At 45.3% G+C, this 69,545-nt stretch overlaps 4 protein-coding genes across 4 annotated transcripts; all 4 read left to right on the top strand.

Annotated features, from left to right (window-relative positions):
* Positions 1-31,360: 31,360 nt before the first annotated feature.
* On the top strand, positions 31,361-40,610 carry LOC122095885 (glutathione S-transferase theta-4-like). The gene is made up of 6 exons (XM_042666189.1): positions 31,361-31,398; positions 31,710-31,831; positions 33,461-33,548; positions 36,744-36,894; positions 37,993-38,169; positions 40,413-40,610. Exons 1-6 carry the CDS (start codon positions 31,361-31,363, stop codon positions 40,608-40,610), a joined length of 774 nt encoding a protein of 257 aa, XP_042522123.1.
* Positions 40,611-42,536: 1,926 nt separating this feature from the next.
* LOC122095972 (glutathione S-transferase theta-1-like) lies at positions 42,537-51,911 on the top strand. The gene is made up of 5 exons (XM_042666326.1): positions 42,537-42,691; positions 44,156-44,243; positions 45,010-45,160; positions 50,873-51,049; positions 51,499-51,911. Exons 1-5 carry the CDS (start codon positions 42,580-42,582, stop codon positions 51,691-51,693), a joined length of 723 nt encoding a protein of 240 aa, XP_042522260.1. The 5' UTR covers positions 42,537-42,579; the 3' UTR covers positions 51,694-51,911.
* A 2,579-nt stretch (positions 51,912-54,490) lies between these two features.
* LOC122095930 (glutathione S-transferase theta-3) lies at positions 54,491-60,651 on the top strand. The gene is made up of 5 exons (XM_042666260.1): positions 54,491-54,686; positions 56,159-56,246; positions 58,206-58,356; positions 59,015-59,191; positions 60,383-60,651. The coding sequence occupies exons 1-5, from the start codon at positions 54,575-54,577 to the stop codon at positions 60,575-60,577; spliced, it is 723 nt and encodes a 240-aa protein (XP_042522194.1). The 5' UTR covers positions 54,491-54,574; the 3' UTR covers positions 60,578-60,651.
* Positions 60,652-64,127: 3,476 nt separating this feature from the next.
* On the top strand, positions 64,128-67,274 carry LOC122095931 (D-dopachrome decarboxylase-like). The gene is made up of 3 exons (XM_042666261.1): positions 64,128-64,308; positions 64,591-64,766; positions 67,050-67,274. The coding sequence occupies exons 1-3, from the start codon at positions 64,201-64,203 to the stop codon at positions 67,120-67,122; spliced, it is 357 nt and encodes a 118-aa protein (XP_042522195.1). The 5' UTR covers positions 64,128-64,200; the 3' UTR covers positions 67,123-67,274.
* The last annotated feature ends 2,271 nt before the right edge of the window (positions 67,275-69,545 follow it).

Genomic DNA, 69,545 nt, shown 5'->3' with positions numbered 1-69,545 from the left:
AAGTCCCAGCCCTGCAAACTGCTATGTGTGAGTTCTAGAACCAAGATGGGGTATAACACAGACCCACCTACCATTTGCTTAGCTTGCTCTTCCTTGTAGAGCCAAGCACACTTTGCGCCTCTGTGTTTGAGGCCTGTCCCTTCAGTCTTGGAGTCTGAGTCTCCATCATTTAATGACCATGGAGCCTGCACTCACCATCTAGCCCCCTACAACAGCCAGATTCCAAATGGGAAAGCTACCAAGGAAGTCTTATCCCTGTAACTCCCAGTGACCTACTGTTGCATACTTAATCCTTCTATATTAATAGGTGATGTATTTATGTGGCTTAAATTCAAAACTGGCCAAGGGGCCTCAGAGAGAAGTCTCTCTGGTACCACCTCCCTCCACAGGGTGACTCCCCTCCAATCCCTCTAAAGATATTTCATGCAAACACAAGCAATATTTATAACATGCTTCCCTAGTCATAGATCATACCTCCTGCCAACAAATAGCAGCATATTCTATGTATGTCTCACACTTTGTTCTTTTTACTTACTTGGTATCTGAAGATTTTCTAATATTCTCACATAGGATAGGCCATGATTTCATTTAACCAACCCCAGGCCTTTTCATTTAACCAACTCCAGGGTATTTCAGCTGTTTTCTGCCTTCTGTTCTTTACTCTGTTGAGTTCCACTGAAGAAAATTTCCAGAGGTAGAACTATTTGCTCAAAATAGGACTAGATTCCCCTCTCAGAGGTAGCGGTCTATGGCACCACCCCATTAGACAAGACATAGAAGATGCTCCAAATCCCATTTTTGTCATTTAACTGTCTGATGGGAAATGCTTTTCTCTCAAGCCAAAAGGTCTTTCATTTGCCTTCCTCCTATGAAATGAAGGACTTTTTCATATGATCCTGACATGACACTCAAAGCAGTCATCATGATTTGTGTCATGTAGGCCTTTCCCACCCTACAATGACCAAAGTCTCCTCTATCATTTGCTCTAGGATTTAGCTGATTTTGCTTATACATTTACATTTGTGCTCTTGGTATTCCCCTTGAAAATATGATTCTGTTATTTAGTATAGACAGATGCTACCTACATCCCTTAGCATCTGTTAAATCATGCACAGAGAAAGTACCACTTTTATCTCAAATCAATCTTCCTTTTGAGCGCTTGACTTTATTCCTTAATCACAGTCTTGTAATAGGTGGAGGAGGTTGTTTGCAGGACTGTTCCTTCCTCTTGGTGCCACAGAAGACTTGAGAAGCTGGGTGAGTATTCCCGGTACCCCTTTTGGGAGCCTTCTTTTTCAGGCCTCATCCTCATCCCAACTAGGGCTCTCCCTCCCACTGCTTTCTGCTCCCCTCAGTTTCACATTTGGCCTACTTCCATGCCTGCCAAATGTCCACTGTCTGGTCCCATTTTCCTAGAAGAACTTAGTCAACTGTGTTCACCAGTGAACCTGTGAGGGCACAGGGACATCACATATTTCTCCTTTCATGTGGATGAATCTGTTCCTCGACACATTAAATGCCATTGGCAAGAAAAAAAAGAGCTGAGACACATTCCAACAATTTCAGCCACCAGAGGAGCTACCATCTACAGCTGCTCTTTCATAGCCCCAGATGATCTTCAAACCTGCTATAAACATCAAGAGGTCTTCAGCCTTCTGGATGGTAAGCCAGGCCATCCAAAAATAAAATATTAAAAATTAAAAAACAATGCAAAGTCAGACTCCAGCCTGAATAGACTTGCATTGAATTCTGTTGGAGCCGTCTAGTATTTCTCCAGGAGAATCCTTCATTCTATCGATAATGACTCCTTTTTTAAAAAAAATTTCTTTTAGTTGAGAAGATATGTTTGATTTTACAATCAGCTCATTTCCTTCTTGTTCAGAGAAGTGAAATGAGCCTTGGGGTTTTATTCCTTTCAACTACTCTCCTTCTACTGAAAATGCAGATTAACTCCAACATTGGATCTGGAGGGAACAGGGCAGAAAGTGTTAGCAGATGAACAGCCTGAAAGGCAAGATACAGATAGACTCTCCCATTCAGTACCTTGAGTCCCATAGTAAGGCTAATGTTCTAACAAACCTCCTAACAGTTGTTTTCCAGAATGATGTTCCACAAGTTACAGGAAGGAGCATGCATCAGAGTCTGAAGGGTGAACTGTGCTTTCAAATCTCCCCCCAGAAAAGAGCTAAAACCTCATTTCCACAACATGGGAAGTATGAAGAAACATGTCATTTTGGGCATGCACAAGATCATCTCTCCCTGATTATGATTTTTCCCCCTGCTAAATATGCATTTTCTGCCCTACCTTCAGGAGTTGTCGATTTGGATATGACTCTTGGACTATTTCACTGTGAAATATTATTGGCATTCTATTATTGGCATTCTATGATGATTGATTCCCACCAAGAGGCAGACCCATTGAATACAGTGACTCAAACAGACTTCTAGTGGACACACAGCTTTGGAGAAGAATGTGAATGAATTTGCTATAGTGTGGGATTGATGGGACTCAGGTTATGCCCAGGAGATATTGTTCTCAAGCATAGGGTTATGAGTTCCAGACTGAAGAGAAAAAGCAAATGGAAGCAGCCAGACAAGAGGTAGAAGCAGTTCCCTCTAGCCTCTCCTTTTAGACTGTTTACAGATAGAGATCCTCCACTGACCCTGACCTGCTCTCCTGCCTTTGTTTTCTCAAGAAGAAACAAAGCACTGATGTTTTGATGAGTGACTAAGCCTTTGGGCCTCACCCAGCCACAGGACTCTCCTTCTAATGGCAAAACATGAATGAGAACTGTGTGCTAAGATTGGCTTAGGGCTAGGCTGCAGCAGTGGCTCAAGAGATAGAGCAGCTGCCTAGCAAATGTGAAGTTTCCAGGAAAGGGTGAATCCATCGTGATATGGTGGAGGTGATTCTTTAGTGAATTTCTGACAATCAGAACACAAACCACAACCAAGGAAATGAGAAGAACAGGTACCTTTTAGAATCCATCCATTGCCAACATCAAAATTTTGAGTACAATCATCTCTGTATTGATGTTAAGAATGCTAGTGAACATAAGTAGATAAGGAAGGCCAAGAGAGGACATAATGGGTGTGAGCTTCCAACAGTGTTACACGTTTAAACATATGTAGAAGAACCAGAAGCAAGACAAAGTACATGTAAATACTTGCATAGAGTATTGATGCAGAAGTAGACATTTCTCAGAGTAAAATATGAACTTACAGAAACCATATAGACTATAACTTCATGCATATATCGAGACTATATGGATAAGGAAATCAATCATGGAAACTGGACTTCCCTGTACCTAGAAATAAATCCAAGATGTATAAAACTCTACAGAGGACACTGACACTCTGAAGGTCATTGAAGAACTGAATAATGAGGAGAGCAATCATACCCATGAGTAAGAGGCAACATTGTGATGATATTTCTCTTCAGTCTAGTTTAGGATTCAACACAGTCCCAATCAAAATCCCAAAACATTTTTTCATGGAAATGGGACCATCTAGTTCTTACAATTATATGAGGTTCCAATGACCAAGCCCTGAGAACTTTTCAATGTCAAGATGTATTATAAAGCCACACAACTGAGGCAAAGTAGAATTGGCACATGAGTGGAAAAAGACTAATAGAAAGAAAGGCCCAGAAAGAGATCTTGAGATTATATATATATATATATATATATATATATATATATATATATATATATTTATATATACATAATATAAATGATTTGGACAATGTTGCAATTTATGTGAAAAGAAACATCACTCAAGGGGACTGACAGTGGCTACCATAGGGAAGAGAAATTGAACTGGATTCCTATGTCATACCCACACAAAATTATTTCTACATGGATTAAAGCCATAAAGAAAAAAAGCTGTTAGAAAGATCATATAGGAGAATACCATCATGATGATTTCTTAAGATATCAACAATAGTTGACACATTTGCCCTTTTCTAAGACTCCATAAGAATAAAAAGACCTGTTACAGTTTTTGTAACTCATTGACAAACAGTCCACATCCAGAACACATAAGTTCCAACAAGTCGCTAATAAGTAACTGTTATGGTTTGGATCTTAAATGTCCCCCAAAAGCTGGGTGCCGAAGTCTTGTTTTCCAGCCTGTGGCAGTTGAGAAGGGGTAGACCAAAAATTTAGGCAGTGGAGCTTAATGGAAGGAGCATGCTCTTGACAGATATAATGGAAACGCTTTTCCTTCCTCCTTTTTTCCCCTTCTCTTTCACAATACGTCCTACCTTGGCACAGGCTCAAAACAATGGAACCGAGTAACCATGGGCTGAAACCTCTGAAACTGTGAGTCAAAATGAACCTTTCCTCATTATAAGTTGATTATCTTAGGTATTTTGTCACAGCAACAGAAAGCTGACTAGCAAAGAAACTCCAATAAAAAATGAGCAAAAGGCTTTAGAAGTCACTTTACAAAACAATATTCACACGGAAAAGTGTTCAACCTCAGTAGAAATCAGGAACCTTTAATGAAAACTACCACAAAATATACCATAACCACCCATTATATCAGCTATGATGAATGCCCACTACCCTAATCCTAGAACTTGTTTCAGGAAACAATCCAAATATTTGACAAGAACAGGATGGACAGATAAATTATGGTATATTCATGGTCCACAACCTAATAGTGAAAGGAATAAAATACTAGAACAGATATCACAATGGTAAATGTTACAAGCATAATACCTAAGCCCCAAGACATAGATAGGTAATATGAGCCCACTCATTTAAATTTCTAAAACAGGCAACTCCAAACTATAATATTGACATCTATGCATAGGTGATAAAGCTGCCAAAAGCCAGGAAATGGTCCCCTTCATGATCAGGACAGCATTGCCACTGGAAAAGGCTTTGATGGAGACTGGCATCTGGGAGCTCACAGTAAACTACTGTCTTCTCCTTTCTTCTTCTTCTCCTTCTCCTCTTCCTCCTTCTCCCCTTCCTCCCTCCTCTTCCTCCTCTTTCTTCTCTTCTTTCTTCCTTTTCCTCCTCCTCCCCCTCCCCTCCTCCTCCTTCTCTTCTTCCTTCTCTACTCCTTCAAGTGTTTGTTTTATATTTGTTAAATTGTATGCACTTTTTTTTTTTTTTTTTGAGTCCGGTCGTGGGGCCTGAACTCTGGGCCTGGGCACTGCCCCTCAGCTCTTCAGCTCAAGGCTAGCGCTCTACCACTTGAGCCACAGCACCACTTCCGGCTTTTTGCTTATGTGGTGCTGAGGAATCGAACCCAGGGCCTCAGGCATGCAAGGCAAGCACTCTACCACTGAGCCACCTTCCCAGCCCAATTGTATGCACTTTTGTGTGTCTTGTATTTCACAGTAAAAAAGGCATGCACCAACAAAGCAAAGGGGGAATGTCATCATAAGCAGCCCATTTCAAGTTATTGTCTACCTCCCTCATTCCTCTAAGACTTTTCCTGGCTTGCAAATGCTGTCCTTACTTCCCTGCCCTTTCTCAGGCTACCCCCAGATCCGTGCAGTTCTTGCCACAGTGTTGCCTCTGGGACTAAGAAGCCCCTCAAAGATCTCTCTGCAGCTAAACCTGGTTTGGCCTTGCTGGACTTCTTTGTGGCGTGCTTTCTGTCTGCTGACATGTGCCATGACCCTACAACTTTGTAAAGAGACCCAAAATTGAAATTGAAAAAGGGGTGCTTCCCCTTCAATATATTATTCACTGGTATTGAGCATTGAACCCAGATGAGTAGTGCAGGGGAAGTCTGAGGTTTGGGGGTTGTCATGTAAGTACATGGGTACCTCATGGAGACCATGCTGGTCCTGCTGTGGCAGCTCTTCAGTGTTTTTTTGGTGCTGTGGTTGACTTTTAACTAGTGGCTCCAGAAGAAGGTTTCATTGTGCTAGTGTAAGCAGAATCCATATGGGAGGCTGACCTCAAGGTACAAGTTCAGAGCCAGCTTCTTTAATAGTTAAGGCTTTTAAGTAATTCCAGAATGCTAAGATTAAATGAGCAACGGAAACATGAGCCTTGACCCCAAAGGGACAGCACAGAGGACAAAAGAGAAGGTTACAGGCCAGGAGAAGATGGGCAAGCCAGGCTTGCTGCCTTTCCATGTTCTCAACCAAGCCTGACATCAGCACTTTCAAGAGCAAAGACAAGAGGCTACAGTAAATGATGGGGCCGCTGAATCTTGTCCTACTAAAGGGAGATGAATGGATGAACTGTCCCCAAAGCTTCTTCCCAGAACAGGGGCTGTGGAGATCTCTCCAGATCCCTCAAAGAACATTCTCAGTTTGACCCTCCAAGTTGATTTCCTGCCTATGGAGCAGTTCTGCTGTTGGTATGTGAGTTCCTAAATTCTGACTGTGGAGCCAAGAGATTAAAAGCCATGGTTGTGCCAGCAGAAGGGCAATAGTTTTTCACTGGACAGCATCGCTAAAAGGAATCGGGGCTCTTCAGAGAATATGCTATTTTCTTGAGTTGGATAGAGAACAACTCAATGATATCAATACACAACATCATGTTAGCAGGGACCATCTAGGGCTTGTCCCAGGAACCACATGAACCAGGAGATCCAAAAGGAACTGGAATGGTTTGGAAAACTATTCTGAGAATCTTACTCTCAAGAGAGAAGTAGTGGGAAATGAGGAAAAGAATCTAGCCATTGAAGAGGTGTCCTTAAGAAAAAAATGAGGTGGCAAGTGGTAGGCCAGGCCTTGGAATGGATCATCAGGTAGTCCAGATAGGCCAACTCAAGAGATTGGAAAGCTCCTTAATGTGAGAAGAGGCAAAGGTTTTGGGGAAGAAGTAAGGTCATCCCATAGCAAGCCAGGTGACCCAGAACACTCTTGAACTGGTGGCCACTCGACAGTGAAAAATCAGAAACCATCCCATAAGCCTGAGTGGCTCTTGAGACTATGGAGAAATCCGAGCAAATCCAAAGATGGAAGAGCAACACCAAATGCTAGGAACACTTGGAGTGTGTTTTTAGAACAGCAGTTACAGGGACCCTACCTGGCCTATTTTAAAAATGTATTCATTGTGTCTCAGTAAAAGGGGCCAAAGGAACCTTTCTTTAGGACAACTGAGTATGCAGGAAACAGGAGCTAGCAGCTGGGAGTGGCCAATGGCTGCTTCTTTGCATGGAGGGGGGTACAGGGTGTGTCTTATGAGTATAAACAGAATTGGATGAGTTTACTTTTGATCACCTTCAGACAACCCTGAGACAAAATCTAGAGAAATCTGTCAGAAAAAGCCAACATTTGGGCCAACAAACAAGAAGGTGAAGAAGACACTGGAAGCAAAAACATGGCTATAGCTAGCTCTCCTCGAGAAAAAGAAAAGGTACTGGACCAATGCCCAGAGCCAGCACAAACACTAGGGTCAGACCAGTCATTCTGGAAACACTGCTGGAGCCAAAGCAGTATGAGGAAGCCCCAGTGGAGACATTTCCTCAACTACTAAGAATTATGTTACAGAAACAATGCTACCAGGAGCCGGGAACATCCCAAGATGAGACCAACCAATCAGACAAACCACCCAAGCTAGAGTTCCTGCTTCCTGGCCAACACTTGGGGATCTAGTAGACTGGAGGCTCTAGCAAGCCAATGTACATTGTGGGCTGAAGAATTTCTTAAGATTGAAGAAATCTGGTGCACTGGGTGTGCAGAGGGAAATGGAAAGTATGAGATTCCAAACTTATTAGGAGGTTACACAAATAGGTCCTATCTGTGAGATGGCAGGAGTGGTACAGGGCACTCAGACAGGAGAAGGAATACAGTGGGAGTTGTCCTGGCCTCTTCTTACCTTACATGGCTGAAGGACTAATATTAACCTTCCAGTGGGCCAACATGATGTGGGGGGAAGTATGAGTTATGATTCTTTTCACTGTCCACTCTCCATCATTAGCTGAGCTGTCAGGCATTCTTGTGGGGGTAATTTGAGGTAGCAGAATAAGGTGTCAACATGGGGCTGAGAGCTGGGTAGGGGAATATCCAGCAGCTTCAGGTTATTCAAGGGATTTCCATGTGGCCCGTAGCTGGGATAAGAGCATTTCATCTAGCTCATCGAAGTGATTCTAGATCTTCTAAAAGTGAAGCATGGGACTTGGCTCATTAAAATGATGACATGTTAGACAGGGTTGACCTATCCATCCCTTTGCATATGCAAACACAAAGCCTTGGAGAAGAAGTTAACACTTGCCTTTGCCAGATCTCCTGGATCTTTTTGAATACCTTGGGGTTCTAATTCTTTCAATATTAAAACTTTCATTTTTCACATGTAGAATCTAGATTTCTTCTTAAGATATGAAATTTAGAAGGGAAACATCTGGGAAGAAGGGGACCAGCAGGAGAAGGGAGGGGATGAACATGAGCAAAGTACATGTATGAAAATGCCACAGTGAAACCCACTATTTTGTACAATTAATATACGCTAATAAAAATGGAGAAATAACTTAGTGAGTTTTCTTTTCATACTTTAACCTAAAGGGGCAATGGATTTTTTTTTTAACTTGAATTTTGTTCTAGGAACTTATGAGGGAAGATATTTTTCTATGTTTTTTTGGGTATTTTTGGTCAATTTATATATTTGTGGAACTCTAAACCAAATTTGGACCTTGAAGTTAGAACTAATTTAGGATGGAATACCAAGTGGGAAGAGAATTCTTAGTTGGGAGTTTGTGATCTTGAGATTTAAATGATGAAGAGACAGATAAACTGCCCACAGGGTTCCCAAATGAGGGATAGTGTAGAGAGGAATAGTAGGAATCGTATGGATAGCTTAGTGCCTGAGGAATAGTTAATCCTTCCCCCAGGAACCTTTTCACTTGCCATCTTCTCCAATACCCTTTAACTTTGTTCAACAAATCAGCATAAAATGGCTGACTCAAGTTTGGAAGAAGTGTGTAGGTTCAACTCAACTCCTTTGTCTCGTCTTAGGGACCTGGCCTTGTGATTTGCCTAGTGGTACCCTTTCTCCACTTACAGATGAAAACAGAAAAGGAAGCCAGTTTGCAAAGGTCTCTTTCCATCAACCTAGTCCCTGGTGAATTCCTACAAAGCTGCTATTCAACAGTTGTCTGGGGAGCCATGAGGCCATGTGACTTGCCTGGTCCGCTGCTGGGCCCACGTGGCGCCACTCTCCTTATCCTTCGTGCTGCAATCAGCTAGAGTTTTACTCTCTCCTGACTTCTGTAGGCCCATCCCTAGAATCCCTGACACCTATTTTCTCTTCTGGATACAAATCCTGAACTATCATCAGGAAACCACTCTGACAGGCTCACTCTACAACGAGATACAATGTGTTCTGATAGTGACGGCAATGGAGGGCGGTGGAGAACAGAAGAGTTAGTACCATCCACAGAGTTTCCTCCTCACAGGCTGTCTGTGGGCCTAGAGATTAAACTTTGGCTTTGTAGCCCGCTGCCCAATCAGACACTTTGCTCCTCCCAGCGTGGTCCAGTCTCTAAGACCCCCTGCCACTTTCTCTGCTGACTGTTTGCCCTGGGGCCAAAAGGGTCAACTAAGGTCCAGACTAAGTGGCCTTTCCCAGTTTCCCAAGCCATGTCTCCAGACATTTACCTGGTGTTATCTTCACAAAACCTCTGTGAAGGAATTAGCAGCCTTGCTTTAAAGCAGAAGCTGAGGCCTAGAGAGATAAAGTATAAGGCCTCTCAAAAGGCCATGTGTATAAAAACTGAAGGACAGGCCCAGTCTCCAGCACAGCAGCAGGCCCAGGATGAAAATGGAAGAGTAAGGGCCTATCCCGACCTAGGAGCTAAGCCCTCTCCTCCTGCTTCTCTTTTCTTCCAATTCTTTTACATTTTTTTTATCTTCCATTTTTCTTTTTCTGCTGACAGATTTTTAACACTCTTAGATATCTTAAGTACAAGTTTTCAACAGCTCCCTTAAACAGTCCTATATAGCAGAGACAGCTCAGGGATGAGCAGACAAAGGGCCCCTCAGAGTTCACATGGGGTTCCCAAGGTATGCTTAGAATCCAAATTTCTTTTTCTAGTTCCCATCCTTTGCCCCTTAAAAACCATGCATGTGGTTTAAAGTTCAGCTTAACACTGCATGTACATAAAGGCTGGTCATGCCTAGCAGGAAAGAACACTGCTCAGGGCCAAGGTGTTCTTGTTCATAGGAGGTTTCTTTGGACACAAATCCTAGAACCTTTCTGCTTACTTAGTATGTGTGTTGGGAATTAAGGTAGAGTAGGTCAGGAGAGAGTTTATGAGTCAATAGTAAGTAAACCAAAATTTAAGAGTAAATTAGCTCACTGGGATTGTTCAGAAGCTTTTGCTACCTTCCCTTGAACTCTGCTGTGGCTTCTCCAATGCCCTGTACAGCCACAATAATCCAAAGCATTAGTGGATTTACAGCAAAGATAAATGGAGTCTAGGGTCCATTTTTACTTCAGGTCCATGTGTACCTTGGGAAGGGCTTCTAGCAAGGCTTTTCCCATGGGCTTCTGGGAAAGTTGCAGATGTTAAGAAAGTTTTATAAGTTGAGGCCTACTGTCCCTTTCCATTGCAAATTCCTGTGTCACTTAACTCCTGTTGGTCTGGCTGTGGGTACTCTGGCTAAAACTAGGGGATGATTTTGGATAGATTTAGTGAATCATTTATGTGCTTTGAAGTTACTTGCTTAAAGTTATTGTAGTTTTCTTGTTGCATAAAAAGGCTTCAGGGACTTGCCTACTGCCAAGGAAAAGACCAAATTAGTTTTCTATTCTCTATAGGAAATACAAAACAATTGGCACAGCAAAAAGTAATCGGAGAGTCTACAGCTCAAAAATACCACTATTTTAAAAGTGAATGTATGTTTGGCAGTTTATTTAAATGTCACAAGTTTTTTTTCTAGAGTTTTTGGTCTCAGCTTTTTAATATTTAGGATTTCTAGATCTAAATAAAAAATTTCTTATTGATGACAATGCTCTGGTTTTCTACTCAGCCTTGTTTTTTAACCAACTCTTCATTCAAGATTCAGTGCCCCTCCAGGGGTAAGCCTCATTATTAGCTACTGGTGGAGTTTCCAATGATCTCTATGGCTCTGTTCTTGCACCATGCCATCGGTTGCTTTCCACATGAACACTCCACTTAATGCACTTAAACTATTAACATGACCTAACTAATAGCTTGTTTCCTGTACTCAACGATGCCTATGGAAATCATTCATCCTCAAGTCACACATGAGGAAACTGAGGCCAAGGCCAATGCTAAAGCTGAAAGGATGACGGTGTTGAAGATGACAGCATGGACATGAGGGATGAGATCCAAACAACTGCCATGCTTTGTTCCAAGGCCATTCCAGCTGGTGACAAAATAACTGCCTCAGATTCCCCAGTTCCTTCCCCATCCCCCCACAGTGGGTCCTTCCCCCTGGAAAAATGTCTTCGTTCAGACATTTTCAACTCTCCTTATGCAGAGAAGAGCTAAAATGACTTGCCCAAGATCACTCAGCTAGTAAGTGACAGACCCAACTTCCAAATCCAGATCCTGGATATAAGGCAAGGGCAGGGAGAAAAAGGGTAAACAGACTGGTAAGTCCATCAAGCCAACAACATTCTTCCATTGGAGAGTGAGGAAAATGTGGCAGCAGGAGGCTGTAGCCACAAGCTGTCCCTAGCCCATTCACTTCCCCCTACTTGGTTCCCAAAGCCACATGGACTGGCCTTTTCTTTGAATTTAGGGACCAAGACACTTTCAATATCTCAATAGGTCTTCTCCTAACAACAGGGGAAGGGAAAGAATTCAAATTTTACAGATAATAAAGTAGACTTAGGAAATGTTGGGAGCTTCCCATCGGGGTGTTCCTGACAGGAGTCATTCACCTAATGTCATGGCAGGTTCTGTAGAGAGAAAACCACAGAAACATGGGCTTAAACCCTGAAGTGCTCTGGTGAAGGATGACTAAAGCGTGAACATAAAGATGTCAGGGGTGCGTGTCTCAAATCCAAGAAGTAGATCCAATAGATTTCCTGTTAGCAAGGATTAAAGGGTGAGATCCTATAAAGCCCTCAAGTCTTACTTTCTGTGTACCACCCCTAGAAGCCCTAAAATGCGACTGAGGTATATCTTAGTGAAGGACCCAGACTTCTCTTAAAATCACTGTCTAGCTCTAGTCTGGGTCCCCATCTTCCACTGGCCATCTGCCTCCTTCCCTTCCTCAACCCAAAAGCAGGGGTAATTTTCAGCGTGGTTAAGAGGGAGCTTCAGGTACCAGAAAAGCTCTGCTCAAACTTCCAACCACAAGAGTAAGCAAACCTTTCCAGATCCTCCCTGCTCCGGGGCCAGGACTGATTTGGATCTGAGCAGCTTTTGTTTCTTTTCCTACTCTCGTCCTGTCCTTATTTTTCGGCCCTTTCCTTCCCCACCCCATCTTGATCATGAGAAAAAGAAAAGAAAAGAACCTTTCCAACATTAGAGTTCATTATGGTCTATACTGGGCTGGAGAATGGGACTGCGGACACAGGTTTGCTGGGAGGCCTCCCACTCTTCGTTTCTATTTCTTCCTTTCCACCCGCCCTCCTCCACTTTTTTGAGTCCATCCTTCTTGACCATGTTCTGGGATCCTGCTGCTCCTAACACTTGGCACTGGCCACTGGTCACCCCCTGACTCCAGCTCCCCGCTGAACACCCGGGGAGGTAAGGAGTGAGCCCTCTGGAGTTTCCTTCTCTAGCTTTCTGCCTTTGCCTTGGGAGCGATGCTCCTAAACAATCGGCTGTCCCATCCTCTCCCCTTCCCCGTCGTTTTCTCAAGCCCCAAGAAGCAGCCTGGCAATGATGGAGCAATGTGCGCAATGGCAGCCGGCCACCACCCCCCTAACCGACCAGCACGCGCGGATTCCTCACACTACTAGTTGCCAAAGCAACGGGTGCGCTAGATTGCCCCCAGCATGCTTTGCGCGCAGCCCGGTGGGCAGCCACAAGACCCGGGCAGGGTTGGCGAAGTCCCAGAGTCAGCGGATCCACAGCAAACCCCGCCCCCCCCGCAAACCGGACCAACCTCCAGCCACAGGAAATGAGGGCGGGGCCTGCAGGGGCGGGGCCTGAGCGGGTTGGGGCCCAGGCTCTGCAGGATTTCACCTGTAGAGGTTTCCATCCTGGGGGTGAAGTGAAGACTGCTAAAATGCTATTAAGCCAAGGGCCCAGGCAAGAGGCCTAAGTTGGGGGATGAATTTCACCAAAGTAATTTATATGTATGTATGGAATATTACAATGGAACCCCTTTGCACATTTAATATAGACAATATGACCTTTTGCTAGCGTTATGTATTCAGTGTATACTGTAAAAGTACAATACACTGTACAGACTGGTACACACTGAAGAGGAATGTGTAACACTGATGCATCTCCCATTTGGGCCAAATAGAAATGAGGCCCTCGGGCATCTGCACTTCAGGATCTGCTGAGGAAAAAACTTGGGAATATGAATACATAGGACTAGGGTACTGGCTCAAGTAGCAGAATGCCTGCCCAGCAAGTGTGAGGTACTGAATTCAAACCCAAAAATTAAATGAATAAATAAATAAATAAATGGTAAAAGAAAGACAATGTGGGTTTACAATTCTTGACGGTTTGTGCTTCCATGGCTCTCTGAGGTGCTTCTATGCAGATGCTTAATTCAAACTCACTCTGCATTGGGTAATAGCATATTGAACAGGCTATTGATGTACAAGATATTGATGTGTTTGGAATTGTTACCATGGCCAGCCCAAACCCCTAAGAGCCAATACCAGGACCAACACTTGATTAAGGGCCCACTCTGTGTTACAGATTTAGAAAATGACAAGGTGCAGATAGCTCATACCTGTAATCCTATTTAGGAGGCTGAGATCTGAGAATCACAGTTCAAAGCCAGCCCACACAGGAAAGTCCATAAGACTCTTCAATTAACCACCAAAAAAGCTGGAAGTGGAGCTTGTGACTCAATTAGTAGAGTGCTAGCCTTGTGCAAAAGAGCTCCTGAGCCCTTAGGCATTGAATTCAAGCACCAGGACTGGTAAAAGAGAAAGGAAGAAAAGAAAGAAGGAAGGAAAGAAAAAAAAAAAAAGAAAATGGCCCCAGGAATGGAACTGAATAAAAGAAAAGAAAATGACTCTATTTTTATAGAGCCAAATCATCAAATCAAAGTTAAAACCAGGAATTTCAAAGAGAGTTAAATGCATGTGACTTTCCACATCCAGGTCGCCTCTTTGCAGTTGTTAAGCCATTTTGGAAGGCCCACAAGAAAAAAGCCTCAGTTTTTTAAAATTTCTTTTTTTCCAATCCTGGGAAATGAATTCTGGGCCTGTGCACTGTCCTTGTGCTTTTTTTTTTGCTCAAGGCTAACACTCTCCCACTTGAGCCACCATACCACTTCTGGCCTTTTCTGTTTATACGGTACTGAGGAACTGAACCCAGGGCTTCATGCATTAGCATGCATGCTACCACTCTAACACTACACATTCCTAGCTCATTATTTGCTTGGTGTGTGTGTGTGTGTGTGTGTGTATGCACACCTGGTAGTAGGCTTAAATGCAGGGCCTGGAGTTTTCCCTTGGCTTTTCATTTAAGACTGGCATTCTAGCCAAAGGTTTACTTCTGTTTTTGTTTTGTTATTTTTTTTTTTGTTTTTGATGGTTAATGGGAGCTAGAAGTCTACCACTTTCCTGTCCAGGATGGCTTTGAACCTTGATCCTCAGATCTCAGCCTCCTGAGTAGATTTTGGGGGGGAGTTGCCAACATTGATACAATGAATAGGTTTGCAAAGGTCTCATGGGGAAGCATTCAAGAGATTTATCTCTATAATCCTGAAGTTTTGCTCTAGGGATCCTTTTGTTGTTGTTGTTATGGGGCTTGAACTGTGGGCAAGTGCTCTACCTCTTTGGCCACAACACCACTTCCAGTTTTCTGGTAGTTAATTGGAAATAAGAGTCTCATGGACTTTCCTGCCCAAGCTGACTTTGAACGATGATTCTTAGATCTCAGCCTCCTGAGTAGCTGATGTGAGCCACCAGTGCCCAGTTTAGGGATCATTCTTTTTTTAAATTACTTTATTGGTGTTTTAGAGGTGATTACAGCGGGGTTACCTTTACATACATCAGGTAATAAGTACATTTCCGTCCTTCTGCATAGTATCATCTGTTACCTCATTTCTCTCCCATTCCCTCCCTCTCATCTCTACCCACCAGTTGCATGGCTCATTTTCATCAATGTCCAGTGTAGCCAGTGGGCACCACCGCTGCACTTTTTCACCCATTTTCCATTGATTCTGTGCCCTCCCTCAACCTTCCCTCAGATGTACTCTGTATACATTGCATAGGAGGTAAAATATACAGTCATCAAAAAATGAAAAGACTGGGCTGGGAAGGTGGCTCAGTGGTAGAGTACTTGCCTTGCATGCATGAGGCCCTGGGTTTGATTCCTCAGTACCACATAAGCAAAAAGAAAAAAGTCGGAAGTGGCGCTGTGGCTCAAGTGGTAGAGCGCTAGCCTTGAGCTGAAGAGCTGAGGGACAGCGCCCAGGCCCAGAGTTCAGGCCCCACGACTGGACCCCTCCCCCCAAAAAATGAAAAGACAAATTAAGGAACGGTCCTTTGTTCTTTATCTTTGAAGTTCATTTCAGGTGAATTTCTCCTAAGACTATCCTCTTTTGGTTTCACTGCATGTGAGTGTCTAGAATCTTGTATAATATAATCGTGTTGTGTTTTAAATCTAACTTCTGCATATCAGGGAGAACATGCATTATTTGTCTCTCTGATCTTGGCTTACCTTGCTCAACATGACTTGTTCTAGTTCCACCCATTTTCCCCTGAATGACATTATTTTATCCTTTCTAATGTAAAATTCTATTGCATATAAGTACCACATTTTTTTGATCCATTCATTTATTGTGGGGCACCTGGGTTGTTTCCATATCTTGGCTACTGTGTATAGTGCAGCAGTGAACATGTATGTGCAGATGTCTTTGTCATATCCTGGTTCATGATGCTCAGGGTAGATGCCTAGGAGTGATACGCCTGGGTTATAGGGAAGGTCTATGTTTAGTTTTTTTGAAGAACCTCCAGACTGCTTTCCAGAGTGGTGGTTATTAGTTTACATTACCACCAGCAGTGCTGTAGGGTTCCTTGCCCATTTGGTGTTTGGTTTATTAGTTTTGGGAGGGGTTAGTTTCTTGAGTTCCCTGTATATAAAGTTTCTTCAGTTCCCTGTATATAAAAGATATTAGGCCTTTGTCTGATGTATTGCTGGTAAAGATCTTTTCCCAATTGGCTGATTCTTTCTAGTTTAGTAGCTAGGTCTTTAGCTGTGAAGAAACTTTTTATTTTAAATCAGGATGTAGGCGAAGGCGCAGCTGGCATCGTGTCCTGCCACAAAGGTGACAAGAAGAGGCCTTTGAAGCAGCCTAAGAAGCAGGCCAAGGAGATGTGTGAAGAAGGCCTGCAAGTAGACACAGAAAGAACCTTGAGGAACTGAACATGAAGGCCATGGGGAAGGGACCCCTGGCCACAGGTGGAATTAAGAAATTAAGAAATCTGGTAAAGGGCTGGGAAGGTGGCTCAGTGGTAGAGCGCTTGCCTTGCATGTATGAGGCCCTGGGTTCGATTCCTCAGCACCACATAAGCAAAAAGAAAAAAGCCGGAAGTGGTGCTGTGGCTCAAGTGGTAGAGCGCTAGTCTTGAGCTGAAGAGTTGAGGGACAGCGCCCAGGCCCAGAGTTCAGGCCTCACGACTGGATCAAAAAAAAAAAAAAAAAGGAAATCTGGTAAAGCCGGGTGCCAGTGGCTCATGCCTGTAATCCTAGCTACTCAGGAGGCTGAGATCTGAGGATCACGGTTCAAAGCCAGCCCAGGCAGGAAAGTACGTGAGACTCTTATCTCCAATAAACCACTAGAAAACCGGAAGTGGTGCTGTGGCTCAAGCAGTAGAGTGCTCGCCTTGACCTGAAGAGCACAGGGATACCACCCAAGCCCAGAGTTCAAGGCCCATGACCAAAAAAAAAGAAAAAAGAAATCTGGCAAAAAGTAAGCTGTTCCTTATCCCTGAGGTGATGGTGATCCTTGATTCCATTCCTATTAAATATCTGGATTTCCTCTCATGTCTGCCACCTATAGGTAGAATGCAGTTTTGTCTAGATCTCTGCAAACATATTATTAGTAGTAGTATTATTTTGCCAGTTCTGAAGCTTGATCTCAGGGACTGGTCACTGTCCTTGAGCTTCTTTTGCTCAACGCTAGCACTCTACCACTTCAGCCACAGTGTAACTTCTGGCCTTTTCTGTTTATGTAGTACTGAGTTATGAAACCCAGGGCTTCATGCATGCTAAACACTCTACCACTAAGCCACATTCCCAGCCCTCTACAAACATTAAGAATAACCTTTCAAATAAATTCTATAGTGGCTCTGCCTTTAGTTTGTCAGCCATTGTGTCTGCCATTCCTACCTCAGCCTAAATTCCTGCCAGTCTGCTCTTTGTTCTACTCTTGCATTCTGTATCATCCTGAAATTAAACCAACTCATTTAGAAGGTAAAAAAGAGAAACTTTTTATTTTATTTTTTTCAGGTAAGGGATAGGTTTATTCATCGTTCCAGCTGGCACTAGGCCATCTTGGTCCTCCATGCAGTGGGGAAAGGCCTGGGAAAGAGAGAGAGCTGGGAAAGAGAGAGAGCTGGGAAAGGGAGAGAGAAAAGAGCTAGAAAAGAGAGGAAAGAGCTGGGAAAGAGAGGTGGGAAAGAGAGAGCTGGGAAAGAGCTAGAAAAGAGGGCATCTGGGCCTGGGTTAGGCCTTACCTAGGGTTATGGGCGGAGAAAGGTGTGGCCACATCAAATTCAGATGTGACCTTAAAGAGTTAAAAGTGGCTTCGAATCGAAGCAGTAACCCTTCTGCTGCTCATATTAATCTTGGGCCCACCTGAATTTCAGAAACCGTCTTGTTTGTGCTGAAACTGCTAAACCATAGATTACTTGAACAAAGCTACTCTGAAGGCAGGCCCCACTTTGTACTATAGCTGACCTTGGGTCCCCACAAACTTCAGGAGATGACCAAGCTGGCCCAAGATAAACAGAATCTGCGAACAAACCCAGACACCAATTATCCCAGTTACAGCTTATCAGAATTTAACCAGCCAGGAAACTCCCTGCTAAGCTTTAACTGCTCTGGAATGTTCAGTTGGCCCTTTAAGACCCAGCCAGCTTGAAAATTCCCTACAACCCTGTATCGCCTTGGAATGCCCTGCTGACGCCTCTGGTTGCTGTAAATTTGTCAGTCTGTGATTTCTGTCTTTTCTTTTCTTTTTTCCTTCTCCTTTTGGCACTTTGTAGTTTTTGCCTTTATAAACCCTGTGAAATTTCAGCTCGGGGTTTCCTCCTAAGCTCCGCAGTGTCTGTGTGATGGACGAAGCCCGAGCTGTGCCCGAATAAAGCCTTGCTTTTGCATTTCATAATGTCTGACTCTCAGTGGTCTTTTTGGTGGGGGTCCTGCGACAGGGGTACAACAACCTCAGCGGATGCAGATGTGACCTCTTCCAGGTGTGCCAGTTGCCTAGGTAACGCAGGTACTGGGTGGAGACTTTGCTGCGAGGAGGGTGGAGTCTGCTTGCCATCCAGGAGAGGACCTCACATTCCAGCCTTTTAATAATCATGAAATAGGGCGAAGATTCTCTCTGGCTACTTCCTGCTGACAAGGGGCGTCGGCAAAAGGGGTAAAGGCTGGAATTTGGTCCCCTCCCAGAGAAGGCAGTGAGCAGCAGCTGTCCCTTGGTGGCGTGAGTCCTTAGATGAAGTCTGAAGAAGTCTCATGAGCATTGAGGGGCTGGAAAAAAAATACTAGAGAGCAAGTAAATGGCAAGAGGAAGGACTTGGGGCTTAAAATGTTCGTAGAAATGTCTATGCTAAAATTCTCATCACATCTAATGAGTTTTGTCATTGCAGAATATTTGTTGGTCGGTTCTTGATAAGGAGCAGGTAAGCTCTACTTATTCTATTTGATCTCCTTGTTGCTTTAATTGGAAATTATAAAGGGCTTTTGTGGTAAAGATTGCAGTTCAAAGCCAGCCCAGGCTGAAAAATCCCTAAGACTCCATCTCCCAACTAACCTGCAAAGAGCCAGGCTGGAAGCATGGCTCAAGACTCTTATCTCTAACCAGCCAAACACTGGAAGTGCTATTGTAACTCAAAGTGGTAGGGCACTAGCCTTGAGCAGAAGTGCTCAGGGACCATGCCCAGGCCTTGAGTTCAAACCTCCTTGAATACCAACTGGGACAAGCCATCCCAGCAATGAGCACCTAGACTCAGTCAGTCTGGGGAACAAGGGAACATGGAGAGGAGTAAGAAGACGATGTCACATCAGCAACTTTGTGCCTGCCCTTTCAAAATTAACCAGAGCCGGGAGGTCAGTGGAAGTAAGAAGCCTGCCCATACAATGTCTATACCTGTCTACCTATTAACTGAACAGGAATTTATATTCCTGCTTTTGTCACCTGACTTCTCTACCTAGTAGATGTCAGAAGTAGCTAGGGACATTTCTACCAACATTTTCAGGCCCAAGTCCTTCCTCTTGCCATTTATTTGCTCTCTAGTATTTTTTTTTTCCAGCCCCTCAATGCTCATGAGACTTCTTCAGACTTCATCTAAGGACTCACGCCACCAAGGGACAGCTGCTGCTCACTGCCTTCTCTGGGAGGGGACCAAATTCCAGCCTTTTACCCCTATTGTCGACGCCCCTTGTCAGCAGGAAGTAGCCAGAGAGAATCCTCGCTCTATTTCATGGTTATTAAAAGGCTGGAATGTAAGGTCCGCCCCTGGATGGCTAGCAGACTCCACCCTCCTCGCAGCAAAGTCTCCACCCACTACCTGCGTTACCTAGGCAACTGGCACACCTGGAAGAGGTCACATCTGCATCTGCTGAGGTCACATCTGAATTTGATGTGGCCACACTTTTCTCCACCCATACCCTAGATAAGGCCTAGCCCAGGCCCAGATCGCTCTCTGTTCTTTTCTAACTCTCCCTGCTCTCTTTCTGCTCTCTCTCTCTGCTCTCTCGCTGCTCTTTTCTAGCTCTCTCTGCTCTCTCTGCTCTTTTCTAGCTCTTTCCTCTCTCTTTCCCAGCTCTCTCTCATTCCCAGGCCTTTCCCAGCCATGTGGAGTGCCAACCTTGCCTCGTCCCAGCAGGTCTACTGAATAAACCTACCCCTTACCTGAATACTACGTGCGTGCTGCTGTTATTACTCAGCGACCTCTTTTTAAAAACCTAACAACTTGGTGGTGTGAGTCCTTAGATGAAGTCTGGAGAAGTCTCATGAGCATTGAGGGGCTGGAAAAAAAATACTAGAGAGCAAATAAATGGCAAGAGGAAGGACTTGGGGCTGAAAATGTTGGTAGAAATGTCCCTAGCTACTTCTGACATCTGGCGACTAGGTAGAGAAGTCAGGTGACAAAGGCAAGAATATAAATTCCTGTTCAGTTAATAGGTAGACAGGTATAGACATTGGCTGGGCAGGCTTCTTACTTCCACTGACCTCCCGGCTCTGGTTAATTTTGAAAGGGCAGGCACAAAGTAGCTGATGTGACATCATCTCCTTATGCCTCTCCATGTTCCCTTGTTCCCCAGACTGGCTGAGTCTAGGTGCCCATTGCTGGGATGGCTTGTCCCAGTTGGTATTCAAGGAGGTTTGAACTCAAGGCCTGGGCACGGTCCCTGAGCACTTCTGCTCAAGGCTAGTGCTCTACCACGTTGAGTTACAGTACCACTTCCAATGTTTGGCTGGATAAAGATAAGAGTCTTGAGCCATGCTTCCAGCCTGGCTCTTTGCAGGTTAGTTGGGAGATGGAGTCTTAGGGATTTTTCAGCCTGGGCTGGCTTTGAACTGCAATCTTTGTCACAAAAGCCCTTTATTATTTCCAATTAAAGCAACAAGGAGATCAAGTAGAATAAGTAGAATATACCTGGTTCTTATTAAGAATTGCCAACAAATATTCTGAAATGACAAAACTCATTGGATGTGAGAATCTTAGCACAGATATGCCCAATATTTTAGAGTCATGTAGTCAGTACCAGAATACACAACACAAAACAGAAAAGGCAAAACTCAAAACCTAAAATTTTGACAATATTTAGACATCTTTGCTAACAAAGCACATCAGATGGTTGGGCCTCAGTTACCAGGGCCTGTGAAAAGAGCAACTTGTTAGCAAGGCACCTTAGAATAGATGGATGGAGTAGTAAGCTTGGTGGAAGGTTAAGGGTCAGATGCGGCCAAACCCTTAACCTACCATGTGGCCAAGATGGTGAACTCAAGATGGTGAATTTCTGAAAAAATGCAAAGAAACCCTGAACAAATAGATCAAGCCTACATTGGCTAGCCTTTGAGAGGGAACCTAGAGGGGGGCCCCCAGGACCCAGCCTGCATCGCACTCTTCAGGGCACAAGCCAAAAAGTAGAAAAGAGAAAGGGAGAGATTGAGAAAGTTGGACATGATTAGCAGAGAGAGCAAAGAGAGCCTAAAAGTAAACAGCCTTCTGACCATTTACCATTGCAGAGGCAAAAACTGTCTAAAACTGAGACTGGCATAAAAACTGACTCGCAGCACCCCATTAAATGTGTAGGAGAGTCAGTCTGGCAAGTGAAGGAGAGCTGACCAGACAGAAGCGGCACCCCGACTTCCCCCAGAGCCCTCTAGAGAGAAATGGCCAAGCCCCCAAAAACAAGCGTCCTCAGCTTCAGAGGTGATGTGCCGTAGGAGCTCTCTGGTGTGGCACCACATCTGGACAGAGACTGAACAACAGAGAAACGTAGAGAGTGGTTTCACTCACCAGAGTAGAGAAGTGGTGTGGACGTGGATGTGAAGGCCAGCAATGGTATGGATGTGCTGTGTCCGCAGCAGACAGACTGGTTCGCAAAAGGCTGTCAGAACTGTGGGTATTCCTCAGAGCAAAAAGGGAAGAACAAACAAAAAAAGGAAAAAGAGGAAAAAAACCAGAGAGGAATCCCACCTATCCTGACTTTAAGCCCTTTATCCGAGTCACGGCACCATTTATGTTAGGTTTTTAAAAACAGGTAGCCAAGTAAGAAAAGCACCGTGCACGTGGTATTCAGGTAAGGGGTAGGTTTATTTAGTAGACCTGTTAGGACCAGGCAAGGTTGGCACTCCACTCAGCTGGCAAAAGGCCTGGGAAAGAGAGCTGGGAAAGGGAGAGAGCTGGGAAAGAGCTGGAAGAAAGCTGGGAAAGAGAGAGAGAGCTGGGAAAGAGCTGAGAAGGAAAGAGCTGAGAAAGGCACCATTTATGATAGGTTTTTAAAAAGAGGTAGCCGAGTAAGAACAGCACCACGCACGTGGTATTCAGGTAAGGGGTAGGTTTAGTCATCATTCTGGCTGGCACCAGGCCATCTTGGCCATCCATGAGGTGGGGAAAGGCCTGGGAAAGAGAGCTGGGAGAGCTGGGAAAGAGAGAGAGCTGGGAAAGAGAAGAGAGAGCTGGGAATGAGAAGAGAGAGCTGGGAATGAGAAGAGAACAAAAGAGCTGAGAAAGAGATAGCTGGGAAAGAGGGAGAAAGGAGCTAGAAAAGAGGAAACTTTTATTTTAATGCAGTCCCATTTGTCAAGTGTCTCTCCTTTCTGTTGTGCCGCTAGGACTCTATTCAGGAAGCTCTTGTCTGTGCCTGGAAGTTCTAATGACTCTCCTACTCTGTCTTGCAGTAGTTTCAGAGTTTCAGGTCTGTTGTTGAGGTCTTTAATCCACTTTGAGTTGATGTTAGTGCCTGGTGAGGAGGAGGAATCCATTTTGATTTTCTGCATATGGCTGTCCAGTTTTCCCAAGAGCTTATGTTTTTGTTTTGCTTTTCCCCTACTGTATGTCTTTGGCTCCTTTGTTGAATATCAGTTGACTGTCAGTATGCGGTTTTATTTCTAGGTCTTCTAATCTGTTTCATTGATCTTTGGGTCCAGTTTTGTGCCAATACCAAGCTGTTTTTGTTATTATAGCTCTACAGTAGAGCTTGAAAACCTGATATTGTGATACCGCCTGCATTGCTTCTTTTGCCAACAATTGCTTTGGTATTCTAGGTCTTTTGTTGTTCCATATGAATTTTTGTTTTCTCTATCTCAGTAAAGATCATGATGGGATTTTGATGAGGATTGCATTGAATTTGTATATCATTTTTGGCAGTATAACCATTTTCACAATATTGATTCTACCTATTCATGAATGTGAAAGGTTTTTCCATTTATTCTTTGATTTCTTTCTTTAGATTTTTATAATTTTCACTAAATAGATCTTTTACATCTTTGGTTAGGTTAATTCCTATGTATTTTTTGAGGCTATTGCAGATGGGGTTGTTTTCATTATTTCCCTTTCTACGTGTACATGGTAGCATACAGAAAGTCTACTGATTTTTGTGGGTTAATTTTGCATGCTGCTACTTTACCAAAATGGTCGATGAGCTCTAGGAGTTTGGGAATGGAGTTTTTTTGGGGTCCTTCAGGTATAAGATTATGTCATCTGCAAATAGGGATAGTTTATTTCTTCTTTCCCTGTGTGGATCCCTTTAATGTCCTTTTCTTGACTAGCTAAGGATTCCAGCACTATATTGAAGAGGAATGGAGAGAGTGGGCATCCTTGCCTTGTTCCTGATTTTAGGGGAAATGGTTTTCCCCCATTTAGTTTGATCATCTGCTGGTCTGGTATATATGGCTTTTATTGTTTTAAGGACTGTTCCTTCTATTCCTAGTTTCTCCAGAACTTTTAACATTAATGGGTGTTGTATTTTGTTGAAGGCTTTTTCTGCTATTGGGATGATTATGTGGTTCTTGACCTTGGCTCTGTTGACATGGTGAATTACATTTATTGATTTGTGTATGTTAAACCAGCCTTGCATCTGTGGGATGAAGCCTACTGGTCATAGCGTACGATTTTTTTTTTTTTGTTTCTGGATTCTGTAGGCTAATATTTTATTGAGGAGCTTTGCATCTGTAGTCATCAGAGAAATTGGCCTGTAGTTCTCTTTTTTGTTGGATCCTTACCTGGTTTTGGGATGAGTATGATAGTGGCTTCATAGAATGAGTTTGGGATTGCTCCCTCTGCTTCTATTTCACGGAAAAGCTTGAAGAGTATTGGTATTAGTTCCACTTTAAAAGTCTTATAGAATTTTGCAGTGAATCAATATGGGCCTGGGTTTTTCCTTGTTGGAAGACTTCTGATTATTTCCTCTGTCTTGTTCTATGTTATAGGTTTGTTTAGTTGGTTTTTCTCTTCTTGGTTCAGTTTAGGCAGTTTGTATGTTTCTAGAAATTCATCCATTTCTGCTAGGTTTTCCTTCTTTAATGAGTATAGGTTTTGAACGTTTTTTTTTTTAATAATCATTAAGATTTCTTGAATGTTTGTTGTAATGTTTCCTGTGGCGTCTCTGATCTTGTGAATTTGAATTTCCTTTTTTCTTTTTTTTGTTAATCTCACAAGTGGTCTGTCAATTTTATTAATTTTTTCAAAAAACAAGCTTTTTGTTTTATTGATTTTATGTATAGTTTTTAAATTTTTTATCTCATTCACTTCTTCTTCTTCTTCTTCTTCTTCTTCTTCTTCTTCTTCTTCTTCTTCTTCTTCTTCTCCTTCTCCTCCTCCTCCTCCTCCTCCTCCTCCTCCTCCTCCTCCTCCTCCTCCTCCTCCTCCTCCTCCTCCTCCTCCTCCTCCTCCTCCTCCTCCTCCTCCTCCTCCTCCTCCTCCTCCTCCTCCTTCTTCTTCTTTTTTGTTTAGTCGTGGGGCCTGAACTCTGGGCCTGGGTGGTGTCCCTGAGCTCTTCAGATCAAGGCTAGTGCTCTACCAGTTGAGCCACAGCGCCACTTCCAGTTTTCTGAGCGGTTTATTGGAGATAGGAGTCTCACAGACTTTCCTGCCTGGGCTGGCTTTGAACCGTGATCCTCAGATCTCAGCCTCCTGAGTAGCTAGGATTATAGGAGTGAGCCACCAATGCCAGCTTCTCATTGACTTCTGCCCTAATCTTTTCTCTCTCTCTCTCTCTCTAGTAGCTTTAGATTGGACTTTTTCTTGCTTTGCTAGCAGTTTTAATTGCATCATGAGGTTATTTACGTCAGCAGTTTCTGTTTTCTTTATGTTTGCTTAGGGCCATGAACTTACCCCTCAGCACTGCTTTTGCTATTTCCCAGAGGTTCCATTGTGATGTGTTTTCATTTTCATTGAGTTGTAAGAACTTTCTAATTTTTTCTGTGACCCAGCTCTTATTCCATATTGTACTGTTCAGCCTCCATGTATTTGAGTAATTTCTACAGTATGTTTTGCAGCAATTAGAGTTCTTGGGGGACAAGGCCTTCTGTACTGGCCAGCAGGTGACACAGGCTGATCTTATGTTGCTGGAGGATCTGATACAGTTGTGAGATCAACTGGTGAAGCAGTGGCTGTGGACAGCACCTCTTCTCTGGCTGAACTGGGGGACCAGAGCCTAATTTTTTTACTTCTCTCCTGGGTATGAGATCGCATTCTGGCTGCTGTCAAACCCTGAAGCTAACCACTCTGCTCAGGGGCCTCATGTGTGGGCTGTGGGAGAGACCATGTCCCTGATAACTGTGCTGAGCTTCCTGCATTGGGACCTTAGTATCTCTAGGTTTTCCTTGGCAGTGTTTCTCAGTAGAAGCTTACATAACCAAAAGGAGATTCAAGTTTACACCATAGAAAGAGCTCATAAAAATCAGTAACATGAAAAACAAACCAGTTAAAAGTTGTGTTTTAACTATACTAAAGATCTGAACGCTAAATAAGGAACTGAGAACCATTAGTTTTATTACATTTTTATTATATGTATGGAATAAAATCATATCCCAGTAAACCTCTGGTTAACCAAAGAAATCTCACAGATAACAAGTCCATGTTATACCAAGAGAACAAAAAATTAGGTGCTTACAAATTAGAATCACAAGCTATTAAAGGAAACAGATGTTGTCAGGCACTGGTGCCTCACATCCATAATCTTAGCTATTCAGGAGGCTGACATGCAGAAGATGAAGGTTCAATGCCTTCTGAGGCAGAAAAGTCCTCAAGACTCCATGTCAAAAAAATAACTAGCAAGAAACTGAGCTGGATATGTGGCTCAAGTGGTAGAATGTCAGCTGAATAAGTAAGCCGAGTAATTAAGAATCCCTGAGTTCAAACTCCAGTTCCAGAAAGAAAGAGAGAGACAGAGGGACAGAGACAGAGACAGACAGACAGAGAGGAAAAAGAGAAAGAAGAAAGAAAGGAAGGAAGGAATTTCACAGACCGTAGTAACAGTCTTTGAAGTCTAAGAAACTCAAAAGATTTCTTTTTAAGGAGCATTCCTATCTTCTGAAACACTTTCACACAAACAAAAAAAACAATAAGATTATACCTTGTTACACAAACCTCCATGTCTGCCCATGAGATAGAATTCACTGCTGTGGTCCAGCCACAGTACAAACTGGGGCTCCCAAGGGGCAAGGGGTTTGCTAAAGGAGATGGGGAGAAGCCTGAAGGCACAACTCTGTTTATTCCAGCAAAAGCCTCAGCTATATACACTTTATCTATCAAATGCTTGCATCACATTGTTCTAGAACCCTCTGTGCCAACAAGTGCAGACAGTATGCATACTTCTTCATTCTATTTCAAACAATCTTTGTCTACCATACTCCCTCAGATAAACCCCTAGACCCAGAAGCCGAGAGGAACACTTCCTCAAACAAAAGGGCAAGTACTGCAGCACCAAGGGTTGGAGTCAATGGCCAGGAGCCTTTGATCACACATTGCCAGCTCCTGGCCCCTCTTAGGGTATACAACAATTCACATTATTGTAACAAAAAAGATTTACTATATAAAGAATTGGTAACTGGGCAATAATGAACTCTAATGGCATATAAGAAAGATTACAGCGGTTACCACAAGAAGAAGCCAGTAAGTATTCTTAGGGATAGAGAACCAAGGACAAACCTTGGAATTATGACTAACCTAAGTACTTGAGGAGGGATCCCATGGGTGTGTGTGTATGCATGAGCGCGTGCGTACGTGTGTGTGTGTGTGTGTGTGTGCGTGTGTGTGTGTGTGTGTGTGTGTGTGTGTACACAGTCACACACACATGGGCACGTCCATCAGTACTGGGGCTTTATTACTTAGTTTTTATTTTTTACACTTTTTTTTTTGTTATACTTGGCTCAAGGCTATCTCTTGAGCCACAACTCCACTTCACTCTAGCTTTTTGCTAGTTAATTGAAGATAAGAGCCTCTCAGAGTTATCTATCTAGGCTGGTTTTGAAGTAATATCCTTGGATCTCAGCCTCCTAAGTGGATAGGATTACAGATATGAGCCACCAGCACCTGACTAAATTTCCCAAACATATATTGGAATGTTTATGTACATATCATCCAGAAAATCAACAGCATAGCAGAAAAGTCTTAACATATTCACCAGTCACTGTAAAAACTTTCCAAGGTCACCAGGTGACCTTGTGGTGCTGGTGGGGACCAGAGCAAATACATAGCTTCTTTTTACTGGCCATGACCTAGGAGCCACACCGTTTCTTGCTTGTGTTTGGCAGAGCTTTGTAGGATCCCTCCCTGGCTTCTCTCAGAACCTGAGACTGTCACTCTGCCCTCGGCTGTGGGTGGGTGGAGTTTGGTGATATTAATGTCCCTTTCTCCTGTGCTGGGTCCATTGGATGGAGGCCTCAATTATGTTAAATCAGAGAGACAGGTGTGGAGGCATTCTCTATGCAGAACTGCCCCAGGAGGGGGGAGAAGGGTTGGGGGGGGCGGAGGGGGGAGGAGGATGGGATGGGAAGGGGAAACAAAGGAGGAGGCTACAATGCTTGATAAGAAATGTACTCATTATCTTGCCCATGTAATTGTAACCCTCTGTACAGTATATTCACAATAAAAATAAAAAAAAGAACTGCCCCAGGAGGCTCAAAGCCTTGAGGACCTGAAGCAGGTATGAAGACTTCTCTTGTCACTTGTCTTTGTTTATCTCCTCTAATGATTTTGTCTGTCTCTGAGTCTCACACTCTGTTGAATGAATGAATGAATGAATGATATCTCTAGGCTTGGCAGATCTGGGCCCAGCCTCCTACCCAAGGCCTGGTCAAGTGACTACTTGCTCTGCTTGGCTCCAGTCCCTGACCTCCTGAGCTTTAAGGAGAACAAGCTCTGGGACAACTCTGACTTCTGGGGCTACATAATGTGTGAACAGTAAGGAATTGTGTGAATATAAGTTATGAATGTGAGAATTGTGACTTTGTGGGGTTATGTGTTTGTGTTTGAGACTGTGAGTGGTGATGGTGGTGTTGGTAGTGTGTGTGTGTGTGTGTGTGTGTGTGTGTGTGTGTGTGTATGTATGTGCACACATGTATTGATCAAGAAAAAGAAAACTTTGAAGATTGCACTGTGCCCAGAATCCAGCCTGCCTGCCTGTTATACCTTCACTACAAGGACTGTGCGAGCTGGGAAGTGTTTGGCTCTGGCAAAAAGAAGGGATTAGGTGCCCAAGGGCTGGCCACCCCCTGTGGCGGGAGAAGAGGAGCAGACTGAATTGTACTGCTTTTGGAAAAAGCAGTGATTGTTTTCTAGAGGGACACAGCTGACTCCACCTTCACTCCAGAGGCCAAGGAGGGGGTGACAGCTTGAAAGCCTTTCCATACAATTATGGGGGACATGAGCCTCAGGGAGGGGCACAGAGCTCTGGCCTCATTTTTTGGGGGGGGAGGGGGGAGACAATGGTCCAGAAGGACTGAGCAGCCCTTCAGAGGCTCACCTGAGTGGGAGCCAGACCAAAGGCAGGTAGAATATGCAGAGGTGGAGGTTGAATTGTTCTTGAACCTGAACCTTTGCTATGTCCTCTGCATTTTGCCCAGAGTGTCCATCCACTTTTGAGATGCATAGGCAGCTGACTGGTGAGCCCTAGGGAGAAGTCCTGTCCAGGCTCTGCTCAAAGACTCCCTTCTCCACCCACCCAGGGTATACTTGAATGCTGAGAGATAGCAACTTCCTGATGGCCAAGAGACATTGGTGAACTGGTACCCACCCCTGATCAGGGCTATCCTCTTCTGGGTGTGGGGCTGAGGATTATAGGACATAAGCAGGCACTGTTGGCTGACAGCTGACTTTCTGGGGCCTGGTGGCTTGTTCTGCCTGACTGTCGGTGTCTCAGTGTGCTCCCGGCCTGTCCTGATCATGAGCATCAACCAACCCCCTTACCATAAATTTTCTGCTGACTATGCAGTTTCCAAGTTCCTCTTCTTGCAGACTTCCTCCCTGTAACTACTCCTCTAGCTTAATGGCAGCTGCTGCTCTTCTGAATTGATGGAGTAAGCCTGACAGTCTCTCTGGCATTAAACTTTCCCCCCCTTCTTGGACATGTGTGATGTGCTTAATCCAGATGAGACATCTAACAGAAACTGAAGGAGAAAGCTGACCACTCCTGGCAGCCTACTCAGCTCAGAGGCAAAGGCTGAATCCAGGAATCACTTAAGACTAAGATTAGGGAGGCTAAAACCTAGCTAGCCTAAGGTGGCTGAAGCTGAAGGATAGGGACTGGATATACGTCACTCAGCCAAGCATGGACAACTGGATTTGATGGACATAGCCTGAGCTGCAGGTTAGCCACTCCCAACATGTCCTTCAGAGTTTCAGAGCTGCGCTGACCCAGTGTCACTTTGAATCCCAGCCATTATGAGGAAATAGGAAGGTTCATGGCAAGGTTTACAGAACTTTGTGCCCAGGTTTTTCCTCTAAACTCTTGTAGCATTTTATGTCACTCGTATATATGTGTTGTGTGAACTTGTGTCCAGTTTTGTAGACAACCTCATAAAAATCTTAAACACTTATAAAATTATTGTAAAAGTTATTCCTCTCAATATTTATATTTCCCCCAAATTTCCAAATAATTAAAAGGTATTTACATTTAAAAAAAAAAACAACAAAATAAAATGGGGATAATAATGTCACTGCTTCCCAGGGATGGCCTAAGAATGGAAAGTTAGAGTTAATGCTAGGAATTCAAGGACAATCAAAAAAAGGACACCAGTGACTCATGTGTGTAATCCCAGATACTCAGGAGGCTGAGATTTGAGGATCATGGTTTGAAGCCAGTCCAGGCAGGAAGTCTGTGAGATTGATTTCTAATTCAACAGCAAAAAGCTGGAAGTGGAGCTTTGGCTCAAGTGTTAAGAATGATAGCTTTGAGGGGCTGGGAAGGTGGCTCAGTGGTAGAGCGCTTGCCTTGCATGCTCGAGGCTCTGGGTTCGATTCCTCAGCACCACATAAGCAAAAAGAAAAAAGCCGGAAGTGGCGCTGTGGCTCAAGTGGTAGAGCGCTAGCCTTGAGCTGAAGAGCTGAGGGACAGCGCCCAGGCCCAGAGTTCAGGCCCTACTACCAGACCCCCCCCCAAAAAAAGAACGATAGCTTTGAGTGGACAAAGCTAAGGAATAGTGCCTTAATTAAAGACCTGGTATCAGCCCAAAAGACAAGAGAGAGAGAGAGAGAAAGAGAGAGAGAGGAAGAGGGGGGGAGAGAAAGGAAAAAACTTTATATAATAAATGCAAGCTGTTAATAAATAATAACAGCCGGGCGCTGGTGGCTCACACCTGTAATCCTAGCTACTCAGGAGGCTGAGATCTGAGGATCGCGGTTCAAAGCCAGCCTGGGCAGGAGAGACCGTGAGACTCCTATCTCCAATAAACCACCAGAAAACCGGAAGTGGCGCTGTAGCTCAAGTGGTAGAGCGCTTGCCTTGAGCTGAAGAGCTGAGGGACAGCGCCCAGGCCCAGAGTTCAAGCCCCACGACCGACAAAAAAAAAAAAAAAAGTAATAATAACAATAATATTAATGAAAAGAGACTCTGAACCCTCCCCCAGGTTCATGGAGACTTGATAACTGGGTCCATAGGCAGCAAAGTTTACTTCTACAAAAGAGTACATTATCAGGGGGTAACAAGTTCGACAAGAAATGCACTTACTTATGTAACTGTAACTCCTAAGTACATTACCTAAATAATAAAATTTAAATTTAAATTAAAAAAATTTAAAAAGAGTGCATCATCAGCCAAAACTCTGGCAAGCAAGCACACAGAACAGGCAGGCTTGCTCCCTTTTTTATCTCTAACCCATCAGGCCCTGGTCCTCTGCTCACATTGGCTGGACTCAGGTTCAAGGGGGCAAAAGGATATGGCTTAATCAACAGGATGTAACTAAAATCAAGGAACTTGTAACAGTATGTACTAAGTAAAATGGAGCAGGGCAAGAATGTAACTAAAATGTAATTAACAAGAGCTAAGCCATCTGACCAAAGAAGGCCTTTTCAGAAAAACAATTCTCACTAGATAAACAGAAATAAAGCAAACTACTTTGTTAAAAAGACTTTGAAAATCTCTTTTTGTCATGTTCTGCATTGAAGGTCTAGCACTGGGGATACGCAGGTATGAACCCTTCTTTCTCAGATAGTACTTGTGAGACAGAACTATGTGACCCATGAATACATAGGAGCCCACCCACCCCACCCCTGCCAGCCTTTAGTCAAGGCTCTTTCCCCTTCTTAGATCTCCTCAGAATCCTTGCTGCTACTATGAGAATCCCAGGCTTCCTGGCCTCATGGCAACACCAAGGAAAATAAGAAGTTCTAGAATGGGCAGTCCTGGGCTCAGATCAGAGAGGGTAACGGGGCCAGAGGCGCAGGCTAGACACAGCCTCAGGTTTGTGACTGGCCTGCTGTGTCAGTAAGGCCCATCAGGAGTCTCAATGTGGGTATGGAGCTGTTCATGGACCTGTTGTCAGCACCCTGCCGAGCCGTCTACATCTTTGCCAAAAAGAACAACATTCCCTTTGAATTCCAGTTTGTAGATCTGCTCAAAGGTCAGTCCCTACTGCTACCTAGGCAGGTCTGGTCCTGGGAGGAAGCCCAAGGATCCAGGTATGGGCATTTCAGAGACGTACAGGTACTAAGGCAAAGGGGGAGAAAAAGTACCAAAGGTGTCAAGATTATCCAGGCTGCATCCCTCCTTGTCTAACAACAGTCCCTCCACTAGGAAGAAAAGCCTCTTTGAGAGTAAAGGGGAAGATTGTTAGGGGAAACCCAGCCAGGGCCTTGTCATCATCTTGTGTGTTTTAGGGAATGTTGGTGGTCTTGCACTTCATTATCTGAAGAACCTGACAACCAGACTACTAATGGTTGCAGTAATATGCGAGTATAGATATTGTTCACTTTCTTCCCAGAATCAAATCTGCTCTGATGGTTGGGTATATCCCCAGCCCAGTGGTAGACAGTTTGCATAGAATATTCCAGACCCTAAGCTCCATCCTCAGTACTGAAAATAAAATTATGTAGAATGCAAACCTGCTATGGATCACACAGACCCCCATGTGAAGTTTAGTGTGTTAGGTTCTAGGCCCTCCTCTCTAAGCACAAAGGAGGCTCTAAAAGCTCAGCTTGAGACAGAAGCTTCAAGACTAGAAAGGGAGATGTAGAAGCTGCAGAAATGAATGAGGCAGGGGCTGGGAAGGTGGCTCAGTGGTAGAGTGCTTGCCTCACATGCATGAGGCCCTGGGTTCAATTCCTCAGCACCACATAAACAAAAAGGCCAGAAGTGGCAATGTGGCTCAAGTGGTAGAGTGCTAGCCTTGAGCTGAAGAGCTGAGGGAGAGCACCCAGGCCTAGAGCTCAAGCCCTAGAACCGACAAAAAAGAAAAAGAAAAAAAAAAAGAAAAAGAAAGAAAGAAAGAAAAATGAATGAGGCATAAATGCTACTCTCAGAAATGTTTCCATTTAGAAGCAGCTAGTCAAGGAAGAGTGAGAATTCCTTCCCCTTATAAAATTCTCTATTCATGCTAGGTGTCTGATTTCATGTGCGGGGCTCCCCCTTTGGATTCCAGCTCTATTCTGGGCTTATGTTTCCTATGTGGCCAGCTTCAGCTGCCCTGCTTCCCTTAAAAGGAGGTACAGAAACTGGGTGCTGGTGGCTTATACCTGTAACTCTAGCTATTTATGAGACTGAGATCTGAGGATTGAAGTTCAAAGCCAACCAAGACAGGAAAGTCTGTGAGACTCTTACCTCCAATTAACTACCAAAAAGTTTAAAGTGGAACTGTGGCTCAAGTGATAGAAGACCAGCTTTGAGTGGAAAAGCTAAGGGATAGCACCCAGGCCCTGAGATCAAGCCCCAGTACCAGCACAAAACAAGAGGCAGCGATAGAGTGAGGAGTGATGGAGTTGGAGACTGGAGACCTGTGGCTTTTGTGAGCCAAAAGGTTATCTTGGTGCTGGAGAAAAGAGATCAGCAACTCTGAGATCGAGGCAGGCTGGGAGGCAGGGAATACTGATCTTGGTCTCTGGTTTGTCACTGACCTGGGGTGTGTCTTTCGAGGCCTCAGTTTCTTCCCTTCTTGGACGAAATAGAGAAGAAGTTATTTCTATCTCTGAGAGTCCAAGATTTCTCTCTCTCCTGGAGTTTCCAGCAGCCCCAGAACTTCCCTGATCCCTCTCAGGTCACCATCACAGCAAGGAATACGCCGCAATCAACCCCTTAAGGAAACTTCCCAGCCTCAGAGATGGGAAATTCATCTTATCTGAAAGGTAAGGATCTTCACCATCTGTTTCTGCTCCTCCTGAGAGACCCAGTGGGAACTGACCTGCTAGCATTTACTTCATTTGTTCATTTGCTTGCTTATTGGAGGTACTAGAGTTTGAACTTAGACCTTCAGAGTTGCTAGGCAGGCACCCTACCATTTGAACCAGGCTTACAACCCCTATTTATTATTTATTGATTTATTTATTCTTTTATTGTCATTATTAAGGTGATGCACAGAGGGGTTGGCATGTCATAGACAGGTAATGAGTACAATATTACCCCTCCTATTTATTTTTTAAACACTGGAAAATTCCATGCATACACTAAAAAGAAGAACGAAGACTAACCAATAGTACGGTAAACCCACACACTCTCTTCCCAGCTCCAGTGGTTGTCCATTTGGGGTCAGTTTTTAAATTTTATTTTATTTTATTTTTTGTCTTTTGTGGGGCTTGAACTCAGGGCCTGGGCACTGTCCCTGAGCCTCTTTGTGCTCAAGGCTAGCGCTCTATCATGTGAGCCACAGCGTCACTTCTGGTTTTTGAGTGGATAATTGGAGATAAGAGTCTCATGGAGACTTTTCTGCCTGAGCTAGCTTTGAACCACAATCCTCAGATCTCAGCCTCCTGAGTAGCTAGGATTACAGGCGTGAGCCACTGGTGCCTGGCTGGGGTCTATATTGTATCAACCTGTTCCCTTTCCTTCTGGATACTCATCATTTTACCCAGAAATGTTTAGGAATGAACCTCTAAGAGATATGGACTTTAAAAATAAATCACCTCGGGGCTGGGAAGGTGGCTCAGTGGTAGAGTGCTTGCCTTGCATGCCTGAGGCCCTGGGTTTGATTCCCCAGCACCACATAAGCAAAAAGAAAAAAGCCAGAAGTGGCACTGTGGCTCAAGTGGTAGAGTGCTAGCCTTGAGCTGAAGAGCTGAGGGACAGCGCCCAGGCCCAGAGTTCAGGCCCCACGACAGGACCCAAAAAAAAAAAAAAAATCACCTCAATATCATTGACACCTACTAAAATTAGCGTTATTTCCTAGATTTCACCAAATATCCAGTTTCCATTAAAAAGTCATTAACTAGCTCATAACTATTTCATTGGCAGTTGATTAGCTTAAATCAGGGATCCCAGAAGTTCTGAATAATACAGTTATTTGATTTTCCTCTTAGGGCTGGCTTTCTTTATCTATAGTCTTGTGTTAGCCCATTTTTATCTCTATACTACAGCCTGGATAATTTATAAAGAATCAACATTGAACTTAGCTGAAAAGTCCATGAGCTGCTCTGTTTAGCATCTAGCCCTTTTCTCTGGGTCATGGTGTGGCACAGAGTATCATGTGGAGGGACAGATCCAGCAAGACAGAAAACTTGTTTTTATAACAAAGCAACTCCATTGAAAAACCATTAATCCAACAATTGTTTTATTCATGAATGAATTGATTCATTCAGGAGGGCACAGCCCTCAGCCCCCATCACTTTTTTCTCTGCTGGTATTTGGGCTTGAATTCAGGGCCTCACCCTTTCACGAGGCTTGTTAGCTTAACACAGGTACTCTACCATTTGGGCCATACCTCCACTTCCAGCTTTTTGCTGGTTAATTGAACATAAAAGTCCTTTGGGTTTGTCTGCTTGGCATTTTTGTTCTTCTTCTTCTTTTATTTTCTTTTTTATTTTGGTGGGTCGTGGGCCTGAACTCTAGGCCTGGGCGCTGTCCCTCAGCTCTTCAACTCAAGGTTAGTGCTCTACCACTTGAGCCATAGTGCCACTTCCAGCTTTTTCTGCTTATATGGTGCTGAGGAATCGAACCCACGTCTTCATGCATGCAAGGCAAGCATTCTACCACTGAGCTACCTTCCCAGCCCTGACATTTTTGCTCTTAACTGATGTTTTAGAGCTGGAGCCATGTCTCTACTCTAGTTTTTTTTTTTGCTTGCTGGTTAGAGATGAATGCCACATACTTGTTTGCCTCTGCTGGCTTTGAACTACTATTCCCAGATCTCAGCCTCCTGAGTAGCTAGAATTACAGGTACGAGCCACCAGCACCTGTCAACCCAATCACTCTTTTTTTTTTTTTTTTCCAGTCCTGGGGCTTGAACTCAGGGCCTGGGCACTATTCCTGAGCTTCTTTTGCTCAAGGCTAGCACTCTACCACTTGAGTCACAGCGTTACTTCCAGCTTTTTCTGTGTATGTGGCACTGAGGAATGGAACCCAGGGCTTCATGCATGCTAGGCAAGCACTCTACCACTCCACTTTCCCAGCCTCAACCCACTCACTCTTAATGGTCCCATCTTTTAAAAGTTCACAATGGGGAGGGGCTGGGAAGGTGGCTCAGTGGTAGAACGCTTGCCTTGCATGCATGAGGCCCTGGGTTCGATTCCTCAGCACCACATAAGCAAAAAGAAAAAAAGCCGGAAGTGGCGCTGTGGCTCAAGTGGTAGAGCACTAGCCTTGAGCTGAAGAGCTGAGGGACAGCGCCCAGGCCCAGAGTTCAGGCCCCATGGCTGGACCCAAAAAAAAAAAGTTCACAATGGGGATTAAATTTCGACCTAAATTTTGGTGTGAACAACCAAAAATAACACCCTCTTCTCCCCTAGATGTTTATTGATGCCGAAGATTAAGAAACTGAATCTGTTGTCTTTGGGAATTTTCTACTTTATCCAGCAATCAGCAAGCCTGGGGCATTCCCCTAAAGTCTGTCTCTAATCTGTCACTCTCCCACCCGGCCCCCATCCTTGAGACCTCTGCCCTCCCTTACCCCTTCCTTTGAGTTGGATTGGCTATCTTGGTCTCCCGGTGGTCCATCTGCTATTTCCATTCAGCATTCGGTCCCTTTATTATCTCTGACCATTTCTTTTCTCTTCACTTACCTCATCCTCTTTCTGGTGATACTTACTCTCCATTCTCCAAATTCATCTCCTCTCACTCTAGTATCTTGCTATATGTTCCCTGTCTAGACTTCCATTTCTTATGCTATCCACTGACTCCTGCTCCCATCCTGCCCTTGATGACTCTAAGACTGTTAGTTTGGAAGAAGTCTTTCCCAGGGACCTCTGGGCAACTTCCCCTGGAGGAATGTAGCACATAGAGCCTGCCTTTAGCTAGAGGCATTAGCAAGTTGGGCCCAAGCTGTGATGGAGTGATTGTTGTCAGGATCGTTGGAAGAAAAGAGCAGTAGTTCTGACCTGTTCTTTCTGCAGTGTGGCCATCCTCTTCTACCTCTGCCGCAAGTACAGTGCACCTTCCCACTGGTACCCACCGGACCTGCATAATCGTGCCCGTGTTGATGAGTTCATGGCCTGGCACCACACAGCCATTCAGCTGCCGATGAATAAGATACTCTGGTTCAAGGTGAGAAGGGCCTTGTCTGGAGTTTAGGGACAAAGTAACAAGGGAGTAAGGAAGTCTGGAGTCTAGTCCTGGCCTTGCTCTCTAGTTGTGAGCTCAAGCTGTCAGAACATCATTTCCTCTGCTTCCTCTCCTGCCTGCCTTATGGCATTGATGGGAGTGTGGCATGAACCATTGGGTGTGAAAGAATTTTATTAAAACAAGGAGAAAGGTACCCAAAAAGGGCTCAAGTGACTCAACTCAAGATAGAATTCAAGAAATTTCATTCTGAACTGTAGAATATTAGTATCAAGGGTCCACAGAGAATAAGTTTGGAGATATAAATAACTAGCACATATGTCCCTATTCTAACCCTATTCCTGTGTCTTAGTCTGCATCTGGTTGCTATGACAAAATTCCAGAGGCCGGTTTAACTGTTAAAGAAAAGAGGCTTATTTAGCTCACTGTTTTGGAGGCTGAAAATCCAAACATAGTATAGGCTCTGGTGAGGGCCATCACAATCGGAGCAAGTTAAAGAGGGACCAAAGTGGGCTGAGGTATAGCTCAGTGGCAAAATGCTTGCCTAGCAAATGCAATGTCCTGGGTTTCATCCTCAGTACCAAAAAAAGAAAATTACAAAACAGAATGAGAAAAGGAAGCCAGAAAGTAGGAGAGGAGCCAGTTTTGCTATAACAATTTTCTCTCATTAGAATTAACTTGCTGTCCCATAAGAACTACTTTAAACTCTTCTAAAGATAGTATGCCCAGTGACCTCTTATTAAATTTGACTTCTTATATAACCCACTGGGTAGGTGGGGCAGGGGAGGGAAACTGAGTTTCTAACCCATGAACCCTTGAGGGACATATTCAAACCACATCTAATCCATAGCCACCTATTACAGACATCACTAGTCAATCACAGGATTCATTTTTGTTGGGATCTCAAAATCCTTCTGAATACACAGTGCCAGGAAATGTCTACTAATGAAAACCGCCCGAAATGTGAAACAACTTACATCCTTGAAACTGTCCACTCTATATCTAGCTGACAGGATGGTGGAGGTCTAGAAGCTCAAATGGGATGGGGTATAGCCTTCTTTTTTTTCTTCCCCACCTGGCCAGTTGCTGATTCCAATGATCACGGGTGAGAAAGTCCCTGATGAGAGGACAAACGAGATACTGGAAGATGTGAAGAAAAGCCTTTTACAATTCGAGGAGAAATTTCTGCAGGACAAAATGTTCATCACTGGGGACCACATTTCACTGGCTGACTTGGTGGCCTTGGTGGAGATGATGCAGGTGTGAGGTGAAGTAGTTGGTGGGCAGAGGCAGATGTTTCTGAGATCAGTGGGAATATAACTTAAGGATAGACTAGTGAAGTAGGAAGGGGAGGCAAAAAGTTGTGTCCAGGTCTGGGTGCCTGAACTCCATCTTGAGGCAATAGGAAGAAAGGGCAGAAGGTTTTGAATCAGGGAGGAGAGTGATCATGTCTGTGTATATGTGTGTTTGTGCGGGCAAATGTGCGCATGTGCGCCTGCCTGTCAGGACTGAGGCTTAAACTCAGAGCCTGGGCACTGTCCTTTGGCTTTATCTGCTTAAGGATAGTCCTCTAGCATTTGAGCCACAGCTTTACTTTAAGAATTTTGCTGGTTAACTGGAGAGAGAAGAGTTTCACAGACTTTACTTCCTGACTTTGAACTGAGCTCCTTTGATCTTAGACTCCTGAGTAGCTAAGATTGCTGGAGTGAGCCACTGGCACTGGCTCTGATTTTCTATCTTGACAAGGATTCTAAGGTGTGGGGAGGAGGTAGAGGGTGAACCTGGGATGCAGAGAACATCATATTTCTCTGTTCATTCACCAGGACCCCAGATGCCTTTTCCTTCTAGTGGACTCGCCAGGAAATAGAGGCCTCTGGCCTTGCCTTTTCTTACCCCAGAACTTCAGACAGGGCAACTGGTTCTGAGGAGTATTCACTATGCATTTGGAGGTACACCTAGGGATGGAACTTTTGCAAGGTTTTTATAAGCACAGGAGGGTAGCTAGTTTTGACCTAGCTGGTGTATACAGGCAAGATGGCCACTTTGGGATACTGGCCAATGTCTTGAGAGGCCAACCATAGTCTGTGGCCAATATGTAATGTGGCCACTTTGGTCCTCTGCAGTGCAGAGAAGCACCAGGACAAACTATTCCAGCCTGGCCCATACTCTTTCTATGTCACTCAACTCACCCCCTCTTGGGCCACCTGAACATTTCAGGTGTGTATTTCTTTGTGTGTGTGTGTGTGTGTGTGTCTGTGTGTCTGTGTGTCTGTGTGTCTGTGTGTGTCTGTGTCTGTGTACATGCATATGTGTGTATGCTATTATTGGAGCTTGAATTCAAGGCCTTCGCACCCTCTCTTGGCTTTTTTCACTTAAGGCTGGCACTCTACCACTTAAGGCATACCTCCACTTTCAACTTTTTCTGGTTAGTTGTAGATAAGAGTCTTAGGGACTTTTCTGCCTGCACTTCTTAATCCTAAAACCTCAACCTCCTAAGTGGCTAGAATTACAGATGTTAGTCATCAGCATTGGGTACTTTTTTTGGGGGGAGGGACTGGTACTGGGGCTTGAACTCCGGGTCTGGGTGCTATCCCTTAGCCTATCTGCTCAAGATTGGTGCTCTACCACTTGAACCAAAACTCTACTTCTAGCTTTTGGGTGGTTAATTGGAGATAAGAATCTCATAGACTTCCCTGCCAAGGCTAGCTTTGAACTGTGATTCTCAGAACTCAGCCTCTGGAGTAGCTAGGATTAGAGAAGTGTGAGCCCCTGGCACCTGGCAGAGTATATGTTTTAATTAATTAATTAATTTATGCATACATGCATGCATGCCAGTCCTGGGGCTTGAACTCAGGGCCTGGGCACTGTCCCTGAGCTGCTTTGCTCAAGGTTAGCACTGTACCATTTGAACCACATCACCACTTCCAGCTTTTTCTATTTATGTGGTACTGAGGAATTGAATCCAGGGCTTCATGTGTGCTAGACAAGCACTCTACCACTAAGCCACTTTCCCAGCACAGAGTTTGTATTTTTTCAGAAGACAGCTGAACTATGAGTCAGCCAGCTAGCTGAATCTCCTTTTTTTATCCTTTGTGCTTTATCATTGGTGGAGATTCTATATGTAGATGGCCGTGGGGTGGGAGGGAGACTTAGTTCCTCTCACACATACTCCCTTGAACACAAGGGGCTTCCCTGGAAGAAGGCAAAGATCCATGGAAGATTTTTCAGGCTGGAGAAGTGGCAACCATTTTAGGCCAGGTGTCACCTCAGAGAGAGGTTTGAGATCCTTGGAATAAGACCAGTGATCAACAACCCTGGAGGTTTCTGGGTCCTCCATACAACCCAACATCTAATTATACACTTCTGATTCCTAGCCAAGCCCCAATTTCAACAGATGGCTAACTCTTTGGGGGATGTTAGAGAGGTCCCTGAGGCTATAGGAGATGACCTGAGTGGGAGGTGGTACCCAGGTTAAGCACATTTTCCTCTCTGTCTATCCACAGCCCATGGGAGGAAAACATAATGTCTTCCTCAACAGTAACAAGTTGGCCGAATGGCGTATGCGTGTAGAGCTGGCCATTGGATCTAACCTCTTCTGGGAGGCTCATGACCGGTTGTCACAGTTGGCAGAATGGGACTGTTCAACACTGGATCCAATGGTCAAGGAGAGGATCCGTGGGTTTCTGCGGAAGTACAAGTGACCCGGAAGCAAGGGATCCAACAGGGCCTGGCTGGCTCAGCCCTTTGAACCTCTTCCTGTAAGGGAGACCTTAAAAAGCAACTCTGTTCCTTGGCCTAATAAAGAAGTGGAACAACCAGCATGACTGTGAAGTCAGGGATAGTTAATATAAGCAGAGATCTTATAGCTACTCAGAAGGCCAAGATCTGAGGATTGTGGTTCAAAGCCAGCCTAGGTAGGAAAGTGTGTAAGACTCTTATCTCCAATAAACTACTAAAAAAAAAAAAAAGGCTGGTGGCTTATGGCTACAATCCTAGCTACTCAGAAGGCTGCGATCTGAGGATCATGGTTCAAAGCCAGCCTGGGCAGGAAAGCCCATGAGACTCTTACCTCCAATTAACCACTAGAAAATTGGAAGTGCTGTGACTCAGAGTAGTAAGAATGTTACCCTTGAGAGAAAAAGCTCAGGGACTGTGTTCAGGCTCTGAGTTCAAGCCCCACTACACACACACACACACACACACACACACACACACAGAGTCAGAAATGGAGCTGTGACTCAAGTGGTAGTGTTAGCCTTGAGCAAACAGAAACTCAGGGACAGAACCCAGGCCCTGAGTTTAAGCCCCAGGACTAGCACTATATATGTGTGTACATATGTGTGTGTGTGTGTGTGTGTGTATATATACACACACATAAACGTGTATGTACATATACACAGATATACACACACATGTGCGGAGAGCCTAATGTGGGAGCAGGTAGTCATCTTGGATCCTCTCTGTTTCCAGAAAGTAAATATTAAGCCAGCCACTAGTAGTTCACCCCTTAATTTTAACTACTCAGGATCCCAGAATTGAGATGTTAGCTAGGTCAGGAATGTCTGAGACTTATCTCCAATTAATTACCAAAATAGCCAGAGGTGGGTTGAAGCACAAAAAGCTCAGGGACAGCACCTACACACTGAGTTCAAGCTCCAGTATAGGCTCCTCTGGCCTCTCTCAAAAAAGAAGTTTGAAAGGGGCTGCTGTGACCCTACCACACTACGAGGACACAACAAGGAAATGCTATCCTCAAAGCAGAGAGTGAGTCTTTAGTAGACACTGAATTGGCTAAAGGATCTTGGGACTCACTAGCCTCCCAAAGTGTGCGCAAGAATGTCTATTGTTACCCTGGCATTGTCGGTGGCTCATGCCTATAATCCTAGCTACTCAGGAGGCTGAGATCTGAGGAACGTGGTTCAAAGCCAGCCCCAGCAAGAAAGTCCGAGAGACTCTAATCTCCAATTAACCACCAGAAAACTGGAAGTGGTGCTGTGGCTCAAGTGGTAGATCACTAGACTTGAGCTGAAGAGCTCAGGGACAGCCAGCAGGCCAGAGTTCAAGCCCCACAACTGGGGGAAAAAAATGTCTATTGTTTACCAATGACTCCATGGATAGGATATTATGTAACAGCATACTTAAGACTAAACCCTCTAGGGAATGTGATTCAGAGGCTAGCACTGTCCGGAGCAGAAAATCACCATCTATTTCCTGCCAGTGCTTTTGGAGTGATCACAAAATGCTGAAAATGCATTGAAGCTTTACCCCCTGCTGGCACCAGGATCTTTGGAGAGTTGGTAGAGGATGGATTCTCCAGTCAGACTTTCTGGGTCTATCATCATCATGTAGTGCCTGTAAAATGGAGATAGTTGGAAATTCTGACACTCACAGAGACAAGAATATGCCTTGAAGACATTATGCAAAATCAAATAAGCCAGTCACTGAGACTAGGACCTCTTTTATCTCCCTTGCATCCTGCAGGGAAAATGATCTCTGATGTGCTAGGGTTGAGACTCCAGAAACTCCACTCCTTCCCTGGTGGTCAAAAAGCAGTCAGAAAGTGTCCAGAGCCTGGGGCCTCCCAATGGGGTGTGGCCACAGCTGGGTTAATCCCAGCCCCTAGCCAGCAGCCTGCGTTTTGGTTGTGAGTCTCCGGTTCTCTCTCCAACCATGGGCCTGGAACTCTACCTGGACCTGCTGTCCCAGCCCTGCCGAGCCATCTATATCTTCACCAAGAAGAATGGCATAACCTTCCAGCAGCACACTGTGGAACTGCTCAAAGGTGGGTTGGGAGGCCCGAGGAGGGGAGGGTCAGACTGGGAAGCAAAAAGCTTAGGGAATCTCTTCTAGTGCTACCTACTTTCTGGAGCCTTTGCTGATCTGATTTGGAGACAAAATGAGAAAGGTGAACCACCAGGTGGATACAAGATTCAAGATGATTCCCCCACACCTTTCTGTTGCTTGAAACGGACAACAAGGGCTCAGCTGAAGAGAAAGGAGGAGGAGGGGCATGAAAAGAGAAACCGGGAGGACAGGAAAAGAGAAGCCTAGACCAGCACAATTGGGTGTGGCCTGGGCCTCCGGAGAAGAGGTGGTGGGAGAAGACGGGCTAGAGGATCAAGTGTACAGATTGTGACAGCCAGGCCGCTCCTTTGTGGTCTGCTGTGCTTAGGTTACTGGCTTTCTAGCCAAGGTCTGGCTTTCCAGTCATGCACTTCTGCCCTATGCTAGTTCTGATGATCTACCCCTTTGTTCCTCTGGCTTGCCTCTTTCCTCAGTTATCCTACTGGGGAGGGCAGCTGCCCCCATGAAATTTCTAGAAACAGGAGCTCCCTTTACCCCCAAGGCAGGGCTTGGTGAACTCTGGACTATAAGCGCAGGATGTTTGTTTCTTTGGCAGGCTGCCTAGGTCCCGAAAGGACACAGCTGGAGGGGGTAGGCGAATCAGAGTGGTAGGAGGGGATGGCAGCTGATGGGGGGGGGGGGTGGTAGAATGGGGTGGCAGCCAGTTGGCAGCAGAATGCCCATCTTGATGCTGCTGAATAGGAAAATGGACACTACTTAGCTAAACTTTCTACTCAGTGCACCTGCCACCATGGTGGGCCCTCTCCAGCCTTTGTGCCTTTTGACTTTCTGTTTACTCCTCTATCAAAACTTCATATCTCCCATCCTGTTTCTGGTCACCACAGAGATTGCCCTTGGCTAATAGGACCGAAGAGAGGGCCCCAGGGTCAAGGGGATATCCAAGTTTGCTGCCAAATACAGGGATGCAGCCGACAGTTCCTAGGGGAAGGATCTACCCAAGGGAGGGGTAATGAGAGGGTGGCCAGGAGGCAAGAGAGAAAAGGCAATTGTGTATGACTTTGAGGAGCTTCCAAGGGTAATGGGAAGTCCCTGAGCACAGAACAAAGCTGCAGTGAGACAAGTATTCTCAGTGTCTCTATGGTTGCATCTGTGGGAGCAAATAAAAACTACACATATAAGCCCAAACAGAGGCCTGAGTCTCAGAGGCCTCTGTGTCTCTCAGAACTGTAAGTGAGGCAAGTCTCTTAATGAGGCAAAGAGTGTGGACGTTTATTTTGCACCAGAGCATCCCACACCCCTTCTCCCATAGTAGCCCACAGCCTTTCCCATTCCAGTAACCGGTGGGGAGAGGAGTCATGAATTTGGGAACTGGGAGTAGGCCAGACTACACAGAAGACTTGGTTATTCTACTCCCAACTCTCTCATGCGGGGCTATCTGCAGGCCAGCACCTCAGTGATGCCTTTGCCCAGGTGAACCCCCTGAAGAAGGTGCCAGCCATGAAGGATGGGGACTTCATCTTGACTGAGAGGTAATCAGGACTAGGGATGCTGACACCATCTGGCCCTGCCTGTTACAAAGAAACAAAAGTGCTCAGAGGTTAAAGGCTTCTTGGCCATCCCACAGAAAGTTGGGGCCGGGGAGCTGGGAATGTGGCTTAGTGGTAGAGCGCTTGCCTAGCATGCACCAAACCCTGGATTTGATTCCTCAGTACCACATCCACAGAAAAAAAACAGAAGTGGCTCAAGTGGTAGAGTGCTAGCCTTGAGCAAAAGGAGCTCAGGGAGAGCACCCAGACTGAGTTCAGCCCCAGGATTGGAAAAAAAAAAAAAGAAGAAGAAGAAGAAGAAGAAAGAAAGTTGTGGCTGGAGCCCAGGCCTCTGCCTGTCTGCTATTGCAATTCATCAGGCAGTGTTGAAATATCAGGCCATCTGAGGTTGGTCTGAATGCCAGAGGATGAGAGTAGATACAGACTGGCATGATCCACAGATCATCCAGGCTCCGCTTGGATGCCATCTCCTCCAAGAAGCTCTCCCTATTCCTCTGACCAGAAATGACCACTTGACACTTGATGAGTCACTCTTACAGAATATTGTCTGGTCAACAAGGTGAATTTGATTATTTACTAGCCTCAGAAAGCCTCTCATCTCTGTCATCAAGAGCAAATCCCTTCCCCTTTCAAAGATTGCTTTCTCTGTTTGGAAAATGAAGGCAGGTTGTTAGGAAGATCAAGTCCCTAGTTCTTCATTTACCCATTATGATATTCTCCCCATCCCCCCACCCCAACACCCACACAGTGTGGCCATCTTGCTCTACCTGGCACATAAATATAAGGTTTCAGACAACTGGTACCCTCAGGACCTGCAGGCCCGTGCCCGTGTGGATGAGTACCTGGCATGGCAGCATACAACCCTGAGGAGAAACTGCCTCCGGGCCTTGTGGCATAAGGTGAGTTTGGAAAGGTGGGAGGGACAGTCAGGGGCTCAGGCAACATTAATTCTTTTCAATTTGGATCTTCTTCCTCTTCTTCTTACTCTTTTCTCCTCTTCCTCCTCTTTTTTTCTCTTCCTCCTCCTTTTTTTCCTCTGCCTCTTCCTCCTTCCAATATTGGAATTTGAATTCAGAGTCTTGCACTTGCTAGGCAGATGCTCTATAACTGAGCCATGCCTCCAGTCCTATTTACTACTGTTTTTGACTTCGCCAGTCCGTCTGTTATTTCCTGGGTTTCTGTGAAGCCCATCTAATATATTCTTTATTTGAGATAGGTATTTTTCATTTCTAGAAATTCCATTTGATCATTTTTACAGAGTTCCATTTCTCTTCTGAGATTTGCCCATTTTTTCTTTAAAAAACATTTATCTTTTGTTAACTAATTTTAACACGAATTTTCTGTGGTTCTGTTTCTATTGATTTTTTCCTATTGATTATGGGTCATATTTTCCTCCTAATCCTCCTCTTCCTCTTTCTCTTCTTCCTCTTTTTCCTCTTCTTCTTCCTCCTCTTCTTCTTCCTTCCTCTCCTCTTCTTCCATCTCTTCTTCTTCCTCCTTTTTCCTTTCTTTTTTTCTTGTTGTGGGGCTTGAACTCAAGGTCTGGCCACTGTCCATGAGATTTTGTACTCAAGACTAGTGATCTACATCTTGTGCCACGGCTCCACTCCTAATTTTTTGGTGGCTAATTAGAGACAAGCGTATCACAAAATTTCCTGCCCAGGCTGGTTTTGAACTGTGATCCTCAGATTTCAGCCTCCTTGAGTAGCTGGGATTACTGGCATGAGCCAGTATCCAGTGTCTGGTTACTTTCCTGCTGATGTACATGTTTCATAAGTTATTATTGTGTACCAGAGGTTGTATATAAAAGAAGAGTAGACATTGAAATACTTTGAGCTGGAGGTGTGGCTCCATTGGAGTGTCTACCTCGCAAGCACATGTCCTATAAATTCCAGTACCACCACAAACAACAACAACAACAAACCTGGCCATTCAAGAGACTGAGATCCTCAGATCAAGGTACAAAACTGGCCTAGGCAGGAATGTCTATGAGGCTTTTATATCCAACTAATCAGCAAAAAGCTGGAAGTGGGGATGTAGATCAAGTGGTAGAGGCCTAGCCTTGAGCCAAAAAACTTAAGAAACAGTGTCCAAGCCCTGAGTTTGCCTCAATACCATCACACACACAAAAAAAGAATGAAAAAGAAAAATGTTGGGTGCTGGTGGCTCACATTTAATCTTCACTACTCAGGGAGTGAGCTCTGAGGGTCTCAGGTCAAAGCTAGACTGGGCAGACAAATTTTATCTCCAATAAACCACAATAAAGTTGAAAGTGGAGGTAGGACTCAAGTGGTAGAATCCCAGCCCTGAGCTTAAAAACTAAGCAGTAGTGCAAGGCTCTGAGTTTAAGCCCTAGTAAGCAAATAAAAGTACATTGTGGGAAATGACCCATGCAACTTGTAGGCAGGGACAGAAGAAGGAAACTGGGAGAATGTAAAGGGGTGGCCTTGTTCATAAAAAGAAATGTACTCCAAGCCGGGCACTGGTAGCTCATGCCTGTAATCCTAGCTACACAGGAGGCTGAGGTCTGAGGATCGTGGTTCAAAGCCAGCCCAGGCAGGAAAAGCTGTGAAACTCACATCTCCAATAAACCACCAGAAAACAGAAGTGGCACTGTGGCTCAAGTGGTAGAGCGCTAGACTTGAGCTGAAGAGCTGAGGGACAGTGTTCAGGCCCAGCATTCAAGCCCCATGATCAACCAAAAAAAGAAAAGAAAACAAAAAAGAAATGTACTCATTAACTGACTTAAGAAATGGTTACCATCTGGGCACTGATGGTTCATGCCCACAATCCTAGCTACTCTGGAGGCTGATATCTGAGGATTGCTGTTAGAAGCCAGCCAGAGGCGGGGAGGGGAGAGGCTGGGAAGGGAGGTGAAGGGTAAACAAAGGAGGAGGCTGCAATGCTTGGTAAGAAATGTATCCATTATCTTGCCCATGTAATTGTAACCCCTCTGTACAGTATGTTCTCAAATAAAATAAAATAAAATAAAATAAAAAAAAAAGAAGCCAGCCAGAACATAAAAGTCCCCGTGAGACTCTCATCTCCAATTAACCACTCAAAATCCAGAAGTAGCACTGTGGCTCAAGTTGTAGAATGCTAGCCTGAGCACAAAGAGGCTCAGGGGCAGTACCCAGACCCTGAATTCAAGCCCTACAACCAACAAAAAATGAAAAATAAAAAAAGAAATGGTAACCCCTCTATACAATACCTTAATAACTAAAACTAAAAACTAAAAAACAGACATCTCAAGACATCGCAACAAAACTCCCCCTGTTCAATGATTGATTCCATTTGTTCAGTTGTTTACTTTCAGGTCTAGGTTTATGGTTCAAAACTCAAGCAAACTTTCACTGTTCTATTATGTTTATGCTACGTTATCCCCTTAAAATTTTGTATGTCTTACCTATCCAATTTCTGCACAAGTGTAATACTTAACAGTAAAAGTCCTGGCTCAAGACTTTGATATGATAGCCAATGCCTAACAGAATACGAAAAAAATTAAACTTCATAGTGAAATCTAGGGACACTTGACCTAAAAAGTTCTCTTGCCCCTGAATGTGGCTAAAATAATTTGTACTGACTCCTCCCTCCACCATGAGACCAGACCAAACTAATCTAACCTGGCACCAAGACTTCAAAATAACTTATCAGTGATGTTTCCATAGAAATATCTGGTGAAAGGAGGAAGCACAAAACTTATTGGTACCAAAATGGAGTTACTTAAGTCAAACTAACAAAATGGAGTCAAGAGAGGCCATGAAAAAGGAGCACTCATGTATCTTTGTCTTTTTTTTTTTTTTTTTGCCAGTTATGGGGCCTGAACTTTGGATCTGGGCACTGTCCCTCAGCTCTTCAGCTCAAGGCTAGTGCTCTACCACTTGAGCCACAGCGCCCCTTCTGGCTTTTTCTGCTTATGTGGTACTAAGGAAATGAGCCCTGGGCCTCGTGCATGTACAGGCAAGTACTCTACCACTGAGCTACCTTCCCAACCCATGTGTCCATTCTTATCACAAGACGTTCCAACACGTAGACTGGTAATAGGATTTACTGGAAGAAAAATTTCAAACTTGCAGTATTCCTGAGAGGCTGCTTGCAGTAGTTACCTGCACCAATGACCAGACACCAACTCCTATAACAAACCTTTGCAATCTTTACTTTCAAAATACCTTACACAGACTCTATCTTTAAGAAATTTCTGTTAATTAGTTTTTTGTTGTTAGTGGTGGTGGTTGTGGGGCTTGAACTCAGGGCTGGGCACTGTCCCTGAGCTTCTTTGTACTCAAGGCTAGCATTCTACTACTTGAGCCACAGCACCACTTCTAGATTTTGAGTGGTTATAAGAGTCTCATAGGAACTTTCCTGGCCAGGTTGGCTTCAAGCTGTAATCCTCAGATCTCAGATTTCTGACTAATAGGATTACAGGTGTGAGCCACCAGCAACTGGCTTGTTTTTTGTAGGTGTTTTTTTTTTTTGGGGGGGGGGGGAAAGGGGGCTTGTTTTTTGGTTAGTGTAATCAAAACCTGAGGTTATTACCTTATAAAGAGAATGTTTATTTTGGCTCACAGCCAAAGGGTATTTTGGCTACCAGCACCTGGCTTAAAATGTGTGTTTTAAACTCTTCTCTACCTCCAAAAAAATCTTTCTAGTTGCTTATAGTGTAAGACATTCTGATTTTAAATTCAGGAGAAAGAAGCTACCAAATAGAAACAGCTACTTTAGTAATAGCATTTTAGTCAACAATGGGTTACACAAGTGATAAAGGTATAAGCGAGCTGAAAAATTGTGGCCACCTAGTAACACTAGGCATTGTAATATCACAGGTTAGTGTATTACACATGTGTTGCATGTGTGTGCAAAGATATAAAAGTGTAACAATGCTCCAGGCACTAGAAGCTCACACCTATAATTCTAGCTACTTAGGAGGCTGAGATCTGAGGATTGAAGTTCAAAGCCAGCCTGGGCAGGAAAGTCCATGTGATTCTTATTGCCAATTAACTAACAAAAACCTGGAAATGGACCTATGGCTCAAGTGGTAGAGCACTAGCCTTGAACAAAATAGCTCAGGGACAGAGCCCAGGCCCTGAGTTCAAGCCCTAGGACCAGCACACATGCGTGCACACATACGTGCACACACACACCGACACACATACAAGTATAACAATGTAACTATGTACAGTACATTGACTTGAAATGATAATATCTTATTTTAGAGTGGACTCTTTCCTTATTTAAAAAAAAAAAAGGTTTGCTGTAGTTGGGCATGGCCAGTGTCTTGTGCCTGTTATCCTAACTACTGAGATCTTGAGGATCACAGTTTGAAGCTAGCCTAGGCTGGAAGTCTGTGAAACTTTTTTGGGGGGTCAGTTGTGGGGCTTGAATTCTAGGCCTGGGCGCTATCCCTAGGCTCTACAGCTCAAGGCAAGTGCTCTACCACTTGAGCCAGTGCCATTTCTGGTTTTTCTGGTGGTTTATTGGAGATAAGAGTCTCTCTTGCCTTTCTTGCCCGAGCTGGCTTTGAACAATGATCCTCAGATCTTAGCCTCCTGAGTAGTTAGGATTACAGGCGTGAGCCACTGGCTCCTGGCTCTGTGAAACTTTTAACTCCAATTAACCACCAAAAAGCTAGACGTAACTGGGTACTAAGGGCTCATGCCTGTAATCCCAGCTACTCAGGAGGCTGAGATTTAAGGATCAAGGTTTAAAGCTAGTCAAGGCAGAAAAGTCTGTGAGACTCTCCAATTAATCCCAGGGAAAAACCCCAGCTCAAGTGGTACAGCAAAAGAAGCTCAGGGATAGCACACAGAATTCAAGCCCTAGCACTGGCAAAAAGATAAGCTAGAAGTGGAGCTGCAGCTCAAGTGGTAGAACACCAGCCTTGAGTAAAATAGCTAAAGAATAGTGCCCAGCCCTGAGTTCCAGCCTCAGTAGCACCTCCAAAAGAAAGTTTACTGTGAATAGTTTGCTGTGTTCTATTGCAGCAGCCTCATACATCTTGAGTTTACTGTGTTTTGATTGTACAAAGATGAAATAATCTCACTCTCATCATGAAATAACATTTTAGTTTGTTGGCTAATTTCTAATTCCACAATATTAGATCCATTGTTGAGGTCCCTATTTGAGTCATTTTCAAAGAGAGTGTGTGTGTGTGTGTGTGTGTGTGTGTGTGTGTGTGTGTGTGTGTGTGTGTTGGTACTTGGGCTTGATTGAACTCAAGGCTTGATTGAACTTGGCTTTTTCCATTCAAGACTAGTGCTGAGCCACAGTTCCACTTCCAGCTTTTTGCTGATTAACTGAAGATAAAAATCTCTTCAATTAATGTGCTTGTGCTGGCTTTCAACCACTCCTCAGATTTTCATCTTTTTGAGTAGCTAGGATTACAGGTGAGCCTTCAAAGAGGTTTGAGTCATTCTGTCTGATGTCCTGAGGCTTAGGGCAATCAGACACAGGGGAAAGCAGGAATCCTTCTATAAAAAGTTGTCCCTTGAGAATCTCCCTGCCAGGCCACTGAAGAAGCAAAAGGCAGCTACAGTAATGTTAAGGGTCTTACCTTACTGTTCAGAAGGCTGGACTTAACTCCTCATTTCTCACTTTGCCTGCTCACCCACCAGGTGATGTTACCTGTCTTCCTGAGGGAGCAAGTAGCTCCAGAGATACTAGCAGCCACTCTTGCAGAATTGGACATGACTTTGCAGTTGCTTGAGGACAAGTTCCTCCAGAACAAAGCTTTTCTTGCTGGGAACTGCATTTCCCTGGCTGACCTGGTAGCCATAACGGAACTGATGCATGTGAGTACTTCTGGGAGGGTGGGCCTACTAGGTAAAGGTTGCTCTGACTACGAACTGAAGTCCTGTTTTTTTCTTGTTTTGTTTTTGTGCCCATACTGAGATTTGTACTCAGGGTCCAGGTGTTTTCCCTTAGCTTTTTCACTCAAGGATGGCACTCTGCCACTTGAACCAAAGCTCCATTTTTGGCTTTTAATTGGTTAACCAGAGATAAGAATCTCATGGGCTTTTCTACCCAAGGTAGCTTTGAATTGGATTTCTCAGATCTCAACTTTCTGAGTAGCTAGGATTACTAGTCTGAGCCACCAGTACCCAGTTTGAAGTTTTGTTTTATGCTGCCTCCACCTACCTATGTATATGCAATTATGTGTGAGAACTCCTGGATCTCTTGAGTTTCCATGCCTGTCTTTGGTTTCCCTCACAGTCCCTTTTACATCCCCTTCTTACTACAGCCTGTGGGTGCTGGCTGCCAAGTGTTTGAAGGTCATCCAAAGCTGGCTGCGTGGAGTCAGAGAGTGAAGGCAGCAGTAGGGGAGGAACTCTTCAGGGAGGCTCATGAGGTCATCCTGAATGTTAAGAACTGTTCTCCTGCCAACCTCACCTTAAAGCAGAAAATGATGCCTGGGGTGCTGGCCATGATCCGCTGAGCTCAGAAATCTCACCCACCCCTGCATTGCCCATGGCAGTCCATTGTCCCACAAAAGTGACTTGCTCTGTTGAACTGCACCTTGATCCTCCAGGCCAAGATTCCATGCCCATCCCCAAGGCTGTCTGAAAGCCATAATAACAGCTCACATCCAGATCTTAGATCACTGAACTTCTTTTTAAGTTTGAGTAATAAATCTGGGCACAGCCCATACCTCTGTTTGTGTGGCATTTATGCTTGTGTGTCATTTATTCGACCACCCTCTTTTCTGTATTTCTCTGTCTTGGTTTCTATCTGAAAGAGAGCCCTTTTCCCAGAACTTCCTTTGGGAGGATCAGCTTTCTCTTAATGATTGCCAATAGTAAAACATACATACTCCCAAGCCTTCCGGTTCTTGAGATTTTTCAGACAGGGATGAGCAAGCAAGCATGTCATGTGTAGGCTACAGCATGGTGATTGCTTATTTGGACAATCAGCATCCCAGAATATGCCATTTCTCTTGTGGGGATGGGGGTAGGCTTTCTGCTTGCTAAGCACCCAGCCGCTTTCCGCTACCCTCCTCTTCCTCCTCCTCCTCCTCCTCCTTGTCCTTGACATGAGCCACCATACCTGGCTATATGCTCCTTTTGGTCAAAGTACTGTTAAGCTCCCTCTCTGTCCTGTATCTATCCTTGAGAATTGGTCAGGAGACCAAAAAAGAAAATCCAGACTATAGTATTCTCCTAATCCAGACCCATTCCAGCAGGGGCTTAAATGTAAACTGTAAACAGAGATAAAGTGCTTAGATTGTATTTTAGATTGCTGTTGGAAGGTGGACTGGTAGGCAGCCAGGTGTAAGCTGGGAGATTAGGTGTTGAAATAATTGGTGGCAAAGGTGAGTTGTGGAAAACTGAGTGTGTGTGTGTGTGTAAAGAATATGTCTCCTGGCTGGGAATGTGGCTCAGTGGTAGAGTGCTTGCCTAGCATGCATGAAGCCCTGGGTTCTGTAATGCCCAGAGACTTGAAGCACCCAAAAAGACCACCAGGGACCAAAGGTCAATGCAAGCGGCAATGAGTCGTTTATTGACGAGCTCGAGCACGGACCCATCTGTGCACTGATGTCCGAGTGCAGAGAGAGGCCCCCAGCACAGGGTTACAGCACTTTTTATATGTTCTTTGGTAGGGGTAAGGCCTCAGTATGTATTGGCAACGAATCAATACACCACGCAGGAAATTTAAATCATAATTCTAGTGGATGATTGGCACAGTACAAAGGGGGGGAGAGTTGGGGCTAATAATTGGTCAGGCTAGCGAGCTATTGTACTCTAAACTAATTAGAGGGTACTTCTAGGGTAATTTAGAAGTGGTTGCCAGATGGCCACTATCTCTGACCCTGACCCGGGGGGAAGTAGTTGCCAGGCAGCCACTATCTCCAGTCCTAGGCCTGGGGAAAGTGGTCTGGAATGTGTCAGGTACTTTGTCAGGTACTCCCTGCCAGAGGGTCGTTAATTTCAGCTCCAGATCCAGGAGTGTCGGGGGCTCAAGTGCCGGTAGAATAGCAGCTGCATTCTTCAAGCAGGTCTAATACAAAATGGCAAATACAGGTCTATCTGGTTATATATATCACGCTTCTCAGTTCAATTCATCAGTACCACATAAACAGCAAAAGCTGGAAATGGCACTGTGGCTCAAGTGGTAGAGTGCTAGCCAGGAGCAAAAAGAAGCTCAGAGACAGTGCCCAGGCCCTGAGTTCAAGCCCCAGGAGCGACCAAAAAGAAAAAGAGGAAGAAGCAAGGAGGAGAAGGAGAAGGGGAAGGGGAAGAAGAGGAAGAGGAAGAAGAAGAAGGAGAAGGAGAAGAAGAGGAAGAAGAAAAGAATATATCTCTTCTCATTCTGGAGAGGTCTGAAGCTTCCACACTGGCAAGAGGATACTCTGCTAGGTCTTCCTTAAAAGGGTACATTTAGGACTAAGAAGTCAAAGGTACCCTCCAGCTTCCCTATATAACCTATCCTGTGGCCAAGGGGTATTATCTGAGTTTCATATTTAGGGAGGAGTCCTTTTCATCCCAAAGGCTCTCTTGGAAAATGGGTATGTTATAGCCACAGGCATCAGGAGCCCCAGAACTGCAATTGAAGGGAGTTGAGCCTATAAAGGAGGTGGAGTTTTGTCCAATTGCAGGCGGGTGGAAACTCCCAGCCCCAAAAGCAATTAGAAGCAGGAAAAAGCACCGGTGGAAAGGGAACTCTGGAGAAGCACCTGACCTCAGGATTTGCGGGGGGGGGGGGGGGGGGGAAATAGCTGATTCCTTTGTGGGGTGTTGATTTGGCCTTTGCAGAGCACGGAGCCAGAGATCCTCCCCAGCCCGCGTCCTTGGCGCTGAGCCCAGGCACTGGTGGGGGCGGGGAAGGCAGCTGCGCTTCCTTTTGTTCCCAGGGACTTGGATGCCACTCCTCTCTGAGCCCTCTCCCGGAGACTGGGGGAGAGTGGAGCTGAAAAACGACCCTTCTTTTTCATCCTCAACTCTGTGAGGGTCTGTGTTGGAAGCGCCCTCGTCCATATCCGATTTGATCACCGAGGAAATCAAAGTCCGGGGAAGTGGCCTGATTGAGCAGTGAGGCTTGCACTGGTGTACAGGGATCCACCCCTCCCCTCCCCCCCCCCCCCCCACCCACCCCACCTCCGCCGATTTTTCCTGCTCGCTTTCTCTGAGAGGGAGAGCATATGGGAGGGGCGCCGTTGATTGGCTCAAAGTTCTCCGGAGCCATCCAATGAGCAGAGGAGGGCGTAGTGGAGGGTGGGTTTGGGGCTTGCGGCTGTGAGCTCCAGCACCAGCCGTTCCTGCCTGTCTGCCCGCCCGGCCAGCCTCGTTGGTCTGCCAGCCGCCGGCACCGCTGTTCCTGCCATGGTCCTAGAGCTCTATCTAGACCTGCTATCCCAGCCCTGCCGTGCTGTGTACATCTTCGCGAAGAAGAACGGCATCCCTTTCCAGCTGCGAACAGTGGAGCTGCTCAAAGGTGAGCCCAGCGGGCGGGCTGGGGAGTCTTGGGCCCCGGGTGTGCAAGTGGACTTCACCTGTCGGCATCCCCTTGTGAACATGCCAGACGTCCAGCCTCAAGCAGGGACGCATTGTTTTAACAGGGTGTTACCACTCAGGAGTCTTTCCCTGCCTATTCCAGCCTAAGTTCCTTCCACTTTGGACATAGTTGCTTTTTCTTGCTTCTGATTGCTCTTGGGACTAGGAGACTAGGAGGTTCCACTCACTGGAGGCCAGCGCCCTCACTTGGAGCTGTAGTATTGCTAGTCTGGCTAGCCTGGAAAAACAGCTGGAGTAGAATCAAGCAGGGCCATAGCTGGACAGTAGGGCAGGCACAGAATCCAGAGCCCTTTAGACCGGCCAGAATACCCCTTGCTCCGCTGAACCCTCCTACTGGATGTCTGTAGTAGCCCCAACTTGAGTCGCCTGGGCAGGAAAGGAACAGGACACAGGCAGTTTGTGTAGGGAGAATGGGCAGGAGTGACAGTGTCCACTCAGGCCAAGGCAAAAGAAGCCATCTACTGGGCCTATTGGTCAAACTGGAGCCTGGCTCAACTGAGGTGCGTGCGCACGCACACACACACATACACATACACACACGAGTACCTAATGTACCCCCCAGTACTTGCCTGGGCTTAGGGATGGGTTATGCAAAAATGAGTCAAACCTTGGAACTCCAAATGAGGTGGGAACTTTGAGGTTTTGACACAAAGTGGAACTGAGTTCAAACTCAGAGATGGACAGAACTGTCTGGGTATAGATCATAGTGTGAAAGAATCCCTCTCCCTCCAAAGCCAAGTTAAGTTTCTGCTTGGGCTAGGCTTTCCCATTGGGGAAACTAGGAGGGGAAATCTCTAATGAGGGTCAGACTCTGTAATCCACTGACAAGCACAGTGGCCTCTTCCCTGAAGAAAACAGTATCAGGTTGGTAAGGTGGCTCAGTGGTAGAGTGCTTGCCTGGGTTTGATTTCTCAGCACTACATAAATAGAAAAAGCCAGAAGTGGCACTGTGGCTCAGGTGATAGGGTGCTAGCCTTGAACTGAAGAGCTGAGGGACAGCACCCCGGGCCAGAGTTCAAGCCCCACAATGGACAAAAACAAAAACAAAAAACATGGTATCAAAATCTAGAGGGTCTGAGTGATCATGGCTCATGCTTGTAATCCTAGATACTCAGGAGGCTGAGGTCTGAGGACTGAGGTTTGAAGCCAAAATGGGCAGAAAAGTCTGTGAGTCCCTTCAATTGACTACAAAAAGTCAAAAGTGGAGCTGTGGCTCAAGTGGTAGAGCACTAGTCTTGAGCACAAAAGCTTGGAAACAGTGCCCAGCCCCAGAGTTCAAGCCCTAGAACTGGAAAACAAAAAAACAAAACAAAAACCAGTTTAGAGGAATGTCAGGCAAATATCTCAAGTCTCAAAGGTCTTCTCCCTATCTCCCACTGATCTCCCCCACAGGCCAGCACTACACTGATTCCTTTGCCCAGGTGAACCCTTTGAAGAAGGTGCCAGCCTTGAAGGATGGGGACTTCATCTTGGCTGAAAGGTAATGAATCCCTAGCCTGCAGTTGAACTTTGTGTATACAATCACTATTGTTCACAAGCCCTGGTTGGAGCCTGGGCTTGTGTATACAAAGTTTTTTGTTTTTTTTTTTTACCAGCCCCAGGGTAGAGAATGGGCTGAAGTTAGCAGGGGAATCTAGGGCTAAAAAGGGTTGTTGATGGCATATTCTAGGCCATGCTAAATTGTACAGATGAAGAAACTTCCCTGGGCAAAGGGAGTTACTTGTATTAGATGGAGGTCCCAGTTATCTGCTAGGCTCCTTCCCTGTAACCCAAGCCTCAGAAGGAAGGAGAGTATAAGTTGGAGAGCAGACCCCAAGCAGATGGAAAACTACTTCTCTTGTAGATCCTGGGGGACATTCTGTTTCCCTGGGGAGTTGAACTAAGCCTCAGTGAGCTTAGCATCTATCAATACCAGGTGCTGGGCACTGGTGGCTTACACTTATAATCCTAGCTACTTGGGAGGCTGAGATCTGAGTAGTGAGGTTTGAAGCCAACCTACGGGAGAAAGTCTATGACACTCTTATCTCTAATTAAGCCAGAAATGGAGCGGTGGCTCAAATGGTAGCATGTCAGTCTTAAGCAAAACTTCTAAGAAACAGTGCCCAAGCCCTGAATTCAAGCCCCATTAATGAATATTGTGTGTGTGTTGTGTGTGTGTGTGTGTGTGTGTGTGTGTCTGTCTGTCTGTCTTGGTTTCCACATACAAAATCAACACCAGCCCCATCCAGACTCTGGGGCTTGAACAGAGAATATGGCTAAGCCCTCATAGGGCTCACATAGAGGGAGGGCTGACAAACAGGTGGTAGGTCATACAGTGATTGCTGTGGAGAAGGTAGGCAGGTGGGAGGGGGTAATTTGGGGTGAGTGATAAAGGCCCACCTACCAAGTTGGAACTGAGTAGAAAGAAGCCTACAGGACTTGTGTGGTATGTAGGAAGCATGTTCTGATTGGAGGAAGAGTAAAAGTGAAGACCATGAGGTGCACCATTCTGGGAAACAAGCTAAAGAGCAAGAGGGCCAGAGTGGAGCAGAGGAAGAGGAAAGGGAGCAGAGGGCACTTGTGGCAGGATTTTGATTAATCTTATGTATGAATGGAGCCATTGGAGGTTTTGAGTGGAAGACTGTGGTGATCATCCTTGTGTTTAAAAGTATTTGTCTGGAGTGGTATGGAAATCCAAGTACAAAGTATTAGAACCTCAAATCACAATGGTGGTGATGTAGGATGGGGAAATAGCTGCTCTGCATGCTATTCAAAGTCAAACTGAAGGCTTTGCAGAAGGATTGGTCATAGGGGACGAGAGGGGAGCCAAGGCCAGACCACAGGTTGGTGGCTAAAGGGTGGTACTATTCTTTACAAAGCCCACAGAGTGCCTCTATAGAGAATCAGATTCACACCCAGGGCCATGTGGCTTCAGATCCTATGGTTTATGAAGAGTCCAACATCCAGGGAGGCGTGAGGAGCTGGGGGGAGGCTGCACATACAGATGTGATAGGATACATACAAGAGGAGTAGGTCAGGAAGAGCTTCCTGTGGGAGATTGCTGGAGGCTTGGAGCAGGTGGAAGAAAGTGGTACAGAGTGGCAAGCAGTGCCCCTTGTTACACAGAAGGACTCTCCCAGCTGCAGTAGAGTGTGAGGGGGGACAGTGGCCATGCTCCTGATTCTGTCCCTCCTGCACATATGGTGGGGAGTGGTATTCTAGTTGCCCTTTCCTCCTAGTAGCCTCTCCCAAATTCCCTGGTTCCTTCTGAAATCCGTGAGATTTTGTTTCTCCTTTGTTACCTTTCATTCAGATGAGGCAGAGCTGTGTGACCTTGGCTGTCACTTAGCCTCTCTGAGCCTCACATTCCTCCTCTGTACCATGTGAATAGTGAAACAGTCTCAATAACTGGCAGAAAAGTGACTGGAACACATCCTTCACCCTTGTCCCTTTCACCTAGTGTGGCCATCCTGCTGTATCTGAGCCGCAAGTACAAGGCCCCTGACCACTGGTACCCCCAGGACCTGCAGGCCCGAGCCCGTGTGGATGAGTACTTGTCCTGGCAGCACACATCCCTGCGGAGTTGTTGCACCAGGGCCATGTGGCAGAAGGTGAGTCCCAGAACAGGACACCTCCCAAGATGCTAAAGGGATAGTATATTTTTGTCAGTCATGGAACTTGAACTCAGGGTCTGGGCACTGTTCCTGAGCAATTTGGGCTCAAGACTGGTACTCTATCACTTTGAGCCGCAACTCCACTTCTGGTTTTCTGGTGGTTAATTAGAGATAAGAGTCTCACAGACTTTCTTGCCTGGGCTGGCTTTGAATTGTGACCCTTAGATCTCAGCTTCCCTGAGTAGCTAGTATTTTACAGGTGTGATCCACCAGTGCTGGGTGGTACTTTCGGCTTAAAGATTTCCATTCAGACCTGGAACTTTCAGAACACCAAATCCTGGAGTGCTAGAGACTGCTAGTTGTGGTGTTTTAGGAACATACCCTTTAACTACATCCCAGGAGATTCATAGACATGTCCCACTTGGGAATTCTCGGGTGCAGAATAAGGTAGGGAGAGAATGGGTACAGAATAGCTGCTGCACTGGGAGGGCTTTGTGTTTATTCTGAATCATAAGGAAAGTGAGAATCTTTGGAAGCCTTCATGCAGGAAAAGAGCCAAGGGAGACCTGAAGGATTGTGATACATAGGATGGAAGTATGCTAATGGATGAGCATTAGGCAGAGTCTGATCCTCTATCTGCTTGCTGGTTTTCCAGATGATGTTCCCTGTGTTCCTGGGCCATACTGTACCCCCTGAGACACTGACAAGCACTTTGGCTGAACTGGACAGGTGTCTGCAGCTTCTGGAGGACAAATTCCTGCGGGACCAGCCCTTCCTTACTGGGCCCCATATCTCAGTGGCTGATTTGGTGGCCATCACTGAGCTGATGCATGTGAGTGCCATGGAGTAGGAGTGGCTCTCGTGAAATAGGGAATCCCAGGAGGAAGACTTTGTCCCTGCTGTTGATTCTGCATGAGTCATTTCATCCTCTATGAAATGAGCCTTCATAGATAAAAAGTTATCTTCAAACTGGGCACCAGTGGCTCACACTTGTAATCCCAAACTATTCAGGAGACTGAGGTCTGAGGATTGACGTTCAAAGCAAGCCCCATCAAGAAAGTCTGTGAGACCTTTCTCTCAGGCAGACAAATCCAAAATATTATTTTTTCTCTGCTGGTCCTGGGCCTTGAACTCAGGGCCTGGGTATTGTCCTTGAACTTTCTTGTTCAAGGCTAGTACTCTACCACTTGAGCCACAGATCCACTTCCAGCTTTTTGGTGGTTAATTGGAAATAAGAGTCTCACAGATTGTCCTGCCTGCACTGCCTTCAAAGTACAATCTTCAGATCTCAGCCCCCAGGGTTTATAGGTGTGAGCTACTGGTGCCCAACTCAATACAAACTCAGTGAATGCAGACTATAGCAAATTGAAGGAAGTACAGACTTCTAAATGAAATGTTTCAATGTAAAGCTTCTTAGAATGAAGCCATATGGACAATTTTCTACATAACCAGGAAACACTTCCCTTTCACATTCGTGAAATCATGTTTTTGTTGTTGTTTGGTGCAAGTACCAGGGCTTGAACTCAGGACCTGTATGCTATCCCTTAGCTTTTTTGCTCAAGGCTAGTACTCTACCATTTGAGCCATAGCTTCACTTTTGGCTTTTTGGTGGGTAGTTGGAGATAAGTCTCATGGACGATCCTCAGATCTCAGCCTCTTGAGTGTGAGCCACTGGTTCCAAAGAGACTCTTATCTCTAATTAACCACCAAAAAGCTAGAAATGGAGGTATTGCTCAAGTAGTAGAGTGCTAGCCTTGAGCAAAAAAAGCTAAGGGACAACACTCAGGTCCTGAATTCAAACCCTAGTTCCAGCACAAAAAAGGGGGTCTTTGTAATTCCTTATATAGGGATATAAGAGGCCTTCCTATGGCTTCTCATAGAAGAGGTTAACACTATCCCCCCACCCAGCCCATTAGACACGTGGTGGAGATGTTAAAATTCATTTGGAGAAACTGTAAGGCAGGTCATGTTGCCTTGTGTTTGGCTGTACCTAGCCACTCTACCTGGATCCTTTTCTCTACAGCCGGTGAGTGCTGGCTGCCGGGTGTTTGAAAGCCGACCCAAGCTGGCTGCATGGCGCCAGCGTGTGGAGGCTGCAGTGGGAGAGGACCTCTTCCAGGAGGCCCACGAAGTTGTCTTGAAGGCCAAGGACATGCCTCCATTGGACCCTACCTTGAAGGAGACATTTAAGCACTCATTGAAGAGTTTGTTGCAATGAATGACTTGTATGGACCTGTGGATCCATCCAGAAAAACAATGATTTGTCATAATAAAGAGACAAAGTTGCCTGTCTCTCTGGTTGTAATAGGATAAGTCCATGAACTCTCTGGTAAACAGTTCCTTCCAGGCACCGTGCCCACTTTCCTTTTATGTACTTAACCAATTTTACTCTTAACATCTGTTCCAGTTTGACCTGGTTGGATAGCTTTAGTAAACACAAGGCTGCATTCCTCTTCTTTTGAAAATTTCCTGTGGTTCCTCACTTCAGGGAGGCTAAAATGCAAGTCACTGAACCCCATTCTTCCAAACTTCCCCCTTTGGTTATATTCATTTTGTCACCAATGCAGGTTAAAGTTAGTGAAGTGTACCTTTAAAAGTAGGGCCTGTTCCTTAGGGTTCCTGACTTGCATCACAAAGTAAGAATTTCTGGACAAGTCACAGTGGTAAAAAAAATAAAACTTGGCAGAGCTTTATTGAGTAAGTAAACAAGCAGGCAAACAAACAAAAAAAAAGTGGAAAAAGGGGCTGGGAAGATGGCTCAGTGGTAGAGCGCTTGCCTTGCATGCCTGAGGCCCTGGGTTCAATTCCTCAGCACCACATGAGCAAAAAGAAAAAAGCCAGAAGTGGCGCAGTGGTTCAAGTGGTAGAGCGCTAGCCTTGAGCTGAAGAGCTGAGGGACAGTGCCCAGGCCCAGAGTTCAGGCCCCATGACCGGACCCAAAAAAACAAACAAAAAAAGTGGAAAAACAGAACGAAAGGGGCAAACTCTAACAGAGTGTGGGTGCTCTTGTGGAAAAACAAAGAGACACATAGTTCCCTGGCTGTTAGGACTATTTATTTGGTAAAGGCAAGGCAGGGGTATGACTTTAAAGTTATATAAAGATAGATGTTTTATCTTTGTTGTAATTACTCTTGGTGTTAACACTTTCTGAGTTCCTGGGTGTTTTGGGCATATCTTCCAGGTAAGAATGCATGCTGCTATAAAAACAGATGCCTATCCTTGAGATAAGGAAAGTGTCCTGTTCTCTTGTCTGTCTACCTTTTGGGTAGGAGGTTGCTTACATTTTGGGGGAGCATTTTTCTCAGGAAGGCATACATTCTGTCAAACAAATGTTAATTAGGGTGAGAAATGTATGTCTGAGGAAGGAATGCATCCTGCTGTCCTCTCTGAAGCAAAGATAGTGCTTCTGTGTTTCTCAATACCATGTTTCTGAGTTGCTGTCACCAGGCCTCATTTTCTTGTTTATCCTGCCTCATTTTCCCCTAAATGACATTGGTCCCTTAAGCTTAAGGGAAGTAGATGGATGAATATCCATACCTCATTTCCCTCAAGTCTATCCTGCTTCATTTTCCCCTAAAATGATTTTGTTCCCTTAATCTTAAGAGAAGTAGATGAACTAGCTTTAAGCTTGAGTTTTTTAAATTCCTGGCAGCCATTTACCATGCCTCGTTTTCCCCTAGTCTATCTTGCCTCAGTTTCATACCCCTCCCCTGATCACGTTGGCCTCTGCTCATATTATCTTCACCTTACCTTCTTTGCCTGATGCCTCTACTAGCATTTAGCACCATGTCCCTTCTCTAGGAGATTTCTCTGACCTCCCCTGTCCCAAACCAGGTTAGTTGAACTACTGGTGCCTTAGCGCCAGTGTTGCCCTGCCTCATTCTGGCATGAGTTAGGCTCCTTGCTTCTTGGTGTGAGCATATGTCACAGACAGTAAAGTGATGTCTGATCAGAAACAGCCTCTCTCCACCAAATCTCTCTCCTCTTTCTAAGGTGATGTTGTCTCCCCCTGGTGGGTGCAGGGTTGCTTCATGAACATCCTTACAGGGAGAGAAATCCCTAGTTATTTTTTAGTTATCCATGTACTGAGCAGCCTTGGTGTCCCATACTTTTTCTTAACCCTAACCCATCTTCTCCTCACCCAACTCTTGGGTTCCAAACTCACAGTCCTCATGACTCTCACAACCTATTAGTCTTGTGTAATGGGCTTCTTTTTTGCAAATTTTCTAATAAATCGACTCCTAACCAGACAAGAAAGGTTGATGGAGTCTCTTTTGCCCACTTGCTTTTCCATGGAGGTTCTTACAATATCCATCCTTAAAATTTCCTATATGTAACTGGCTAGTGCAAGGTATATTAAATAGGTAGATTTCATTAGGTAGCCGATGAAGAGAACACAACTCACTATTCAGGCAAGACAAGAAGTTTATTTACCGAACTGCTGCCCCTGCCATGTATGATGGAGGGACATGGCTGAAAAAGGAAGCGCGGCAACCCACCCTTGAGCCAGGACTTATCTAGGCCAGAGACAGGAAGAAGTGTGGCCACATTGCTTCTGGATGTGACCTCAGGGTCTGGAACCTTCCTATGGTCAGATGGGAGGCGTGTTACCAGAGGTGGCCAGGATGTGACCTAGCAGGAGGGGAAGGTGACTGCTTCCAGGTGTGCCAGGTACCTAGGTAACAGATACTGGGCGGAAACTTAGCCAAGAGGTAAGGAGGTGTCCCTGTGCAGACCTTACAGCTAGATTGTCTTGTCTTAAATAATGTGACATTGCTTGGTATAGTGACTCATCATTTACACAAAAGACCAGTGTCTGGGGGGAAGGGGGCAAGTGGAAATGCTCTTGATCTAAGGACTTGCCAAGCCCTACTGGTGGGCAGGTCTCCAGTTTGTTGAAAAGAAGTGCAGATTCAGTGCTCAGTGATACCATGCTTGCCTATAATACAAGGCCCTAGGGTTGGCACACACTGGCGGGGGAAGGGGGAGATTACCGAGGGAGTAGAAACAGGAGAGTCAAAAGTTTCAGATCAGCCTGAGCTATGCAGGAAGTTCAAGGCCAGCTGAAATTACATGAGGAAATTCTGCAACAGAAAAACACACAAAGCCGGGCGCTGGTGGCTCACACCTGTAATCCTAGTTACTCAGGAGGCTGAGATCTGAGTATCACGGTTCAAAGCCAGCCCGGGCAGGAAAGACTGTGAGACTCCTATCTCCAATAAACCACCAGAAAACCGTAAGTGGCGCTGTAGCTCAAATGGTAGAACGCTCGCCTTGAGCTGAAGAGCTGAAGGACAGCGCCCAGGCCCAGAGTTCAAGCCCCACGACCGACAAAACACACACACACACACACACACACACACACACACACAAGGGATACAGCAGATTCCTACATTGAAGTTGCTTGACTTTCGAAACCATGACAGTTCGTTCAAAACCCACATGCAAGGTGATGGCTCCTGCAGAACTGTGTATTTTAGAAGTGTTTAGATCTTTTTATAAATAATGGTATAGAAATGGCTGAGCTCAACACCTGAAAGTCTGGTTTGAGCAGGATGGGCGGAGCCTGGGCTCAGTCTATGTCCAATCAGAGGTGGGGTCACACCTGACATTCTGGAAGGTAGGATTTCTGGAAATTTGCCGCCAGTACACGTGACTTCAGAGTCAGGGGGCGTGGTCCTGGCAGCCAATCGGAGAGTGAGGAGTTTGCCCAGCCAATGAGCGGCCTGGTTGTCGTGGGTCCCGCCTCGGGTCCAAAGCGGTCACTCTAGGAAGCCGGGCGTGCGGCTCCGGGCTCGGTGCTCTCTGGCTCCGTGGCTGCCGCGGACCCTCTCCGTAGACATGCCGTTCGTTGAACTGGACACGAACTTGCCCGCCAATCGCGTGCCCGCAGGCCTAGAGAAGCGGCTCTGCGCGGCGGCCGCCGCCATCCTGAGCAAACCTGAAGACGTGAGTGAGGATCCTGGCCCTGGAGACGGGAGGGTGGAGGAGATCCGGGTCGAGCTCTGTCCAAGTCCCGCCTCCTCACAAGGACCTGTACCCTTCTCCCTAGGAACTCCTTGTCGGCCCACTAACCTCTGACCGTCCTGGGCCCCCCTCCCCAGCCGTGACCCTGACGTGACCCCCAAGGACACTGGGGGTGCCCTGACCCCTGACTCCGGCCCCGTGCTCCCCTGTACCCGACGCAAACCCTGAGCCGCTCAGCTTTAGTGAAACTTGCGTCCCCTGCAGCGCGTGATCTGCACAGTGAGGCCTGGCCTGACCATGATGCTGGGTGGATCCACAGAGCCTTGTGTCCAACTGATCGTCTCCTCCATCGGTGTGGTGGGTACAGCTGAGGAGAACCGCGGCCATAGTGCCGGCTTCTTTGAGTTCCTCACCAAGGAGCTGGGCCTGGACCAGGACCGGTATGTAGGAGTAGTGAGAAAGTCTATTATGGACCCCTAGCAACCAAAGGTGGCCATCTGCCGCTGGCCTTCTATGTAAGTTTGAGAGGTGGAGGGGGGGGCAGAGAGGGGGAGCAAGAGAGAGAGGGAGAGAGAGATGGGGGGGCAGAGCCGGAGAGAGATGGGGAGGGGGAGGAAAAGGGAGAGGGCTGATTCTGCGCCAAGCCTACTGGTAGCTATAGCCTTATACCTAGCTATTCAGGAGGCTGAGATCTGGGTATCAGGGTTTCAAACCCAGCTTGGACAGAAAGCTCCATGAGAACTCTTATCTCCAATTAACCACCAAAAAGCTGGAAGTGAAGGTGTGGGCTTAAGTGGTAGAGTCCTAGACTTGAGTAAAAAAGTCAAGGCAAAGGAATGGCTTCTAGGACTTCAGTGTTTTTCCATCTGCGCACTAGGAAGGCCCTTTTTAAAACACCTTTCAGGGAAGGGATGGGTTAGGAGTGATGGGTGACAATGTTGTCAGATACCTTGTATTCATATATTATTTTATATAATGGGAACTTCTTTGTACAACTACTTAAAGAGAAAAATAATTAGCCGGGCCCGGTGGCTCACACCTGTAATCCTAGCTACTCAGGAGGCTGAGATGTGAGGATCAAGGTTCAAAGCCAGCCCGGGTAGCAAAGTCCCTGAGACTCCTATCTCCAATAAACCACCAGAAAACCAGAAGTGGCGCTGTAGCTCAAGTGGTAGAGCGCTTGCCGAGCTGAAGAGCTGAGGGACAGCGCCTAGGCCCAGAGTTCAAGCCCCATGACCGACAAAAAATAAAGTAAAAAAAGATTAAAAAAACCCCAAAAACCTCAGGGGTACTACAAGGGTCCTTGGGATGGCTTGTGTGATGCACCTTGTCTTGGTACCTGGCAAGATAGGAGGGTGTTTATTATCCTGAAGAAAGATTTCAAGGAGAACTTTTCTGTTCAGAAGGAAATCTGTGTATGTCCTGAGGATGAGCTTTTGGACTAGATGAGGCTATAGAAAGGAGGTACTGAAGAGAGCATTGGCTTGCATGTTTAGGCATTTGGATTCTGGGCCCAGCACAGCACAGAGACCTTAGACATACCTGAGCATGAAACATCTCATTTGCAGCCTCCTTTTCTGTGAAAGGAGGGGGAGTGTCAATGACCTTCCCTTCCCCACAAGAAGGCTCTTCCCCTCAGACCTAGCCATCTGTGGCAGGATTAAAGTTTCCTCCTGGAGGGAAATGTATGTTTTTGTTTTGTTTTGTTTTTGTTGGTCATGGGGCTTGAACTCTTGTCCTGGACACTGTCCCTCAGCTCTTCAGCTCAAGGCAAATGCTCTATCACTTGAGCCACAGTGCCTCTTCCAGTTTTCTGGTGGTTAATTGGAGATAATAGTCTCACGGACTTTCCTGCCTGGGCTGGCTTTGAACCGTGATCCTCAGATCTCAGCCTCCTGAGTAGCTAGGATTACAGGGGTGAGCCACCGATGCCCGGCTGTTGAGGGAAAATATTTCTGAGCCTAGTCTATATCTGTAGGCAACAATGGGCATGAGAAGTCTGAAAGCTCCGGTTGGCCTAGGAAGGCTGGTGAGGAATTGCTTGTTCCTGCTAGCTGTTCAGTCTCTGTCCTCAAGCTGGGGAGAGAATTTTAACAAATAACCAATATACTTAACTTGTGCTACGAACACTATATCCATAATCATATTTGATCCCTACCAACCCTGCTCATGGCCCCTCTGTGTAGACTTGTCATTCCCAAGGTAGATAGCTCCATTGTATTGACTTTACAGGTGGAAAAACTGAGACTGCCATCCCTTCTAGTCCCTTATTCCATACCAGGTTATCCCAATGCCTAGTATTCTTCACCAGGAACATCATGTCATTTCTGGAAGGGACACTTTCATTTATCTCACAAACTTTAATTAGGATACCCTTTGCCTGGTCTTAAGTCAGACTGAAGAGGCCAGAATGGGCTGGTCCCCAAGGACCCTGCAGACAGGAACAGGGAGAGCTATCGCCCTTCAGACTGCACAATTAACCACATGGCATACCTACATTGTGTTATGTCTGCTCTGGGAGGGCCATGCCCATGTATAGCTATCACCTAGCAAACTATTCTGTCTGGGTCAGTTGAAGATCATTAACTGTGATGAGCAGATTGGAAAATGGCTTATGGGCTGATGTGGACTGGTCTGAGAGGCCACAGCGGGGATGCCTGGTAGGTGTCTTGCAAGATTAGGAGTTACCCAAGGAACTGACAACTTTTTCCTGCTTCTTGAAGGATAGTTATCCGCTTTCACCCACTGGATGCCTGGCAGATTGGGAAGAAGGGGACAGTCATGACATTTTTGTGATTGGCAACAAGGATCCATGGCATCTGTGAGCTGACTATCCCTTCCAGAGAGGCCTGATGCTAGCAGCCCTTCCGTAGACATATCTGTGGCTTTACCTCAGTTTTACTCTTCACTATCCTCACACCAAATAAAGAATATCATTATTCAAACATGACTTTGTGTGTGTGTGTGTGTGTGTGTGTGTGCGCTCGTGTGTGTGCACGCGCGCCATCCTGGGACTTGAACCTAGAGCCTAGGTACTTTCTCTCTCTCTCTCTCTCCCTCCCTCCTCTCTCTCTCTCTCTCTCTCTCTCTCTGAATTTCTTTTACTCAAGGCTAGCACTCTACCACTTGAGCTACAGTTCTACTTCTGGCTTTTTGGTAGCTTATTGGAGATAAAAGTCTCATGGCCTTTCCTGCCTGTGCTGGCTTCAAACTGTGATCCACAGTTCTCAGCTCCTGAGTAGCTAGGATTACAAGCATGAGCTACCATCACCTGTCATATAACTTCTTTGGGTGTGGTGGGTGGTCCTGGTGCTTGAACTCCGGGCCTGGGTGCTGTTGCTTAGCTTTTTCATTCAAGGGCAGTGCTCTGCCACTTAAGTCATAACTCCACCTCTGGCTTTTTGGTAGTTATTAAAGATAAAAGGCCTTTCCTTCTGGGAAAGTCAGCCTCTTGACTAGCTGGGATTACAAGTGTGAGCCACCAGAGCCCAGCTCAAACATGACTTTTACTTCTCTAATTCCTTTCCCAACATCTGCACTATTGTAGACAATGGCGTTTAAGAGGCACACTGAAGTGGGGTGTTTCCTTTTTTCAGAGATGCTGTTTGGTACATTTACAGTGCTGAAATTTTGAGTGAAGGGCTAACCCTAGAGATTCTGCTCTTTACACCCATGTGTGTAGGCCAGTGGGGACTTGGGTGGTACTTAGTCTAGCCTGGAACTTCCTACATACTCTGCTGATACTGTGAATTCTAACTATTATTTTCTATTGACCTGCCAAATGGGAATAGCTGCATTTCAGGGACCTTCCCTGGACTTGACTTTGTACATGACTCTTGTTGAGAAGTTACCAAAGCCCTTTTCTTTACAAAATCCAAACCAAACATGAGAAACACATTTTGTTTGTCATCATGCTTAGCATATAAGTATAATGCCATTTTCTCTTACAACTGTCACAACCTTTCTATTTGTCTTGTGTCCCATATTCTCTTATAACTGACACATAATAAGTAAATTCATAAGAGGACCAGAAACATGATAGACTGAATGTCTTGGCCTCGCTGACTTCCCATGGGGGATCCTTTATCTTGCACATTTTATAGAAATTTACATTTGTAATTGAAGTTGTACATATATAGCCACACAATTTCAAATTATATTCAAAATTTCCAATTCAAGTAACTTTGCAACACTGATGAGACAAACTAATCATATTAAATCAACCCACTGTTTTCTGTTATTTAAATGAAACTTTTACTTCCTGTTAGAATGTGGCTCAACATTGGTCATGATAGTCTTCAAAGGCTGGCTGTAGGGACCTGGCAGAGATGATATGGGGCCTAAAGGTCCTGACTTATCTACCTACCAACTCCTGTCAGCAAGGCTCCTATTGTTTAAGAGAAGCTCAGGCTAGACCTACCTACTCAGGAGGCTGAAATCTGAGGATTGAGGCTCAAGACCAGTCTAAGCAAACAGATCTGAGAGTATGTTCAGCAAAAGCCCAAAGTGGAGGCATGGTACAAGTGGTAGGGTGCCAGCCTTGAGGGAAATAGCCAAGTGAAAATGAGAGGCCCTAAATTCAAGCTCCAGTGATGCTCCTCAAAATAAAAGAAAGAGAAGAAGCTCATTTTCATATTGAGTGTAAAGTTGTCTTGCTTTGAAAGGATGGCAACTGCTTGCCTGCCTGCCTGTCTACCTACCTACCTTCCTTCCTTCCTTTCTTCCTTCCTTCCTTCCTTCTCCCTTTCTCCCTCTCTCCCTCTCTCTCTTTCTTTCCTCTTGTACTGGTCCTGGGGCTTGAAATTGCGGTCTGGGTGCTGTCCCTGAGTTTTTTAGCTCAAGACTAGTGCTCTACTGCTTGAACCCTAGCTCTACTTCTGGCTCTTTTGGAGTGGCTAATTACTGATAAGAGTATCATGGACGTTCCTACCCAAGCTGACTTGAACTATGAATCTCAGATCTCAGCCTCCTGAGTAGCCTAGATTATAGGCATGAACCATCAGTACCCAGCTTTGTTTCATTATTTTTAAACTTCTGTGACATAGAATTATATTCCAGTTTATGAAACACACTTGTGTGTGTATGTGTGTGTGTGTGCACGCGCACATGTGTGTCGTTAAGATGACTAACCTTATCTGTGAGTCAGTCTGTGTGTCTGTGTGTGATGTTAAGTTTACTGCCTAAATATGGCTTAGGAACCAAGTCCCATCTATTCTATA

The sequence above is a fragment of the Dipodomys spectabilis genome, unplaced genomic scaffold, assembly GCF_019054845.1.
Source record: "Dipodomys spectabilis isolate Male_0828 unplaced genomic scaffold, ASM1905484v1 ptg000363l, whole genome shotgun sequence".
Classification (NCBI taxonomy): domain Eukaryota; kingdom Metazoa; phylum Chordata; class Mammalia; order Rodentia; family Heteromyidae; genus Dipodomys; species Dipodomys spectabilis.
This window is presented reverse-complemented; position numbering and strand designations above follow the sequence as displayed.

Excerpts from the sequence above, each read along its gene's own strand:
- LOC122095972 (XM_042666326.1), top strand. The coding sequence starts at position 42,580 with ATGGGCCTGGAACTCTACCTGGACCTGCTGTCCCAGCCCTGCCGAGCC. Across the intron at positions 44,244-45,009 it reads GACTTCATCTTGACTGAGAG|TGTGGCCATCTTGCTCTACC; the intron begins GTAATCAGGACT and ends ACACCCACACAG. Across the intron at positions 45,161-50,872 it reads TCCGGGCCTTGTGGCATAAG|GTGATGTTACCTGTCTTCCT; the intron begins GTGAGTTTGGAA and ends CTCACCCACCAG.
- LOC122095931 (XM_042666261.1), top strand. The coding sequence starts at position 64,201 with ATGCCGTTCGTTGAACTGGACACGAACTTGCCCGCCAATCGCGTGCCC. Across the intron at positions 64,309-64,590 it reads TCCTGAGCAAACCTGAAGAC|CGCGTGATCTGCACAGTGAG; the intron begins GTGAGTGAGGAT and ends CGTCCCCTGCAG. Across the intron at positions 64,767-67,049 it reads CTGGGCCTGGACCAGGACCG|GATAGTTATCCGCTTTCACC; the intron begins GTATGTAGGAGT and ends TGCTTCTTGAAG.
- LOC122095930 (XM_042666260.1), top strand. The coding sequence starts at position 54,575 with ATGGTCCTAGAGCTCTATCTAGACCTGCTATCCCAGCCCTGCCGTGCT. Across the intron at positions 58,357-59,014 it reads CCAGGGCCATGTGGCAGAAG|ATGATGTTCCCTGTGTTCCT; the intron begins GTGAGTCCCAGA and ends CTGGTTTTCCAG. Across the intron at positions 59,192-60,382 it reads CCATCACTGAGCTGATGCAT|CCGGTGAGTGCTGGCTGCCG; the intron begins GTGAGTGCCATG and ends TTTTCTCTACAG.
- LOC122095885 (XM_042666189.1), top strand. The coding sequence starts at position 31,361 with ATGTTCTGCATTGAAGGTCTAGCACTGGGGATACGCAG. Across the intron at positions 31,399-31,709 it reads CTAGCACTGGGGATACGCAG|GAGTCTCAATGTGGGTATGG; the intron begins GTATGAACCCTT and ends AAGGCCCATCAG. Across the intron at positions 38,170-40,412 it reads CCTTGGTGGAGATGATGCAG|CCCATGGGAGGAAAACATAA; the intron begins GTGTGAGGTGAA and ends GTCTATCCACAG.